This window comes from Cibotium barometz, chromosome 55 (assembly GCF_041138505.1).
Source record: "Cibotium barometz isolate CiBa-2024 chromosome 55, ASM4113850v1, whole genome shotgun sequence".
Taxonomy (NCBI): domain Eukaryota; kingdom Viridiplantae; phylum Streptophyta; class Polypodiopsida; order Cyatheales; family Cibotiaceae; genus Cibotium; species Cibotium barometz.
The window spans coordinates 6,370,913-6,443,001 of record NC_141100.1 but is presented as its reverse complement, the minus strand read 5'-3'; the positions used below and the strand labels follow the sequence as shown (position 1 = coordinate 6,443,001).

Sequence of the window (72,089 nt, the reverse complement as noted above, 5' to 3'; positions counted from 1 at the left end):
TTAGTAATATGGGAGTAGTAGGGAGAGAAATGGAGATGAGGTATGGGTGTAGAGTAGATATGAGAGCAAATGGAGAGGGAAGGAGAGGGAAAAGGTGGAGAGGGTGAGAGAGGACATGAAGTTTGTAGGTTTGATGGAGTGAGAAATGAATGAGTAAGTGTGTAGGTGATGAATGTGTAAGGGAGGTGAGAAGAGACTAGGTGTACCTTGCCAAAAAGTGGGCAGACTTACTTTTGTCTTTTGATGACCAGTCCAAATTCGGAGTAGAGGCGGGCTTAAAAAATTCAACAGAATCATGTATTATTTGAATTTTTAAAATTTTTGTGTGGGTCCCCATTGGTGGAATTTCTTGATAGCTCCAAGAGTGAGCCCCCCAATACATCATACCCTGACCTTAGAGACTCAAGTGTATGTGGACACTTGCATGGAGGATATTTTTTCTATTTTATAAAGGGTTTACATAATAAGAAAAAACAAGCTAGTATTTAACTAGTCAACATATCATGACAATATGGTTATTATGATAGGAAAATAAAATAAACAAAGAGATCTAATTGTGAATAAAATACTAAAATAAAATATACCAAAATAATTGATATATGAAAAAGTATTTAATAAAAATATATAAAATATTTAATAGTAAAAAATATATACAAAAAATACTAAACTATGGAAGTAAAAAGGGAGGGAGACCCTCATTATTTTAGGGTAGATGAGAGAATAAAAGATGAAATAGTCTAAGGGAAAAAGTGATTTGGGTAGTAGGCTTTCTACATGGTGTGGGTGGAAATGTTAGAGCATAGGAGCATGGTGAAGTTGAAGCATATGTACAATGATGGTCCAAAAGTATTATGAAGAAATAATAATAATAATAATGATAAATAAATAAAATATACTTAGGTTTTGTAATACACACACCTAATGAAATATTTACATATTTGAGAAAATAGAGACCCCCATATTTAGGCCCTTATATCAAATGAAATATTTACACAAAATGGGCCGTAATAATTTTATTTATTTTTGATGAGTAGCTAGCAAAAAAAAATTTTTAAATAATATAAAAAATATATAGAAGATATGGGTAAAGTCCCTAACGCACACACGCCTATTTACAGTGAAAAGGTATTTATGACAAAGAGTTTATGTGATTTTCCTTGGCCGAGGTAGCTCCTTGTGGTAATGTAGATAGCCGAGAAAATGGCTATCATTTAGCCCTCCCCCTAGATGATGGTATATTCATGTACCATCATAATGTAGGCCTTCTAAAGTAAGTGGTGTAATGTGATTCTCTTGTCCATCTTTCTTCTGTTCCTTGTGTTTTGCACCACATCCATCACTCAAACCACATAACTTACATGCCCTTTTATCTCCTTTTTGTGGTTGCTTCTGTAAGTCTATCGGTAGAATGCGACTCAAGTATGGCTTGAGTCTATAGCCATTAACCTTCTTAGAATGTTCTTTGCCATCCAAATCCATGAGCTGATAATAGCTAGAGTTAAAAACCTTCTTGACAATGTATGGTCCCTGCCATCTAGTTTCAAACTTGGCATCAAACCGATTATCAAGTCGATTGTCATACCTTAGCACAAGATCTCCTTCTTTGATGCCCTTGTCTTTCAAAGTTGCATTGAACTTCTCTGCTTGCATGGCTTTTCTTCTATAACACTCATATGCAGCTTCTCTTTTCCACTCTAGCTCAACTAAAGTGAGAAGTTGATCTACCCATGCATCTTGATCTCCTAGTCCACCTTTTCCATGTAGCCGCATTGTTGGAATGTTGAGCTCAATAGGCTGCAATGCTTCTTGACCATAAACCAAGTGAAAGGGCGTAAACCCCGTTGCTTCTCGGTAGGTAGTCCGGTATGCCCATAGTGCTCCATCAAGGAACTCATCCCAAAGCTTCGTCTTGTTCTCCACCATCTTCCTTATGATTCCTGCAATGACACCATTAGCCTTCTCTACTAACCCATTTGATTGGGGATAGTAGGGTGTGCTATGATGATGTGAAATATGAAGCTCTTCACAAACTTCGGTGAGCAAACCTTTTCTAAAACCTGGACCATTGTCAGAAACAATCTCCAAGGGGGTGCCAAATCTGCAACATATATGAGTGTAAACAAATTTGCTTACAGTCTTTCCATTCACCCTTGCCACACTTTGAGCCTCCACCCACCTAGTCATGTAGTCTATGGCCACTAAGATGTACAATTTTCCATTTTTAGTTCTAGGTAGTGGACCCATAGCATCAATGCCCCATTTTTCAAATGGACCACTTGCAATGACTAATTGGCGTGGACCATGTAGCAACCTCTTATTACCATTGACTTGGCAGTTATGACAGCTCCTACACCAATGTTGAACATCCACATGTAAGCTTGGCCAAACATACCCAGCAAGCAAAATCTTTTTCACAGTTAGTTCTTGAGCAAAATGGCCACCACATGCTTCTTCATGCAAACCCTCTAAAATGGCTGGAATCTCCTTGGTTGTTGGTACTCTTCTGCACACTTGATCTTTTCCTTTTTGGTAGAGGGCACCTTCTAAGAACAAGAAAGGACTTGCCCTCTTCATGAGTCTCCTTTTTTGTGCCTTTGTGAAGTCTTGTGGGAATTCACCTTCCAAGATGTAGCTCACTATGGGAGCCAGTGCCTCCATTCCTTGGTACCGTGGTTGCTTAATAGCCTCTGCAGCCAAGACTACTACTTGTATTTCCTTCTTAACACATGCAACAGCTTGTTGTGCAAGTAGATCAACATCCTCATTTTGTTTCCTAGGAATATGATACAATTGCACCTCCTCAAATTGATTAAACAGCCTACGGATAGCATGAACCTTTTGCCTTAATCTTTCATTCTTGCATGCCCAAATGCCTAAAATTTGCCTTACAATAAGAAGTGCATCCCCTTTTACCAGGAGACGTTGTATCCCTTGATTGATGCACACCTTCAAACCATGAAGTAGTATGTCGTACTCTGCTTCATTGTTGCTAGTAGAATTTGGCAAGTTGACCTTCTCCTTCATAACCACCTCTCCATTTGGGTTGAGCAGCACCAGCCCTCCCCCTGCTTTACCTGTGGCTTTTCTAAAAGCTCCATCAAAGAACAACGTGAATGCATTAGGTATAGTTTTGGGTGGTGGCAATGGTAGGGTCTTTACTTCAGGCACCTTAATCTCCTTTTCATGCACTCTATAAGTGAGAATCCATGCCAATTGTGCACGCACACTATCTTCCACCTTGAAAGAGTATTGGAATTCTTGCAATTCCATAACCCACTTTGTGATTCTAGCACTAATAGTCATTTGAGAAGACACCCAAGGAAACAAATTTTCTGTAGTGAGAATTACAAAAGGTTTTGGTAACAAGTAGGATCTAAATTTTCTCACCATAAAGATGAGAGCAAGCATCATGAGTTCCGCTTCCGTGTAGCCTTTCTCCAAGACATTCATGACCCTACTAACAAAGTAGATGGGCCGCATCCTAGTACTGTGGGGATCTTGCTGTAACAAAACTGCACCCACTGTTTCCTTTCCAACACTAGAGCTAACAAAGAAAGTGTACTCCCAACAAGGAGGCATGAGTGTTGGTAGCTCTGACAAAATGACTTTAATGTTACAAAAGTACTCCTCAAGCTCATTAGACCATGCAAACTCTACTTGTTGAGTCAATTTTTGCAAGGGGTGAAGTAACTCTGAGGCTAAGTGAATGAAGCGTGACATGTACTTTACCTTTTGAATGAATGAGATGGCCTCCTTGAGACTCTTTGGAGATGGTAGGTCGATAAGAGCCTTTGCCTTCGTAGGATCCACCTCAATGCCTTTGGAAGAAACCTTATGACCAAGAAGATTACTTCATCCTCACCAATATGACATTTGTCGGGATTGAGTTGGCCCCCCATGTCGTAGAGTTTCTTCAAGCCTTCTTCCACCCTCTGCACATGCAATGACTTAGAGCTATAGATGCAAAAATCATCTATGAACACTCTAATGGATTTCCCAAAGAATGCTTGAAACACCATGTTCATGAAACGTTGAAATGTCACTGGACCCAAACGGCATGACTCTGAAAGCATAACAACCCCAAGGAGTGATGAAGGTTGTTTTTAATTGATCCTCCAATGCAATCCCAATTTGAAAGTAACCCGAGTAGCCATCACATATTGTATACTTCTCATGACCTGCTACCTCATTTAGGATCTCATCTTGAAATGGGAGAGGAAAGTGGTCCCTTTTTGTCGCCTCGTTGAGTGGACGATAGTCCAGACTCCACACACACCCTCCATTTGCTGTTCTTCTTGGGAGTGACCATGACGGGAGAGACCCACTCTGAATTTTCTACAGGATATATGAACCCCACTGCTAGAAGCTTCCTCACCTCTTTGAGTAGCGCTTGCTCTTTGATGACTCCTAGTCTTCGTAGCTTTTGTGCCTTAGGTTTGGCTTCTGGCTTTAGCTCGATCTTGTGTTGAATGGCCTCTACGCCACGCACATCTGTGTAATCTTTAGCAAAAAACCTAGGAAATTTCCCTAGTACACATTTAAACTCCTCCCCTTCCTCCGATGTAAGCGTTTTTGAGAGCATAGCATCAAACATTTCTTCATCATGCACAATTTGGTCTTCTTGAGAGCCTACCTCCTCCAAACCTTGACAGGGTGTCTCTTTGTCTTTTGCTCTGAATCTTATCCCCATGACTTCAATGGAAGACTCCTCGTCCATAGTGCTACTGCTGCTTTCTTCCTCTGAGGCGTCATCGGTCCAATCCTCCTCTGTTTCGCCTTGAGAAGATTCTTCATTTATCTCCTCTTGTCGTTGCTCCTTCATGTCAAAGATAATCTTCTTACGATTTTCATTCCTACAAATTAACTTTCCATTTTCCCAATCCTGCAAAGCTCGCATTCTCATTAGCCATGGTCTACCTAGGATAAATGGATAACCACTTCCCTTAGTAGACATAATATAAAAATCAACAACCTTCTTAATGCCAAAAACTTCCACAGAAACATTCTTACAAATCCCAAGACACTTTGCTTTGCTATTGTTTGCCATTTTCACCTTAATTTCAGGTGTTTCATGAATATGCATGCCTAGTTTTTGCATAAGGTCCTCTGTCATGATGCAAATTTATGCACCCCCATCTACTAGACTCTTCTTAACTAGCCTTCCCTTGATGTAGCAATCTAATATAGGTGTAATGTCCTCATCCATCTCAGCTTGTGAAATTTTTACAACAGGCACATTCTCTTTTATTTTTCTCCTAGTGCTCACGGCCTTTGTTAATTCCCTCCTAACTTGTGGACATAAGGCTAGAAATTGAGGCCACGAGATATCAGGACCCTTACCTCTCATGTCTTCCAAAAGGTTGTATGGAGCCATACCATGTCCAAGGGGGAAATCTTGGAGGTTTATACGACGTCGTCTCCTCTTGACTTCCTTGTTTTCCTTCACTTTCTTTCCTCGTCCATGGTCACTTTGTGATGCCACACCCTCCTTTTCCTTCTCTTTTCCACGCCCTCGTTTGACACCATTTGCTTCAATGTCTACCTCCTTGGCCTTTGTTACCTCTACCACATGTACATTTGGGTCCGGCAAGGGTGGCATTCCTTCCACTCCTCGTGGAGGTGGTCTTGTTGCATTGGGCCTCTGCAAAATCATCGGTTGTTGTTGACTAGTGCCTTCACCTGCATTCATCACTGGATAATTCATGTTAGGCTTCCCTGGCTCCCCACGAGGCCAAGGACAATTATACATCCCATGCCCTGACTCTCCGTAATTCCAACATTGCAAGAGTCGCCTAGGTCGTTGCTCTCGTTCTTCAACCCTTTTAGCTTGGCCCTTCTGTTCCACAGCTTGTGCAAAGTGGATAGACAAGTTATTTAAAGACTCATTTAACTTTTCTATCACCTCGACTGTGACCTCAGGTAATTCTCTATGAGTGCAAGACTGTACCTCTTCCCTAGGCTTTGAGTCATCAAAGATAAAGCCCCCCCCAAGCATACACCTCATCTTTCGGAGTTTCTTGGTAGCCCTAGCCTCAGCAGCATCAAATGTTGTGGGCTCTCCTGACTCTACTTGCAGTTTTAATGATGGGTACATCCCTGCAATAAATCTCTCCTTCTTCAAGAATTCAGCACCATCTCCAGGGTTAGGAAGACTACGCAACCAAAGAGTCCAAAGACGTAAGAATTCTTGCTTATAACTCAAGTAGTCCTCTAGATCCTTTTGCTTATGAGCAACTATTTCTTGCCATAGCTTTTGTGTGTTCAAAGGAGTGAAGTAATTGTCTCTAAAAAGTTGCATGACCCCCTTGTAATCTACTCGTGCGGGTGCAGGTAGAGATTGAAACCAAGTGGAAGCATCTCTTCGTAGGACCAACTCAAACATGTCTAAGCATTCTTGGTCTCCTACCACTCTCTTTATGTGGAGTGCCATTCTAAAGTTTAATAAGAATAACTCGGCATCCTCACCGGGCTCTCCAAAGAATAAGGGATAGCCACTCATTTGCCTAGTGGTATCCATGCTTGAGAAGAAGGAAGCACAAATATGATTGCACAAAGGTCTTCCTTCACTCTCTTTCTCTCTCACTCCTTTTTTTCTTTTTTCTTTTTTTCTTTTTTTTCTTTTTCAAAGTAGAATGAAAATGTAGACGTCATAGCTTATGTCATATAACAAATCAAAGGCCAAATAAATGGATTAACTGAGGCATTAATGGCTGCTACTTGCCTAGGTCCAAACATACGACGAATGACATGCTGGAATTGTAACTTACTACCAACAACTATGTGTATTTCTTCCCTAGCATAAGAGATTGGCCTACGGTATAAGTCTTCTTGATTCATAAAACTAAGCTAAAACAAGATGAAAATATGCACATCAAAGGAAATGGTGTAATCTACAATGGGAAGTATGACAGGATTAGGTGATGCTAAAATCTCACTTAGTCTTTCTGGACCAAAAAGAAGAACCATGCGTTGTTGGTAGAAAATCTTTCTATCAATGCAAACATTCACTCTAATGGAGTGCACCCAATGAAACTGGTTGAATTGAATCCCAAGAGGATTAGGAGGAGGTGGATTGTTCATGAAAGATCACACAAAAGTACCACTTTCCTTCTTAAAATATGGTACCCAACAAGCAAACAAGGAAATTTATGTGTTAGAGAGATCGATGTACCTTAAATACCCATTTAAAAACTGCTCGTTCCTCAGTCGGGGTACCAAAATTGAGGCAGTCCAGGGCGGGCAACAAGAAGAGCGGCCTCTAAGCACTCCTCAAGGCTCCCGTGTTGCTCAATGGGCTTGGGGCACAACGCAACACAAACATAAAAACCCCAAAACCACACACCCAACAAGAAAAAGGGGCACCACCTAGTTATGTGTGTGAACTAGGACACCAAAGATCTTTCCTTGTAGCCAATCAATACATGCCAACCATATACATGAATCAAAAGACACACACACACTCAACAAACGCTCATAACATATGGTATTATGTGTGGAGGAGACTAGCATAACACAAATAGATGCACACCAAACTTGGAGAAGAACTTAGAGAGACAATCTGAGCTTGATTTTGTTGTCGCTATGCACTTGGTCTTAAGGTTACGGGAGCCCTCTCACCATACAACCCTCTTACCATGAATTGAAAGGCAACAAATCAAAAACAAGCCCTCAAGCCTCCAAGCATAAAATCACACCACAAAATACAAGGATCAAATTACCTTAAATCAAAAATCGGACCGCTTCGCTAAATAAACTTTGGAGATGTAGGAGTCCAAGATTTTGTACACAATTGTACCCAAACTACTAATCTTATTGATGCACAAAGGCAAGATACAATTATGATAAGGAGTATGGCATCACTCAAGCCCTCACAATGACATAACTAGCTTCAAGCTTCAAGCTTCACTATCTCCTTACACACTAGAGTTAGGAGTGGTGTATAATGTGTGTAATCTCCCTCTTTTACAAGGAATGGAGGGGGCTCTATTTACAGGTTTGAGAAGTCCCAATTAGGATTAAGCCTAATCAATCTTATTATGGAAAATCATAGATTATGGATTTTTATTTTGAAATGAGAGTGGGCCTCTTCTTATCCCTTGAGTCACATGGATGTTACCATATTATAGTAGTGATGTGTGTGAACACACTTAGGACCGCCGGGGCACTTTTTCCCTCACTAGGAGGTTTTTTTCCCCGTGCATTGTATATACGCCCATTATCTTCTAGGGCTTGTTATCTTTCATTTTTGGCACTCATAATACACTACTGTGTTGTGCTCAAGCTTCCTCATCTTCTTGAAGTTGTGTGTGCATTCCTGCAACCCTAATTCCAACAATTGGTATCAGAGCAGGCTTCCTCCTCTCGGGCAGCATCACCGGCACCTGCCGTTTCATCTCCTCCGATTGCAATGAGGTTTCACGAGCGTTTCAGAATTTTGATCTGAAGTCATTTCGCCCTCCGTTTTTGCATTCCAAGTACTGCGCAGGCAAAATCGTCGTACTGTGCAGATTTTCTGTCAAGATTAAAATCTGCAGGACAGGTGCCCATTCGTCTGTTTTGGGCTGTGCTATATAGCACAGGTCGATTTTATACAGGTTTACCTCTTGCAGACAGCATTTACATCTAGTAGTACAGTCATTGGCCATGGCTGACAACAATGATGTATTCCGCATGTTGGCTGCTGAGGATAAGTTGGATGGCACCAACTATCCATTGTGGGCATATATGATGCGACATGTATTGGTAGCAAAGGGGTTATGGAATATTGTGCAGGGTATTGATGCACGTCCTATTGTGACTGGGAATGCTGCAAACACATCAGAAACAGGTACTGTTGATGATGGTGCAGGCACAAGTGCTGTAGCAGCTGTTCGAGAACCACCACTTTCAGCAGAGCAGATTCGTTGGGATGGTAGAGATGCGCAGGCTCATGCCTTGATTGCGCTGTCTGTCAAACGTACCATTATCCCACATATTCGCTCCTGCAGGACTTCTAAGGATGCTTGGGATGTACTTGCCACATTGTATCAGGCAAGAAATGAGGCTCGTGTTGCTTATCTCCGAAAACAGTTGGAGAATGAGCATATGAACGAAGGTGATTCTATGGATAGCTTTTTGACAAAGATCAAGGATTTCAAAGAGCAGCTCATTTCTGCAGATGAAATCCTGTCAGACAGTTCACTTGTGCAGACTGTTTTGAATGGTCTACCAGATTCTTATCAGGGTTTTGCTTCCACTCTTCGCTTGATGATGAAAGGCAATCCCAATGCCTTATCATTTGAGGAGTTAGTTTCTGTTTTGCTGCAAGAAGACCAGTCAAGGCAAAACAGGAATATTATGCGTGTCGCAGATCAAGCTTTCGTTGCTAGTCAGAGAAGCGGGAAAGGTAAAGCTGGCTTTTCTTCTAGTAAGCAGAAATCTGCAAATGCTGCGCAACCAAAGAAGGAAGACAAAGATGAGAAGAAGGGTGACAAACAGAAGACATTTTGCAAGTACTGTAAGGGAAATGATCATGTCATCAAAGCGTGTCCTAAGCTGGCTGCGAAAGAGGCTAAGAAGAAAGAGGCTGGTATGGCTGTTGCAGATGCCTCTCCTTCTAACAATGAATCTGCTAATGTTGTGCTAGATACAGAATGGGCATTCAATGCGCAGTGCAGTTATGACCCATCTTTGCATGACACATGTATGTCTGCAGTAGATTCAGATGTATGGTACTTTGACAGTGGTGCCACTAAGCATATCACCTCGCAGCGCAGTTTATTCACTTTCCTTGAGTCTGCTCCCACAGGGAATACTGTCACTTGTGCCAATAACTCCTCTTATCCCGTTAAAGGAGTTGGACAGATTGTGCTGAATGTTGCAAATGGCCTTTACACTTTTTGATGCATTGTATGTGCCAGGGATCAAAAAGAATCTGCTGTCAGTCTCCGCATTTGCCAAAACAGGTTTGGTTGTAAAATTTGTGGATGACAGATGTACTGTTCATGATCTCTCTTGTGGTGACATCATTGTAGCATCTGGTTCACTATGTCGAGGGCTGTATAAGCTCAATATGGATAGCAAATGTGTAGAGGATTCAGCATGTGCTATTATGGATACGCAGGCTATTTCAAATGCAAAACTGTGGCATGCACGTTTTGGTCATCTGAATTTTGCAAGTTTGCTGCGCCTGCAGAAATCTGAAATGGTGTCTTCTTTGCCTAAGCTTGAGGCACCTGTCAAGCATGTTTGTGAGGGCTGCATATTGGGTAAAATGCAGCGTGCTTCCTTTCCCAAAGATGGATCAGTGAGAGCTGAACGCAGATTGCAGCTTGTTCACAGTGATGTTTGTGGTCCCATGCAAACTCCATCATTTGGAAACTACCTTTACTTCGTGACTTTCATTGATGATTTTACCAGGCATGCATGGGTATATCCTTTGAAGGCAAAGTCCGAAGTGTTTTTGTGCTTCAAACAGTTTTTGGTTATGGCTGAAAATGTGTCAGAAAGTAAGATGGGCACCCTCCGTTCAGATCGAGGGGGGGAGTATATGTCTTCAGAATTTAATGCATTTCTGGCTGAGCGTGGGATAAAACACCAATGTACAGTGCCGTATACACCACAGCAAAATGGTGTGGCTAAGAGAAAAAACAGGTCTCTCATGGAAATGGCAAGATGTATGGTTAAGAGTCAAAGTCTACCACATGGTTTTTGGCTTGAGGCTGTCATGTGTGCCACTTATGTACTAAACAGGTGTCCCACCAAAGCATTACAGGTTGTCACTCCATATGAGGCTTGGCATGGCCGCAAGCCATCTGTTGGCCATTTACGTGTTTTTGGTTGCCTGGCATATGCATTAGTGCCTGTGCAACATCGCAGAAAATTGGATGACAAAGCTGTCAAATGTATTTTTGTTGGATATAGTGCTGAGAGCAAAGGCTATCGTTTGTATCATCCACAGACAAAGCGCATTTTGGTTAGCCGTGATGTTGTATTTGTGGAAGATGCAGTTCAGCCCTTGGTTTCATGTACTAAGGAGACAGATATCAGCTCACGTGATGTCTATGATACATTGTTGCCTCTTTTCAGTGGTGCACAGTCAAGTGCAATACCTCATGAGGCAGTTTTTCAGCCTATGCAGGTTTTAAATGATGGCACAGATCAGCCTATATCTGATGCAGATGTGCATGATGCACTTGAGGATGAGAGACAAGAGATTGAGGGCTCTAGGAATATGCCTAGATGGCTGGTGCAGACTTTGCGTGACAGCAAGTTGGATGCCCCTTTGTCTAGTCGCACTCGTTCTGGCTCTCATGGTGCCTCTTATGCGTCAGATTGTTATGCATTGGCTGTTTCTAGTATGTGCGATGAAAGTGAGCCTGTTTCATTTGATGAGGCACAAAGTTCAGAAAATTGGATGGCTGCTATGCAAGCAGAATACGATGCTATTATGAAGAATGGTACATGGTCTTTATGTGACTTGCCCCCTGGCAAGAAGGCCATTGGCACTAAGTGGGTATACAAATTGAAGCGTAAGCCTGATGGCACAGTGGATCGCCATAAGGCTAGGCTTGTTGCAAAAGGTTATGCTCAAGAGAAGGGCATTGATTTTGATGAGACTTTTGCTCCCACATGTCGTATGACCACTGTTCGTAGCATCTGTGCATTAGCAGCTCATAATGGTTGGAATGTACATCAGCTGGACATAAAGACTGCGTTCTTAAATGGAGATTTGCATGAGGAGGTGTATGTATCGCAGCCTCGTGGTTTTGTTCAAAGAGGGCAGGAAAACAAAGTGTGCAGGTTAAAAAAGGCTTTATATGGTTTAAAGCAAGCTCCACGAGCTTGGTATGAAAAAATACATGCATATTTGACTGCACATGGGTTTCAGAATAGTCCAACAGAAAGCACTTTGTATGTTAAACGTGTGAATGGTGTACATCTAATCATTGCTCTCTATGTCGATGACATGCTGCTCACAGGACCAAATAAGAGTCATATTGCTGATTTTAAGGCTGATTTGAATGCCTCTTTTGAGATGTCAGATTTGGGGCATTTGCATCATTATTTGGGGATACAATTTAAGCAGTGTGATGGAGGTATTGCTTTGTGTCAGACAAAGTATATTGAAACATTGTTGCGGAGATTTGGCCTTGAAGACTGCAAGCCTATTGCTACTCCAATGGAGACAGGTTTGAAGTTGAGTCTTCATGATGCTGGAGATCACTTTGATGTCACACTCTATCAGACAGCTGTTGGTTGCCTCATTTATGTATGCATTACGAGGCCAGACATTCAGTTTGCAGTCTCACAGGTGAGCAGATTTATGCATAGCCCAGGCATTAAGCATTGGCAGGCAGTGAAGCATATCTTTCGCTATTTGAGTGGTACTCGGCATCTTGGGTTGTTTTATCCCAAGGGGGGATCATTGCCGCCAGATTTACATGCTTTTTCAGATTCTGACTGGGCTGGTTGTTATGACACACGCGTGTCCACGAGTGGTTTTTGCTTCATGCTTGGAAGCTCATGCATATCATGGTGGAGCAAGAAGCAGCCTACTGTGGTCACTTCTAGTTGTGAAGCTGAGTACAGGGCAGCTTTCACAGCTACGGTTGAGTGTGTGTGGCTCAGACGCCTTATGGCTGATTTGGGTGTTGGGCAGCCATCTGCCACCACCATCTTCACTGACAGTCAGAGCGCATTGGCAGTTGCGCGGAACCCAGTGTTCCATGCTCGTACGAAGCACATTGAGGTGCACTACCATTATGTCAGGGAGAGACTCTCTGCAGAAGAGATCAGTTTGGCTTATGTGCCAACACAGGATAACCTTGCAGACCTTTTCACAAAGGCTCTGCCTCGTGAGAAGTTCGAAGCTTTTCGCAAAGCTTTGGGCTTACTCCCTTTTGTGGATTCGTCCACATAGCTAGACACTTCCCTATACATGAGTGCTAGCTCTTGTTCACCGCATCACTCCAGGGGGGATTTGTTACCATATTATAGTAGTGATGTGTGTGAACACACTTAGGACCGCCGGGGCACTTTTTCCCTCACTAGGAGGTTTTTTCCCCCGTGCATTGTATATACGCCCATTATCTTCTAGGGCTTGTTATCTTTCATTTTTGGCACTCATAATACACTACTGTGTTGTGCTCAAGCTTCCTCATCTTCTTGAAGTTGTGTGTGCATTCCTGCAACCCTAATTCCAACAATGGATGTGGGCTCAAGGTGAGAGAATTATTGAAGATGAGAGGAGAGTGTGATGTAGAGGTTTGAGCAAATAACTTGTAGTAATGCCTACTCCAAAAGTAGTAGAGTGGATGCTTATTTACAAATGTTAGTGGTTAGTAGTTAGTAATCACTATAAAAGGTTAGTAATACAATGTACAAAATGGGTGTGAGGAGTAAAGATTTGGAAAGATCCTTTATATGGTTGAAAGCTCGAAGAAGCTTGGATTCTCCCATGTGTAAATCTTTAAATAACCGCGCCGGTCTCCTTCTTGCATTTGACGCCACAAAAGTTGATTGAGGTGAAGAACATGGGGGTTTTTGTAGATGGAAACCCCATATTTGCAGAGGTTAATATGACACATTCATGCTGAATTTTTATGTATTTTTTGAGATTGGGAAAATAATTTAGTAATATGGGAGTAGTAGGGAGAGAAATGGAGATGAGGTATGGGTGTAGAGTAGATATGAGAGCAAATGGAGAGAGAAGGAGAGGGAAAAGGTGGAGAGGGTGAGAGAGGACATGAAGTTTGCAGGTTTGATGGAGTGAGAAAGGAATGAGTAAGTGTGTAGGTGATGAATGTGTAAGGGAGGTGAGAAGAGACTAGGTGTACCTTGCCAAAAAGTGGGCAGACTAGGGTCCAATAAAAAATTCATATCTCACCGCCATTAGCTCCAAAAATTCTCAAAAAATTTAAGCATATTTTTGAGCTCCTGAGCTAACTTTTGTCTTTTGATGACCAGTCCAAATTCGGAGTGGAGGCGCAGCAGAATCATGTATTTTCTGAATTTTTAAAATCTTTGTGCGGGTCCCCATTGGTGGAATTTCTTGATAGCTCCAAGAGTAAGCCCCCCAATACATCATACCCTGACCTTAGAGACTCAAGTGTATGTGGACACTTGCATGGAGGAGATTTTTTCTATTTTATAAAGGATTTACATAATAAGAAAAAACAAGCTAGTATTTAACTAGTCAACATATCATGACAATATGGTTATTATGATAGGAAAATAAAATAAACAAAGAGATCTAATTGTGAATAAAATACTAAAATAAAATATACAAAAATAATTGATATATAAAAAAGTATTTAATAAAAATATATAAAATATTTAATAGTAAAAAATATATACAAAAAATACTAAACTATGGAAGTCAAAAGGGAGGGAGACCCTCATTAAGTTAACCGCGCGCCGGTCTCCTTCTTGCATTTGACGCCACAAAAGTTGATTGAGGTGAAGAACATGGGGGTTTTTGTAGATGAAAACCCCATATTTGCAGAGGTTAATATGATACATTCATGCTGAATTTTTATGTATTTTTTGAGATTGGGAAAATAATTTATGGAAAGAAATGGAGATGAGGTATGGGTGTAGATTGGGAGAGAAATGGAGATGAGGTATGGGTGTAGAGTAGATATGAGAGCAAATGGAGAGGGAAGAAGAGGAAAAAAGTGGAGAGGGTGAGAGAGGACATGAAGTTTGCAGGTTTGATGGAGTGAGAAAGGAATGAGTAAGTGTGTAGGTGATGAATGTGTAAGGGAGGTGAGAAGAGACTAGGTGTACCTTGCCAAAAAGTGGGCAGACTAGGGTCCAATAAAAAATTCATATCTCACCGCCATTAGCTCCAAAAATTCTCAAAAAATTTGAGCATATTTTTGAGCTCCTGAGCTAACTTTTGTCTTTTGATGACCAGTCCAAATTCGGAGTGGAGGCGCAGCAGAATCATGTATTTTTTGAATTTTTAAAATCTTTGTGCGGGTCCCCATTGGTGGAATTTCTTGATAGCTCCAAGAGTAAGCCCCCCAATACATCATACCCTGACCTTAGAGACTCAAGTGTATGTGGACACTTGCATGGAGGAGATTTTTTCTATTTTATAAAGGATTTACATAATAAGAAAAAACAAGCTAGTATTTAACTAGCTTGTTTATAAAGGATTTACATAATAAGAAAAAACAAGCTAGTATTTAACTAGTCAACATATCATGACAATATGGTTATTATGATAGGAAAATAAAATAAACAAAGAGATCTAATTGTGAATAAAATACTAAAATAAAATATACAAAAATAATTGATATATGAAAAGTATTTAATAAAAATATATAAAATATTTAATAGTAAAAAATATATACAAAAAATACTAAACTATGGAAGTCAAAAGGGAGGGAGACCCTCATTATTTTAGGGTAGATGAGAGAATAAAAGATGAAATAGTCTAAGGGAAAAAGTGATTTGGGTAGTAGGCTTTCTACATGGTGTGGGTGGAAATGTGAGAGCATAGGAGCATGGTGAAGTTGAAGCATATGTACAATGATGGTCCAAAAGTATTATGAAGAAATAATAATAATAATAATGATAAATAAATAAAATATACTTAGGTTTTGTAATACACACACCTAATAAAATATTTACATATTTGAGAAAATAGAGACCCCCATATTTAGGCCCTTATATAAAATGAAATATTTACACAAAATGGGCCATAATAATTTTATTTATTTTTGATGAGTAGCTAGCAAAAACTTTTTTTTAAATAATATAAAAAATATATAGAAGATATGGGTAAAGTCCCTAACGCACACACGCCTATTTACAGTGAAAAGGTATTTATGACAAAGAGTTTATGTGATTTTCCTTGGCCGAGGTAGCTCCTTGTGGTAATGTGGATAGCCGAAAAAATGGCTATCAATATATAGAGCTCTATTCAATAAGAGGTATTGCATGAACGCTTATGCATCATCCCTCTAACTCTATATAGATGAGTTTTATGCATAACTATATGTTCAAGACTAGAGACTACCTTGTCTATGCAAAAACATGTGTCCTTAGGGGTACGTTTTTGTAGAATTATAAAATTTAGCTTCCCAATATGTGGGTATGCTAGCCCATTCCTCACATCCTCATTCTATTGTCACACAGGAATTCTTCCATGGCTATGGGTATGCACGAAGAACTGTATCCGCCTAGACGGAGGAAGAGGGTTACCTCCATGATGGTTCTCACTCATAAGTGGTGGGTAGAAGAGAAGCGTGTTTTACGATTTTAGAGGTGTGAATGGTAAAAAATTTAGTCAATGGGGTGAGAACTAATCCAATAGATTTGGGGCCTTGTTGGAGATAGATGTTGGTTGGCCCTTGAGGGTAGGAATCTTATCACAAAGCTACATGGGTCAGGGTGTAAAAGTTCTTCATGCAAGACCTCAATTCCAAGGTTGTGAGTGGTTTGGGCCCATTCAAAAGAAAGTGGGACCATGGATTTGTTTTAAGGATTCATGCGCCACAACCACCATCATCTAACTGGCTAGACCGATAGTGGTATAAAATTCTTAGCCATGGCAATGTATGGTTCCCAAATCTCATGGTGGTACTAGAGATTGGGCTTCATTTGATTGTTACATCTTTCGTGGTGGTGGTGAGGTTTTTTTATGTTGCTTAAAGTAGAAGAAGAGGGTAATGTATAAGGAAAGGAGCTATGTTCTTGAAGATTTGGGAGGTTTTCAAGGGGAACATGATGATGGGTTGTACCACGAACCAAGTTTTTACCCACCATGGAAACCCTTTCCAAAAATGTACTTGGATGGATAACTCGCACGGGCAATATCGCCTTTGAGGGGCACTTCTAATAATAGAGAAAAACATGTGCGTTTAAGTCAAGAGTCGTCTCGGCACCTTGCTAAGTGGTAATGATCCTACAACTAGGAAATACTTAATGGGAATATGGACGGAAGTCCATGGATTGAGAGTGCCTACTAGAAAAACATTAAGAGAGTGCCTACTGGAAAAACATTAAGAGAGGATTTGGAAACTTATTCTAAGGCTATTACTGCTAGCAACAATAAGTTTTTCCAGTAAGCACTCTCTTAATGTTTTTCCAGTAGGCACTTTTAATGTCTTCGAGAGTGCCTACTAGAAAACATTAAGAGAGGATATGGAAACTTATTCTAAGGCTATTACTGTTAGCAATTCCCTAATTCAGCATGATGTAAAAGATACGCATGGTACTCTAAAGCAAATACAAAGAGATCCAACATGTGCAGTAGATATTGTAAAGAACATGTCGATGCATTAAAAGAGGTCTTTGTTTTACGTGATGAAGTGACAAGTCTCAAAGTGAGCAAGATGAAAGTGATTATGAATAGAATAACTAATACATTAGAGCACTTTATGCCTCCTCATTGTTGACTTGCTATATGGACCACTTTTTTGGGGGGGTTTAGGCTGCTTTTTGTATCAACAGGCAAACTCTTTTGGTGATATATGTTGGAGCATTTTGTGCCTCCTCACTATTAACTTGCTATATGGACCAGTTTTGGGGGGGTTTAGGCTACTTTTTGTATTGACATTCAAACTCTATTGGTGATATATATGTAATTACCTCGATTTTTATGAGGTGACAAAGATGGTCAAAGTGATTCCATCTCTTTCTCTATTTGCCAATCTTTGTCGTTGCCTTGCTCCTTAGTTATGTATATGAATTTCCATGCAAGTCTTTGTTGTTGCCTTGCTCCTTAGCCATGTCCATGTAAATGAATGTGCATCTAAGTTTAAATCTGTTGTAAGCTACAATGTTATGTGCATACATAAGTGATTCTAGTTTTTAATACATACACTAACACAAAAATATATACACATACACTTGGATAGTATATTTTTGTAGCTATGAATGTGTAGGAATAGTAGATGATGTCATTGACTTAGTTTTGTTCTCTAGTGCAAGATAGCAATATGAAGGCAAAATGGATTATTGGAAGTGCGTAATACTTCATGTTTAGCACGACTTGAATGATGTTGTTTCTTGGATGTCACACGAAAAGCCCACAACGTTGCTAGAGAAAGAGTGGTGCTTAAAAATCAAGCATGTAGGTTTACAGAAGGAAGGGTGAAAACTGTTAGGAGGGGAGTACGTGAATGTAGGGAGCAACATGAAAGTAATAATCAAACCCAGAATGTGCCAGTACAAAATTCTACAAAGAGAGCCAAAGTAGTTAATCCAAATTAATATATATTTACTCATTTAGATGTCACATGTAGAGCACGCCCACAACATTGCTACACAAAGCATAGTGGTTAGAAATCAAGCGTCTAGTTTTACTGAACAAAGGGTAGTAGCTAGCACATGAGTAAGTGAATGTAGGGATCAACCTATCTATAATAATCAGGCCTAGAATGTGACACTATAGAGTTCTAAATAGAGAGTAGTAGTAGTTAATCAAGATCAAAGTAGTAATCAAGTATCTAGGTTTACAGAAGAAAGGATATCATGTGTTTGAAGAGGATCAGGCCTAGAATGTGACACTATAGAGTTCTATAGAGAGAGTAGTAATAGTTGATCTAAATCAAAATAGTTTTGCTCATTTGGAAGGAAATAGAGATTCTCATTGCTTAGTTTGTAGAGTAGGGAGCGTTGTTCATGAATCAAAGGTGATGTGCTAGGGTCAAGAGTCCTATGTCTTTCTATTACTCATCAATATCCTAAAAGAGATGACACAAGGCATTCAACAACATATCCATTATTTTTTGGTGCATGTAGTGTTCACTCATGGGAGGTCTAGATAATATTTGTAGTTTTTTCCATGCTCAATTATGGAAAGAAGAGATAAGAATAATCCATTGACAAATTATGGGGAAGCATTGTTGTGGAGTTGGGAAGGTATCTTTGTTGGCCTTACAGAATCCCCTTGAGGCTATAAAATCTCTTTTTCTCAGTAATGATGCCAAAATCAAGTGATTCCGAAAGGATATAAGAGCTTACAAATAATGCCTTAGCTTTTCTTTTGCTTGGTACTCATGTTGATGAAAGATTTGGCATAAATATAGGTGTGTATAATTTTCAAATCCATGGTAGTTTGTATCATCATGTCAGAACATTGTTTCCCAACCAGACATGAGAAGACAATCCATGGTATGCACAACTATATGTGTATAGCACAAAACATGAGTTACATAATTGTTTAGATGGTATGCTTGGGTTGATCCCGATGTGTTAGGAAGGTTATAAATAAATGATGCATGAATGTAATCCATATGCCAATGTGTTTTGATATGTGGGGGAATTTCTGCAAAGTAATCCACATGCAAAGTTAAGGGTGGTAATCTATGAGACACATTGTACTTCAAGGTAAAATTTGGTGCCAAGGGCTAGTGAGGTCATTGCTATGATGCCAAGGCAAGGGGATAATTTTGATTTTGGGTTTTGAGATATTCAAATATGTTCCGATAATGGAGTGGTGAAAAGAATAAGTAACTTGCATCATCATATATGTCACTCATGTATGTTCTCCTATTTCCACGAGGAGAGGATGGGTGGCATGCACATATTCCACATGCTGATGTGCGCATACATGCACAACTAGGACTCATAACTGTGTCACTTAGAGGCAATATTACGCATATCGATTACAAATTAGAGGCAATATTATGCATATCGATTACAAATTAGAGATGATACCATTGCATGCCTTTTATGCAGAGGAAGGCAGCAATACATTGTTGATGCTTATAGTACTATTACGAGGAGTCAAGATTAGTATGGATTCAAAATAGCCAAGAAAATTTATGTGTTGAAGTCTACCAGGGACTATCTGACATGGTTAATATAGCTGATGGGGCACAAAGTGCATCAAGGAGTGTAGTAGGGCAAAGTGTCGTGTTGTCGTTTTCTTTTATAGGAGGGCCTCACTTTATGTATTAGCTTTACCAAGATGCCATGGAAATTGTAAGAAAGGCCTCACTTTGTGTATTAGCTTTACCAAGATGCCATGGAAATTGTAAGGAAGAAGGGTAAGCCAGTCCTATTTATTACCTTTACATGCAACCCAAAATGGCATGAAATATTTAATGCCTTATTACTGGGAAAATTTGCACAGGATAGACCAGATCTAATTACCCATGTGTTTTACGAGAAGCATAAGGATATGATGAGGTTACTTACAAAGTGGCTAGAAAAAATGGATGGCTATGCATTTGTGATTGAATTTCAAAAGAGACGTATGGCATGCTCACACATGTTACTAATTCTAGAAGATATGCTAAGCTGCCCAATAGAGAAATGTTTCCGGAGTTGCATGAAGTTATCAAACAGTGTAATGTTCATGGTCCATGTGGTACATTGATTCCCCAATGCTGTTTGTATGGTTGATGGGATGGGAGATGTATTTCGGGTTATCTGCATAACCTCACTCAGTCTACAGTAGTGGATAGTGATGGTTATCCCATTTATATGCATCGAGATGATGGCAACAGTGCACAAGTAAAGAGAATTATAGTGGACAATAGGTGGATTGTGCCATACTCTCCTTTCCATTCCATGAGATACAAGGCTTACATTAATATTGAAGTGCGCTCCATAATTTTTACTATGAAATATCTATACAAGTATGTGTATAAGGGTCTTGACATTGCAATTGGATTCGAAACAAATGCACAAAGAAGTGAACTACAAAAAAGGCATGTAATACCATTAATTGTATGTATAATGTTTCTCCATCTGACTTTGCTGGTGAGGAGCATTATTTTTTGGCTCTACATAAACATTGATACATGTGTACTTCATATAGGATTAGAATGAGGAGTTGTTTTATGCTGACTCCTTTTGTGTTTCTCGCCAACTCTTGTGCTCGGGTCGAAGATACACAATTGTGTAAGTACTAAGGGTGTTGCTTACGTGTCTTCAATAAACAACACTAGAGTCCTTTACCTAAGATCCCTTTCTATGAAGAGCTCCTAGTGGTTGATCTCTTAGACATGGAAAAATTTAAGAGTCCATTTTATATTAATGTGTTCTTTTTGGCTACTAAAAGCCTGTTAACTGGGAGCCTATGGGGCATGGTTGTAATGAGAACTATTTATATAGGTTTTTGAGGTCAATCTATACTTCTATTGAAGAAGATGCAACATCTATTGACCGAGGTTGGTTGAATATAGTGATTGTATGATTGTAGAGCTCTTTGTCTTTGAAGATCCAAAGTTCTTATGGGTTGTACATATTAACTATTTTTGGAGAAAGTAGTTGATGACATGAACATACAAGGCCAATTTGCAGTAGGGAATGTAGGATGTGCAGATCTGACTAGGTACATTCAAGTCCAAAGTATAGGCAATCTATTTGTTGGGCTATCATGTGATGTAGATTAAGTTTGAGAAATTTTATGTACTTACAAAGCTTTCTATTTTAGCCTCTACATATACATTGAGAATTATGTACTTTAAATAGGATTAGGATGAGAGGATCTTTTACATTTGTCACTGGCTTTCTATTTGTAACATACCCATCTTCACTAATAAAGAAATGTCCATGTAATAGAGTTTTTATGGTATAAAAATCAATGATTTTATTAAATGAGTCATTTTTACTTAGAATCTTTAAATTTTGAGCCCAAATTTGGAATCTTCATGCGATTTCACCCTAATATAGGATTTTACAGCATCCAAAACGGACATCAGATCAAGCTTATACGTAAATTTCAGTCATTTTTTGTTAAAAAGCGACAACCTTTAAACCTTAATAAATGCACGACCGGGCATCTGATTGACGAACAGGAGAACCTCCCGGACAAAAAAAAAAAATTCACCCCCCTTGGGGCGGTCCAGCACGCAAATCGCGGTCGGCGCCCCAAATTTGGGGACCTCGTCCCAAAATTTGGACCGTACACACTTACCAAGGTGCCCGTATGATGGCCGCACAAGAACCAAAGGACGGTCTCAAGTGCCCGTGTTCCCTACCATCTGCTCTCGATTGTTCCACCAACACATGGTAGCAACAATCTGCAAGAGAGCACGTAGGATAATAGAACACTACACAGGGTATGTGATCTTGTAATCCGGTTCCTCCCTCCTGCTACTTGCTCCCATATTTAAGCATAAAAGCTTACCAATAGCAAGTAGAGTCGATGACAGCGGAAGTCTTCGCGATGAAAGTCCTTGGAGTGTTGAGATCTTTGATTTGTCGTCTTTCTTCACGATAAAAGTCTTCAAGAGAATGAAGGGAACATTGGGAAAGGTTCCCCTATGGTTCAACTTGAGAAAGGAAGGCTGAAATTAGGGTTTTCAGCAAAAAGACCAGAAATTACAACAAAAGTAAGAGCTGTTTTGCTGAATTGCGTAGCCTATGCTCTGCTGTGCCGCCGTCCGTACCATCGTCCGTCCCTGCGCAGTGTATGTTTTCGTGTTAAGGACATCTCACAATTCCCCCCCATTTGCGTGGACTTTAGTAAGAGGTTTTTGCCTTAAGAGAGGGTTCATGCGCTGTAGTCTTTTGCTCATATGGTGAGCAAACGATCTCAGAATTGAGATCCGACTGGAGCGTTTTGACCACAACAGCGAGTCCTACAAGATGACGTCCAAGATGGCCCCTTTCCGGAAACGTCAAAATATTGCCTCAAGAGGAGCGCGCAACAACGAGATTAGAGACGATGCTCCCGATGCGGCTCCAACCCTCCCTTTACAAGCTCCTCAAGGAAATGGCCAGGTTAGCTTGGTTATCTTTTAAAGAAGAGTTTTTTTTTGTATTAGTGTTAATAGATGTGTATCTTTTCCTTTTAAAATAATGACATAAAATTGTATGAAGTTATAAATTATGTGATGCTGTATTCAATAAATTGCATTGAAATTGTTATCTTTAAAGAGTGCAAGTTTTTCCTGGCTTCGACGCTAACTCCGTTCCGTGCTTGTGTAGCCGGGCGACGTCGTTAGCAAAGCCCGGGAATGGCCCAAGGTATCCCTCATACCATTGGGAGAATAAGGTTCGCCGATTGAGGCGAGAGATTATAATACCGCCTAGTTCTGAGGGCCCAGGCTAGTGCGGTTAATAAGCCCACCCTAGTGTGCAGACATCCCTCTGAAGGGGGCAGGAGGATCGAGCGATGGAGCCTGAGAGGGCGATAGGCCGGCTTGAGTCCTCGCCAGCGGATGAGGTGTATGGTCCCGTAGGGTTTTGCCCAGCATGTAGAGGCTGGAAGTCCGAATTCTAGATCATTGGCAGTATAAAGAAAAAGAATAAGAGAGCCGGTTTGGCTTGTATGGAATTGATTCATGTATAAACTTTTTTTTTATAAATCTTGTTTTTGGCATTATTGTATTGTGGAAAAAGACTGTTTTAACAAACCTTGTGAAAAGGGCCTTATTTAAGGAACATGTTTATTTATGCCAAACAATGTGGTAGGATTAATTAGAAAACAAATTGACGCGTGAGTAGGGTGGAAAGTGGGAGGATGGAATGCCTCGATGGCACCATCCTACGGACGGGTGGACCCGATTAGTCGGCGGATTAAGTGAAAGCCCTACGCTAGATAAATAGGTTCTTGGGCAACTCTATTCTAGAAGACTAGGCCAGCGGCGGCGGTTGTGCCTTGCATGGATGAGGAAAAAAGCATTGCCTCTAGAAATCAAGTCTAGTAGTTGTAGGCCACTCTATGGGCTATCCATAGGTGTCACTCATTCCTTGGTATGTGCCTTGTAGGCCTAGATATTATCAGTTAGGACCTATGGTACAGTTAGTACTAGTTCCAATTGGGACACCTAGTACATGTATGACACCCAGTGGGGTTCATCATATTAGGTGTATCTTTTGTACTCTTCATCACTTGAGCAATACATCTACGCAACTCGCTTCCTTCCTTGCTCTTGCCTCCATTGCTTCCTTTGTCCACTCCACCCAACAGTGGTATCAGAGTAGGTTTTGCCCTGCAGTTCTCGCCAGTTTCAGCCTTCCCGAGCCTCCCCCTTGCTCATTGGAGCTGATTTCTTAGTGGTTGACTGGTTTCTACTACTCGAATCCACACGTGTGAGCTCCTATAGCTGTTCAGAGGCATTCCATCGCTTCGCCGTCCGACACTGTGCCTAAGCCCGTCATCACCTTATGCCCGAGCCCGCCATCACCGTTGCTAGCCCAGTTGCATGGTCTTTCTGCCTGTGACCCAGTCGCCTGGTCTTCCCGTTGATTGCATGTTGTCGGTCATCCACACGACTCAACACCCAACACCCAAGCTCCGCTGGCAACAGCATAAGCTCCTGCCTTCAACAGCCCGCATGACTCCCACAGCTCGCACCTGCAGGCAGCAGCTCCCACCTACAGCAGCAGCAGGAGCCTTATGCACAGTCTCCAACATTGTGGTGTAGATGCTCAGTAAGCAGCTTGAAGACGGCCGCACTCTAGCTGACTACAACATTCAGAAGGAGTCTACTGGAGAAGCACTGTGGGCTAGAGTCTTTGCATAGTCTTCAACAGGCATCTTTGCAAAAATCAGGGTTTCACCAACGGGGATTTGTCTTTTCACGTACATTCAAATATTGATGGCCGATTTTAGTTGGTTATACAGTTGGTTTATGCCTGGAAAGCCTTGAGGCTTGCGGAGTCAATAATTGGTATTTGCAGTTGAGAGCTTGAGGCTCCTAATCTTGCCTTTGTCACATTTGGATTTGTGCATTTGTCTGCATAATGGCCAGTGGTGGCAAGGATGATCTTTTTGGGGCTTTCGGGTGCTGACGAGGACAAGCTTGATGGGGTGAATTATCCTATGTGGTCATTTATGATGAAGCATGTCTTGGTGGCCAAGAATTTGTGGAATATTGTGAATGGCAATGAGCCTAGGCCTGTTAGGCAAGCTACATCTTCCACTGAGTCACATCCAGTGGTTCTTCCCGTGCTGCCTTTGTACCTCCTAGTCAGGAGATGATTCAGTAGGATGGCCGTGATGCTAAGGCACAGGTATTAATTGCTCTTTCTGTTAAGAAGAGTATTGTACCTCATATCAGATCATGCGTTACTGCTAGGGAGTCTTGGGATAAGCTTGCCTCTTTGTATTAGGTACGCAACGAGGCCCGTGTTGCCTATCTTCGCAAGCAGTTAAAGGATCAACATATGAATGAGGGTGATAGCATGGATGCCTATTTGACAGCTATCAAAGATTTGAAAGAGCAATTGGCCAACATTGATGAGGATATTCCTGATTCTCAGCTTGTATGCGGCACATTGGATGGATTGCCTAACTCTTACCAAGGTTTTGCTACTACCTTGAGGTTGGTTGCCATGGGCAATGCCAACTACTATTCCTTTGATCAGTTGGTTGCACTTCTATTGCAGGAGGAGCAGAGTCGCTCTAACAGAAATGCCAGTATGCGTTCTGATCAAGCATTTGCAGCCAATGATAGGAATAAGGGAAAATTTCAGAAATCTGCCCCTAAAAATACAGCAAATCAGTCTTCTTCTTCATCATCCCAGGGTGATCAAAAGAAGAAGAAGAGGTGTAATTACTGTAGGGTTGCAGGCCATGATATAGCTGAATGCAGGAAAAGGATTGCTTCTGAGAAGAAGAAGAAAGAAAAAGGACTTGCGGTCTCCACTGCCTCTGGCAATGATGCCACTCCTAATGAGCATGCTCATTTTGCCACGGAACAGTCTTGGAGTTTCATAGTCCAATGCCATTATGATCCTTTTGTACATGATGCAGGTGATGCTTGCATGTCAGTTTCAGCTTCCACGTGGTCTTTGATAGTGGTGCTTCTAAGCACATCACTTCCTGCAGGACATTGTTCACTTCCCTTGCTGATGCCCCAAAGGGGGGTTCTATGACATGTGCCAACAATGCATCCTATATGGTTAATGGTGTTGGGCAGGTTGCAGTCACTTCAGTTGCAGGCAATGTTGTCACTCTGGAGAATGTTTTGTATGTGCCAGGCATACGCAAAAATCTTATTTCCATTTCAGCTTTTGCTACTTGTGGACATAAGATTGTTTTTGATGGGCATAGGTGTGCAGTCTATGACTTGAGTCATGCCGATGCTATTGTTTTGACTGGTACTCTTCAGGGGGGCTTGTATAGCCTGGATGCGTATGATAGATGTAGTGACAGTTCAGCCCATGATGCCCATGCTGTGGATGCAGATGTACTCCTTGACACATATTTATGGCATGAGAGATTTGGTCACCTCAATCTTAATGCCTTGGTAGGGTTGCCACAAATGGTTGAAGATATGCCACAGATGCGCATGCCTACTAAGAAACATATCTGTGAAGCTTGCCTACTTGGCAAGATGCACCGCTTTGCTCTCCCCAAAGATGGCAGAGTTGGGGCATCTCGCAAGTTATTTCTTGTTCACAGTGATGTGTGTGGTCCCATGAAGACCATATCTATTGGTGGCTTCTACTACTTTGTCACCTTCATTGATGACTTTACCAGGTACACTTGGATATTTGCATTGAAGTCCAAGTCAGAGGTGTTCACATGCTTCAAGTACATTGGGGATTATTATGTCACAATCCAAGTAAATTGGGCAGCTCTTACAGAGATTTCAGTTTGAGGACTGCAAACCCGTCTCCACCCCATTAGAGACTGGTTTTCGTTTCTCTGCTGAAGATACTAGTGGACCTTGTGATGCTACCTCTTATCAGCAGCACAGCAGGCAGTTGGTTGTTTACTTTACTTGTGTCATACTCGGCCGGGGACTTGTAGTACGTTGTTTACTTTACTTGTGTCATACTCGGCTAGACTTGTAGTACGTGGTCTCCCAGTTGAGCAGGTTTATGCACAGTCCCACTCATCACCATTGGCATGCAGTGAAACGTGTCTTCAGATATATCAAAGGCACACAACACTTGGGCCTTTTTTACAAAGCTGATTCTTCACTTATCATGCATGGGTTCACTGATAGTGATTGGGCTGGTTGCTATGATACATGCCGATCCCATAGTGGCAATTGTTTCATGCTTGGCTCTTCATGCATCTCTTGGTTCAGCAAGAACCAAGCGACAGTTGCCACATCTAGTTGTGAGGCTGAGTACAGGGGGCAGCTTTCACAGCTACAGTAGAGTGTGTTTGGCTACGGAAACTACTTGCAGATCTTCTAGTTGGTCAGACTACTCTTAAAGTCATTCATACTGACAGTCATAGTGCTTTGGCTATTGCACGAAATCCTGTGTTTCATGCTCGCAAGAAACACATTGAGGTTCATTACCACTATGTCAGAGAGCGATGGTCAGATGGTGACATTCAGTTGTCTTACATTCCCACTGAAGACAACTTGGCAGATCTCTTCACGAAGGCTCTCCCGCGACCAAAGTTTGAGGCTTTTCGACAAGCTTTACACTTGGTACCATTTGTTACGTGATCTGCTACTCTGTACAGTCAAATAGGTTGCTATATCCATATTGGACGAATTTGTGCAACCATAACCTTTAGTCTTCAGGTATCTTGAGACGTTTCCAGGATACTTTAGCCCATACCGTCGAGGGGGTTTGTAGGCCACTCTATGGGCTATCCATAGGTATCACTCATTCCTTGGTATGTGCCTTGTAGGCCTAGATATTATCAGTTAGGACCTATGGTACATTTAGTACTAGTTCCAATTGGGACACCTAGTACATGTATGACACCCAGTTAGGGGTTCATCATATTAGGTGTATCTTTTGTACTCTTCATCACTTGAGCAATACATCTATAGCAACTCGCTTCCTTCCTTGCTCTTGCCTCCATTGCTTCCGTTGTCCACTCCACCCAACAGTAGTTACCCAATTTGTGATCAATTACCTTATAGGTGATTTGATTTTTAGAAGATCACGCTCCCCCTGCGGGATAGGACTAGGTCTTACCTATGAATCGTATCCTTGAATCTCTACATGGTCAAGGTGTCGATGAATAGGAAATTTTCTCCAAGTTAAGACTTAGTGGACTATCTTAAGTGTTTCCCCTATTTTAGAAGGGGGGAACCTTACACTATTTTAGCCTCTACATGTACATTGATAATTATGGACTTTAAATAGGATTAGGATGAGAGGATCTTTTACGTTTGTCACCGGCTTTGTTGCTTAAGTTGAAGGTACACAAATGTGTTGGTGCTAAGTATGTGTGTTTTTAATAATAATACTAAAGTTATCTACCTAAGTGTAGATCCCTTTTGATGGTGGAGAGCTCTTGTGTGTGCTTTGTTATTGGTTGACCTCCTCTAGATGGTAAGTCTTTGTCGGTATATATTCTAATCTTTTGTTGCTAATTATTATTTGTGAAGAAGAGGGTGTTGTTTGGTTCATGCATAAGTGAGCATAGGGAATCCTCTTTTTGTAATAGGTTCATTACTGATGTAGATATGTTTATATTGAAACATATAAACATATCCTCTTTTTGTAATAGGTTCATTACTGATGGAGATATGTTTATATTGAAACTCTCTATACGTGATTTGTTTGGTTCATGCATAAGTGAGCATAGGGAATCCTCTTTTTGTAATAGGTTCATTACTGATGTAGATATGTTTATATTGAAACATATAAACATATCCTCTTTTTGTAATAGGTTCATTACTGATGTAGATATGTTTATATTGAAACTCTCTATACGTGATTTGTTCTTCGATGGAGAATACATTTCTCTTGGGTTTTATAAAGTAGATCTTTATAGGGTTGCAGGCCCTTGTAGTCCAAATTGTAACACTGTGTCTTACTTAGGCTTCGAGAGCCTACTGATGGGCAAGCTATTGAGCATGGTCATAATGATGCCTATATGTATAGCTTTTTAAGGCCTACCCATACGCCTATCCATAAAAGTACATCGTCTATTGACCACAGTATGTTAAATACTATGATTGTATAATTGTAAAGCTCTTTAATCTCAAAAATCCAAAGTTTTTAATGGTTTTTAAGTATTACCTAGGTACATGTCAATTTGAGAATAGAGTTGGTAGTTTTAAGTATAGGCGTCATCTTATAGGATACGCAGGACAACCCGTAGATGTCACCTTTTTGATGAAGGAGCCTCTACGTCTATAACACACCAAGATTCTATGGCACCATCTTATTCTACTTAGATATATTATATCTTCTAGTTTAGGGTCGTTGTATATGAGTTTTTTTAGTGGTTCTTATATAGGTTATGATGACCTTTGTATGTGAAATGTTTTGGTTTGTTTACCACATTTTAGTATAGTCTATTATATTCATGAGATTTTTTGGTGACCACTACATAGCTTATGGTGGGGAGTTTTGTATGTAAAACATTTTGGGCACCACATTTTCGTATAGTTTTCAAATGTATTTTTTTTTTGTGTATAATGGTTATTTATGATTCTAATTACCATTTTGGTCATTTACAAAATTTTTCAAGTTTTGAGAGAGAGAGAGAGAGAGAGAGAGAGAGAGAGAGAGAGAGAGAGAGAGAGAGAGAGAGAGAGATGATGATGATGATGATGAAATCTACGAGAGAGATTGGATGACCTATTGAATTGGAGTGGATTTAGGCCTATGTCAAACCTATATCATCTTGGGATGAATCCAAAAACTAGTAGTTTTGCTAACTAGAGTGAAGACGCTACATAAGTTGTTTGCGACTTGGTGATGTAAGTCAAGTTGCGATCATTGATGTTACGATACCGATCATTCGTGTTCCAAATGGTAAGCTTTGGCGGGACATTGGCATTGGATGGTAAGGTTGTTATGAGATTGATGAGAAGACACTAGGGAGATGTTTAGCCCTCATGAAAAGGGAAAATATTCACATTCCAATTTGTGGAGGAGCTCTCCTTGAGCATTTGAGTGAAATTGTGCCCAACCCCTACCATTGAGGCTACTCATCTTCTTATTTATGATAAGGGTTAGCAAAATAAAAATTGAAATATGTAATGCAGCAAAGAAACACTCATGCTGATTACGTAGGAAGGCTTTACAGTGGAGATGGTTGGCGTGCTTCCTCCATCGCCGTTTCTCTCGGCACCATCGTCACCTTCACCTGCGTGTTCCTTTTTCATAGATAATGCGAAGAGTAGCTCCTGCGCCATAGCTGCCAAGCACAGGCTCAAGGGCAAGGGGGCGCTGGTGTGCGAGCTAGGGCTAGGATCCGAAGTATCGGAGTCCGATGCAGAGGCTTCTATCTCCTCCTCCTCTTCAGGTCTGGCATCGGAGCGCGGCGTCGTCTTTTCGACTGGCCCTTCTTTCTACAGGGCGCAGAGCTCCCTGGGGCGCGACCTCGCCGTACTGGCCGCCGCTCTTTACAAGCGCTCGCAAGGACAGCTACGCGTGCTGGACGCCATGTCCGGCTGCGGCGTCAGAGCCCTCCGCTACCTCGCCCAGTCGCAAGCCGACTTCGTTCTCGCAAACGACTGCAACCCCGGCCTCCACACCACCATGGTGGAGAACCTCAGCCGCTATGCGCCTCACCATGGTGTCCATTGCCCTCCGTCTGAGCATGTTTTCGGATCTGCCGCATCTCGAAGCAGCACAGAAAACCCTAACAGTTGCAGCGAAGCTAACATCAGCAACACAGGAAACCCTATATCTACCATTAGCAGCACAGGAGACTCTAACCCTACCATTACCAGCACAAGTATCCCTAACCCTACCATTACCAGCACAGGAAACCCTAACCATACCATTAGCAGCAGAGGAAACTCTAAAACAAGCAGCGAAGCAGGATACTCAAACGGCAGCAGGTTAGTTGGAAACCCTAATGGCAACGGAACACATGCAACAGAGTTTGTTGAACTTGGATCGTCTGCTGCTCAAGGCCCTACTAGCACTGATGTTACTGGTGAGGCTAGAACCTTAGTTTAGTAGCAGGGGCTCTATATTTGTCAAAATTGGGTCCTATGATGCTGAAAGCAGTGAAGATGTTGCAGGTCTTTCGTGTGGACCAGCAGAAACTACGAGTGAAGTCGAAGTGGGCACTTCTCAGATCGGAATAAAATGGCAAGTAAGCCACGAAGAAGCAACTAGATTGCTCATGAGATACCATTTGAACATGGATTTCTTTGACCTTATCGATGTAGATTCCTTTGGGAGCGATTCATTATTCATAGGAGCTGCGCTCTCCGCTATCCGATTTGGTGGGCTTCTCTACCTGACATGCACAGATGGTTTCTCTTCTGGTGGTCACAGACCTCATAAGTAAGAGCAAGCACGTCCCTTCTACTGTATGTTAGAGCAAGTGATGCCCTGCCTACACCATTTCTCAACACTTTCTTCGGCACTTTGGGTGCTAGCTGATCAGCAGAATCTGATGTATGTTTTTTTTTGCAGTTCTTTGGCATCATATGGAGCCTTCATAAAGCCCATGCCGTATGCAAATGAGCTGGGTCTAAGGATGCTCATCGGGGCAGTGGTTAAGGAAGCTGCACTTCGCAAGATGATCGTTTCACCTGTTTTTTCTGTTTATGCTGCCCATGGACCCGTGTTCCGGGTTTTACTTCGCGCGAGTGCAGGCAAGCCCGGCAAAATCAAGTATTCCTCACAATTTTATGTTGTGTTTGTTTGTGATCAGCAGTAAGTGGGATTATGTCAATGGTCTACATATTAGACAAGTCTGAACATATCTAGTGAACTTAAACTTATAGGCACTATCGCTTCATATACTACTGTGGTAAATGTGGAGATTCCAATGCCGTGGATTGGGAAAGTCTTGGAACAACTTCTTGTCCATGTTCGGAGAAGGTGCGTCAGCCAATCAGATGTATTATTGTGCTCAAAACATGGTGCATCCAACTAACGCTAACCTTCCATATTGTAGGTGTCTGATTCAATAAAGATGTCAGGTCCACTTTGGACAGGACCTCTCCATAATTCCAAGGACATTCAAGAAATGATGGCCCTAGCCAAGGAGTGGGGTTGGATACTGAATGTAACCGAGGATGAGAGTGTGAGCAGGTCTAGTAGAGGTGGAAGAACGAAGCTTAAACAGGAGAAGTTGTTGGAGCTGTTGAATTTGATGTTGGAAGAGAGTCACCCTGAGCTTCCTTTTGGATATATTTATCTGGATGAGGTCTCTCTCTCTCTCTCTCTCTCTCTCTCTCTCTCGCTTTCTCTTGCTCTCAAGTTTTTTTAATCATCTTTCTGACCAGGTTCTTGCATAATATTTTATCTGGGCACACCAGGTAGTTTCTACTTTACACCTTTTTTCTACATAGACTAATTAAAGCGATGTGGAGATCTTTTGCAGATTGCCAAGCGGGGGAAGATTCCAACCCCACGTCGGGAGGCACTTGTTCAGGTTTTACGGAATGTAAGCTTAGAGTAGTTAAGTTTTGGTTTTTGGAAAAAGATTAATTGTATATTGTGCAAATGTGTAAGTAATTTATTTTTAAGCAATCATTGCCTTTCTGACAGGTTCTCGCCATCCAGTCTGTTTTCGGTCCAGAGTCAAAGGGGGTGGTGGAAACTCGTCTTTTGAATCGTTTAATTCCTGGTGATAGGTTGCAATGGGGGAGAGATTATGGCAGCTTCTTGATTTGGCCAAACCCAGTGGATTACCTTTGTTAGCAGCTTTATAGTATGGCCATGAGCTCTCGAATCTCAATTGCTTGAAAGCAGCTTATGCATCGCTGTTATCCATCATCCTCTCCAAGTTTGTGTGTCTACTTGACCTCATAGCTGGCTTTTCATGCAAGCTTTGGCAATTCAACTGATGATGCATGTTGGAGCTTAATTATGTATTTAGCCAGCCTTTGCAATCCAAGGACCTCAATGGGTAGACTCCTTGACCTTTGAGGATGTGACACACCACTGTACCATCAGGATTAGCAGCTTCCATCAGGGACAGGTTGCCCAGCAGCATTCAGGGCTCAAGACAGCTGCAGGTGGGTGTCGGACAGCTGCCAATGACCAGCAGAGAGATCTGGCAGTCGGGCACCCCATATGCCTATAAATAGCCCTCCCCCTCTTTTTATCCAAATAAAGATCCTTCTATTAGTTATAAAGAAAAACCAGCAGTACGGCTGAATGCAACACTACCAAAAAGCAGTCCAAATATACATATAAGGAAGGAAGGGGGTTCCTCCTTGGCTGGCTGCCCTATGGGAGGGAGGCTACAATTGGAGGTGGAGGGAAAAGCCACTCTAATGCCTGTAGTGCCAAGTAGCTCCACTGTTCTCCCTGGATAGGAAGGGTACAGGCACGGAAGAAAGCCTCACACTGCTGCTGCATGTGCTCTGAATCACCGGTCAAGAGCTCAAAACGGTCCCGAGGGTATGTATGAGATCCACCCAAATGGAACGGATGAGCTCTGATTTTTTTTCTTTTTGGTGTTTGTTTTTTTTTTTGGGGGGGGGGGGGGGGGGGTTGCAATCAAGCTGTTGATGGCCTCGCTGCATCGGGTTCACCCAATGTGCCAAGCTGCGATGCTGCTGCTGGTCTCCCATCGTGAGCTAGTGTGTGACTCTGGAGTCCAAGGCAGTATCGGAGCTGCCGTTACAGTCATCATAGAGATGCGCATGTGAGTGAGACTCAGAGCAAGGTTGCGTCCTCATCCTCGTAAAGTAAGGCCTCGCCTGCCGTGTTGCAACCGAAGCTACAGCAGTGCAGGGGTGCTCGGATCGGAGGTGGATATGGTGAGAATGCGCTTTTTGGATATCAATGCTCCACTCTCAATATTGTATTGTTTAGGCACCGACTAGCTCATGTGTGTACGGCCCTCATTATGAGGAGTAGCCATGGTTGAGCAGTTGGGGGGTGCCTAGCATCCTTGTATTCACACGGGAAAGTGGCCTAGGAGGCCAGATGGTTTAGAGATGGCTTGGATTAGATTTGGTACATTGTCAAATAGATTACATGCTACACTTGACTGTTGTCTCATAATGGTCCACACATGGAGTAGGTAGAATTTACTCTTGGACACTATGGCTTGACATTGCAGGGCCGAATGGGGCCCAAGATGGCTGAGTCTACACCATAGGTGGTGGCACTGACTATGACCGTGGATCTAAGCGGTCATGTCATGGCCGCCCCGTGTATGCAGGCCATAGTTTCCAGAAACGGCGTTTCTGGACGACCGAAACGTGGAAACGTTTTCCACGTTTCGGAAACGTTTCCAGAAACGGAAACGGCGTTTCCAAGTTTTATTTTTTCCAGGGTTTAGAAACCCGCGTGCTCTCTTTCGCCGGCATTTTGCGCCTTCTTTCCGCCGCCTGTTTGGAGCTGCTCTACCCATCTACCTTGCCCTCTACTCCTCTACCTCCACATCAGCCCTCTACCACGCCCTCTACCTCTCTACTTGGGGCCTCCACCTTTGCCATCTAACATTTTGATCTATCATTTGAGTCTGACATTGAACTTGAGCAAAGATGTATTTTTCAAGCTTTTGTAATGTTTTTTTTAATCATATATGTATGTATTAAACCCTAAAACCGAAACTCCGTTTCTCCGTTTCTTCCCGAAGGCCGAAACTCCGAAACTCCGTTTCCCGCCGTGCTCCGCACCCCCGTTTCCGAAACTCGTGGAAACTATGATGCAGGCCTATATAGATGCACGGCCAACGCCTTCTCCACACAGTTCATCCGTCATCATTGTGAGTTTACTCCCTAGGTTCTACTACCATACAGTTTCCATCTTAGCAATTCCAAGTCAGCCATGGAAGCTCCCTTCATAGGAGCACATGGGCGTGGGGCTTTGCCATCTATTGTATCACTTCAGTAATGCAACATACTTCTCTATCTCTATTGTTGTGCAATTTGAGTTTTAAAGTTTTGTACTGTGAAAGATTCTACTTCTTATGAGTGTTCTCTTGTATACACCGCACGTTGTATCCTCTTACATGATATTGGAGCTCGGGCTCAGCACAAAAATGTTGTCACGTGCACGACCGTGCCATGGCTAATCCTCAGCATGAACAGTAGAATCCCTGATTAGACAGCAGTTAGGACAGTATTTTGAGCATCATTAGTAGTAGAAGCATTACCATCAGCAGTAGCATCATTGATATCATTAGCATCATCGATATCATTAGCATCAGCAGTAATCATCATCATCATCATGGAGGGGTCTGGATGACCAAATAGCAGCCAGTAAGGGCTGTATTACAGCAGTCGGCAGATTTCAAGGGAGTCCAGACTCCAGGCAGTAGGTGGGGCAGCATCAGGCAATGGACCAGCAGTGTGGGCAAGCATTAAATAAAGCGCAGCATTTATAGGATTTTATTCATGAATATTTGTCCAAGAGCTGGCCGACAGCAGCATATGTTGGCCAACCAGCACCTCAGCCTGGTATATTTGCATAAAGTCAACATTCAGCAAAGTACATTCATTCATTCAGCATTAGAAGAAGTAGAAGTCATCAACTATCATGTAGAAGGGGCCAGAGGTCACCCCTTTGGGACTGACGAAGGGCCTAATCTTTTTGTACCATATTAATACAGAAAACTTGACACCATCTAGCTCTCTTCTTCTCTCTCCTCTGTCTTAATCATGTTTAATCAGCATCTTGTTCTTAATCAGGCTTAGGGTTGTGGATCAGTACAACAAAGGCTTCCGTGCATGCAACATTGGTATCAGAGCATTCAGGCTTAGCCACTATGCATAAGTCCCAAGAAAGGTGCACGTATCCAGTAGAAGAATGCAGTAGGGTAGCAGATGGAGTGAGCGAAGCTAGAGGAAAGCATTCCCCAAGAGTATGTACTTAGAACTAGTACATCTTTAAGCTCTCTAGTTCCAAAGGCCTAGCATGAGGCATGATCAGTTCCGGGAGCAGGTGACCCACCGCTATGTTAATGGTAAGGGATAGCAGGCATGGGGACGATAGTGGAACATATGCTTAGTTCTTCAACAAGACTTGGAAGTGGAGATTAGAAGTGGAAGGTGGTCAGACAAAAATATTAATGTCAAAGTCAGAGTTAGAAGTAGCAGGTCAAAGTTAGAAGTCCAGGGAGGAAGGATGATAGAGTGTCCACCCTGTCATCAAGTTTAGCAGGAGGGCATGTTACGTGCACGCCCGTGCTATGGCTAATCCTCAACATGAACAATAGGATCGTTGATTAGAACAATAGTTAGGACAATATTTAGAGCATCATTAGCAGTAGAAGCATTACTATTAGTAGTAGCATCATTAGTGTATCATCAGCATCATAATCAACACTACCATCATTATCATCATCATGCAGGGGTTCGGATGACTAGTCTCAGTAGCCAGTAAGGGCTGTATTATAGTAGTTGGCAGTCTTCAAGGGAGTCAAGGCTGCAGGCGGGGCAGCATTAGGCAATGGACTAGTAGTATGGGCAAGCATTAAATAAAGCGCAGTGGCATATGGTGGCTGACTAGCACCTCAGTCTAGTATATAAGCATAAAGTCAACATTCAGCAAAGTACATTCATTCATTCAGCATTAGAAGAAGTAGAAGGTATCAACTATCATGTAGAAGGGGCCAGAGGTCACCCCTTTGGGATTGACCAAGGGCCTAATTGTGTACATACATTAACAGCCTTTTTGTACCATATTAATACAGAAAACATGATAGCTACTATCTCTTTTTTCTTCTCTCTCTTGTGTCTTAATCATGTTTATTTAGCATCTTGTTCTTAATCAAGCTTAGGGCTGTGGATCAATACAGCAAGGCTTCCGCACATGCAACATGCTGTCTAGCAATAATCCTTAAAGAAATGGCATCTTCCGCAAGATCCCACCCACCACCAATTGGTGGTGATGGAAAGCTTAATAACACCAATTATTCTCTCTAGAAGTTCAACCTTAAGGCTATTCTCTCCTTCTATGACCATTATTGGTATGTTCCCTTAGCTCTGCAGAAGCATGGGCTTTGTTGCAGAGCCAATACGAGGCCACAAAACTCTCAAGGATATAGAATCTCAAAAATCAGCTTCAACAAGAGAAGTTGAATGAAGGTGAAACGGTGGAGGTGTTTCTCACTAGAATCAAAGATCTCCGTGTCCAGATGATTGTATTTGGCATGAATGTACTCTCTTTAAATCTCGCTCAATGCTATCTAAGGTTGTTGCCGCCTAAGTATGATAGTTTTGTTACCTCTTTGAATATTGGTATTAGGTCTACTCCTCTCACATTTGAGGAGTTTAGCTCATTCCTTCGGAATGAGAAGATGACGATGTAGAGTTGCAATGGTTGCACGACGACAGGCCTTCTCTGATAACACAAGAAGAAGGGTAAGGATTCTAACTCTTCAAATCAGAAGAAAAAGGTTAAATTCTTTTATTGTAGCAAGAAAGGGTACATACCCAAAGAATAGAGGGAAAAGCAAGCGGATGCCAAGAATGGCACTCTAAAGACCAAGAAGAATCTAGTCATGGTGTCGAAATAGAGCTATTTGTTACCATTGAAGAAGTGTGTAGTGACGAGATAGCTAATATTGTAGTACATGATGATTCTTGGATCATTGACAGTGGGGCTTGTAGGCACATGACCAGTCGTCGTAATAAGGATTGGTATTCCTCCCTAAAGCCTATGGGAGATGACATCATGGCAGTAGTGGGCAACGATACAAAGTGCCCAATAAAAGGTTGAGGTACTATTTCACTTATGTCTAAACTCTAAAGAAGGTTGTACAAAAAATCTTTCAAATGTTCTTTGATTCCAAATATGAAGAGAAACTCCTTTCTGTATTGGCCATCATGGACCGTGACTTGTGGGTTCACTTTGACAAGAATGTTCTTGATGGAGGTAATAAGGTGATTGCAAATGACATTCGGAGAAACTTGTATGAGCTTTCGGCGTTTGCAGTGTCGGTCGATTTGGGTTGTAACAAACTTTGGCATATGGGCATCTCAATATATAGACTCTTTCAGAGATGCAGAAAGGTAAGCTAGTTGAGCATTTGCCACAAACTTTCGACAGCCCAGATATATGTGAAGCTTGCATGATAGGTAAGCAGCACTCTTTCCATAAGAGGCGAGTTTTAGGACCAAGGCTCCTCTTCCGCTCGCACATGCTGATCTCTGTGGAAAGATGAGTACAATTGCACTTAATGGTTCTTCCTATTTTTTCACATTGATAGATGATCACAATAAGAAGATTTGGGTTTATTTTTCTTAAAGAAAAGTCTCAGGCTTTTGGAAAGTTGAAAGAATGGCTTGCATTAGTTGAAATTTGTGACATAGTGGAAGCCTTCATGCCTTAATCACAACCCTTAAGCACTCTATAGGAACCTTAATGCAAAATGCATGAGAGAAGAGAGAGAGATAGACTGGTTTTGTAGTATATTTCAAGGCCTATATAACTGCAAGGAGTTCATGATTGTAGAGTGAGTAATTCTTCTCTGTAGGCAGTAACTTACGAGACATGTAAGCTACTGGATGACCATTTTGTTGTAATACACCGTCAATTGCAATGTTACTTGCATCGGGGATCACCTGAAATGGCTTGTCCCACGAGGCAAGTGCTAAATAAGGCACTTGTGATAAAGCCACCTTGAGGTTCTTGAATGTCTCCAACGCTCGTGGAGTCATTCGAATCCGTTGCCTTCTTGTCTTGACACCCTTTAGCAGATCGGTGAGATCCGCCGAGAGGTCAGAAAACTTCTCTATGTGGGTGGAGTATGCTTGGCATAGACCCACAAAGGATTTGACCTCATAAGCTATCTAAGGTACTTCCCAATTGATAATATCGGCCATCTTAGCCGGATCAAGTTGAATGCCTTCTGCACTAATTATGTATCGGTAATGAACCTGGAATAAATAAAATTCCGACTTCTTCTCATTGACGTAGAGCTTGTTGCTTTCTTGCAACTTAAGGACTTTCTCCACATCAATATCATGCTACTCAACCGTAGCTGAAAATACCAGTATGTCGTCCAGAAATATGAACACATACTTTTCAATTAATTCCCGAAAAACATGCATTGTTCGAGTTCTTGGAGCCAGAGGGAAAGATCTCGTGCTCTGTCCTGGGAAAGATCCCGTGCTCTGTCTTGGGAAAGATCCCGTCTGGTTCTGGCCTTTTCTCCCCGAGGCGGTAGTCTTGGGAGTAGCCGGCTGGGAAGTCTTGGGCTTGCCACCATTATGCTTCATTTCAGCACTCTGCGCAAGCGAGAGTGCGTCTTCGAAGGTGGCTGGTCTAAACATACGCACCTCCCACTGGATTTGCGTGTCAAGACCATACAAAAATTGCCCTTTCTTGATAAGCCTAATTGCAAACATAAAGTCCAAATTTTGTTGGCAAGTTGAAGGACTGGTTGCGCGTTCTGACACGCTCCCCAGAACTCGTCTTTGAGTCGCTCAAGGTAATGGGGCGGTAGAAACTGCTGCTTAAGGTCGCGGACAAACTCGTCCCACACATAAGCTGCCATACCTAATTTGGTGTGGGCATGAGCCCACTGGGTCCACCAAGGAATGGCCTCACCTTCCAAGTACCAACTGACTAAGATCACTCTATGAGTATCGTTCTTTCTAACTGTGGCAAAGTAAGCTTCAAACTGATGCAACCATGAATAAAGAGTTGTGGGGTTGAGTTTACCATTATACTTACTGAAGTTCATTTTCTTGGGAAAATGATTCCAGGACGCTGCTTGTGTCAATCTGGCGTCCAAAACTGCAAGGTAACGCTCATGCTCCACGTGTCACATGGCTTCGTCTTCGTGTTGTCGGATCTCCAATGCATGCATCTGCAACTCAAGCATAGAACTCGGCTGTGGTCGTGACCCTGCGAGAGGGTCTGTGTGTAGAGGATCTGGAATTTGGGATACAGAAGGAGAGGGAGGAGGATATTGAAAACGCGGTGTTGGAGAATGGGTGCGCTCTTCCAAAGCTAGGATCTGCGCCTTCTGCTCTTCGAACTTGGTCGTTTGGTCTGCGATTGCTCGCATCATCTGTTGGAACATCTTTGTAACACTCATGCCTGATGCCCTAGCTGGGCTGCCTGGTGCACTCTGGTTCCAAGGTTCTCGGTCTCTCTCGTCGTCGAAGCTCGCCGTAGCAGGAAAACCCTCTTCCTTTTCCAGAGCGCAATCTGACCTTCCACTATGTGTGTGGGAGACTTCCGGAGGCTGAAAACCAACCGTCGGTAACTTCAATGCTCAGAAAACAGCACACTTGTCGTGACGAAATTAACGCACAAAACTGAATATAGATATGCAGAAAAATAGAGAGAGAGAGAGAGGGAGAAGAGGACATAGTATTGGGTCCCGAATACCCTTTGTAGGGCCCCCACCACGAATGGTGTATTTGCTTTTATTAGAATGATGCAAAAAACTGAAATAAAAGACTGACTGAACCTTCTTGGCTGAGATGGATCTCTGCCCTTGACCTTCAATCCTTCACCCCTTCTGCGTTAGCTTGTTCTTGGCTATCCTAACCCTTGGTTCAGCTTCAGCACTTGGTGAATTATGAGATAAATGAACTGATTTGTGGCTTTGGTATTTATACCCTTCAGGACATCCAGTCGGCTGGTTCTATAGCAGACTGTCCTTAAAATGCTCCACGACTAGAAAATACAGCATTAAATGCTAAAAAATGCTGCGCATGACTAAAATAAATGCTGGCCACCATGCACCTCAGATCTGGCGCCCCACACCTGGTCTACACTCCCCTAGGGGCTGTGTAACCAGTCGGCCACTTGTCCAGGAGCCCTAGGGCTGTCTACAGCCCCTCCATGGCCATCCCATGGCTGGTGGGCACAGCCAAGGCCTTCCTGGCCCCTATGGAGATGGTTCTACACCTTCCCCATGCCCACATTGTCCTTGGGGTAGCCTTATGGGCTGGCCCCTTTCCTATATGCAAACCCTAATTGTCTACACAGTGATCTGGCATCCAGTAACATACCAGATACATAGAACCACTGACATCATTCCAGAGGGAGACTCACAGCGCGGACTGGCACTGTTTCATGTGCAAGACAATGCACACATGACCTCGGACGACTAGAATGGAACCCTGGCTGACTTGTCCCGGACTGGGCTCACATGGGACCAGTTTTCCATCCCAGTTCCTGCATCTGTACAGACATGTCTACGTGGCATCCAAGTGCGGGATGCACGTGACATCCCCTTCTGCTTAACTTGACGGAAGCTGCATAGCCTCCAAATAATCCGTCAATAACGCCGGATAGTCGTCGAAAAACTCTTTGTCAAGCCATACCGCTTCGTGGGTCCCTCGGTCTTGAAACTTCGTGAGGAACTGTCTTTGCCTTCGGTCTGAGTCATGTTTAAAATGGTGCAAAAGGATCTGTTCTGGATGATGGGGAGAAAACTGAATTAGGGTTTAGAGTTCATTCATGGGAGACATACACAGAGAAGCAAGGGAGAGAGAGAGAGTTGTGGGGATAAGTCAACTCATGAGGCATGAGTGTGTGACTCCCCTATCACACATGTATATTGCACTAGTACACATAGTGCACTTAGTACATTAAAAGTACTAAGTGTACTATGTACTATAACTTATGGGCTTGTACACACTATAAGGGTGGGCATAACGCCTTTACCCCAACAACCTCCCACTTAAAGGCAAAGTGCCCTTAAGGAAAGGAAAAGAAAAAATCAGCATGTACATGATAATATACAAGACCATATCAAGGCTGAAAATGGCCTCATCCAATGCCCATCAAGTGTCTGCAATGAGCAAACCGCTCCGGAGGCAAACTCTTCGTCAACAGATCAGCCGGGTTGTCATCCGTATGAATCTTAACAAGCTGAATTTGCTTGTTCTCTATCACCTCTCTGATGAAGTGATACTTCACATCCACATGCTTCGTCTTTGCATGAAAGACAGGGTTCTTTGCCAACTGGATGGCACTCTGACTGTCACAATGCAACAATGGAATATCCCCTGTATAGCCCAGATCAACCACTAACCGAGATAGCCATAATGCCTCCTTGCAAGCCTCTGTGGCTGCAATATACTCGGCCTCTGTAGTAGATAAGGCAATGCACTTCTGCATCCTGGATATCCATGACACAGTACCTCCTGTGAATGTAAATACATAACCGGTAGTAGACTTCCGGTTATCTGGATGACCGGCATAATCCGAATCCGTGTAACCATGCACTAATGCATCCTGTTTGCCAAAGCAAATGCACAAATCCTGTGTGCCCTTCAGGTATCTCACGACACCTTTCACTGCTTCCCAATGCTTCTTGCCAGGGTTGGCCATGTATCTAGAAACCACTCCCACTGCAAATGCAATGTCCGGCCTAGTAGCAACCATGGCATACATGAGACTGCCACAAGCTGAAGCATACGGAATTTTGGCCATATCAGCCCCGTCTCTATCTGACTGTGGGCTGTCCATAGCACTGAGTTTCACATATGGAGGCAAAGGAGTACTAGCTTTCTTCCCCCCGTCCATATTGAACCTCTGCAAGACTTTGCCAATGTATTCCTTCTGAGACAAATACAACACATGCTGATTTCTGTCCCGAAGTATCCGCATACCCAAGATGTGATTTGCATCACCCAAATCCTTCATATCAAAGGTTTGATGCAGCCTCTGCTTCAAGGCAATTATCTCTTTACGAGATTTCCCGGCAATCAACATATCATCAACATACAAAATGAGAATCAAGAGACTGCCATCCAAAGCTTTCTTGGTGTACAAGCAGTGATCTATGTCACTTCTCCTGAATTTCTGAGATTTCATGAATGTATCAAATTTATGATACCATTCTCTTGGTGCCTGTTTGAGCCCATAAAGACTCCTTTTCAGCTTGCATACAAGCTTTTTCTTTCCACTCACTGCATAACCCTCTGGCTGCTGCATATATATCTCCTCATGGAGATCACCGTGAAGAAAAGCAGTCTTCACATCCATCTGAATCAAGTCCAGATCATCATGCGCAACCAAAGCCAACACAGCTCTAAGTGTGGTCATTTTGACCACTGGAGAGAAGATCTCATCAAAGTCCACACCATATTCCTGCTTAAAGCCCTTAGCCACTAACCTGGCTTTGTATCTTGGCTTTGCATCTGGTGCAACTTTGAGCCTGTAAACCCACTTGCATGGCAAAACCTTCTTGCCTGCAGGCAAATGCACCAACTTCCATGTTTCATTTTTATGCAGAGAATCCATCTCTGATTTCATGGCACGCTCCCAAAGAGCCTTGTCTGCCCTCTGTAAAGCCTCTTTATAACATGAGGGCTCCCACAGTCAGTAAGCATCAAATAGTCAACCCCTGGAACAAACCTGTCAGGGGCTCTGGAGGGTCTAGTGGACCTCCGTACCCAATGACCATCATTTGCAGGTTGCTGTCCAGCCTGCATATCACCCACTGGTGGCTCCTGTTCCATGCCATAAGGCTGAAAAATCATGCCCGGTATATCCTCTAACTGTGGTATATCCATAGGGATATCTTCTGCCATCTCTGGCTGTCCATTTGGACCATTTTCAGCACCATTTAAGGGCTGGTTTTCCTGCTGTAATGGCTGATTTACAGCCCTTGGTTGTTGTCCATGATGTCCATCATCATCAAAGATGACTCTGCCAGGCTCCTGTTGCCTTGCAGGCTCCTTATACATGCATGTTTCATCAAAAATGACATCATTGCTGCGTATGATCTTTCTATTCATGGGATCCCAAAGTCTATACCCCATTTCACCTCTGTCACCATATCCTAGGAATATGCATTTGTGAGACTTGGGATCAAGTTTGGTGCGCATTTCCCTGCGTATGTGCACGTACGCAACGCAACCAAACACTCTCAAGTGCTTGTATGACGGAGGCTTCCCTGTCCATACTTCTTCTGGCACTTTCCCACCAAGCCTCGTGTTCGGTGACCTATTTATAAGGTGAACGGCTGTCATAACAGCTTCAGCCCAAAAACCATGAGGTAATGCAGCATGTGACAACATAGAACGGACCTTCTCCTGTATGGTCCTGTTCATCCTCTCTGCTATCCCATTTTGTGGAGGATCATAAGGAGTAGAGAGCTCCCTCTTGATGCCTTTAGCATCACAAAAGTCCTGAAACTGTTTGGACATATACTCTCCACCATTGTCGGAACGCAAAGCCTTCAGTGTCTTGCCAGTTTGATTCTCAACATGAGCAACAAACTTCTGGAACACTGAGAATGTATCACTCTTCAAACGAAGAGGATAGACCCACACCTTGCGTGTGGCATCATCTATAAAAGACACAAAGTATTTTGCCCCTCCCAAAGAAAGCTGAGGCATCTCACATACATCTGTATGCACAAGCTCTAACTGAGCATCTTTCTGTCCAAGAGCTTTCTTGTGGGGGCACTGTAGTTGCCTACCATATATACAATGCTCACAAAATTGAAAACTTGAAAACTTTAGAGAAGGCAAGTAACCCAAACGAGACAATTGCTCCATTCCCTTGACACTCATGTGTCCCAACCGGCTATGCCACATAGAAATTTCCGGCAACTCGGTTGCATTTACATTAGCATGGTGACAAACACCTGCATGCATGAAATAAAGAGTGTCCACCTTAGAGCCTCTGGCAACAACCAGTGAGCCCTTACTAATTTTCCACTTTCCACTACCAAATGTGGTAACATAATCAGCATCATCAAGCTGTCCAGTAGAAAGCAGATTCTTCTTGATCTCAGGCACATGCCTGACATCATGGAGCATAAGCTGTGAACCATCTGAAAATACAAGCCTCACATCACCTCTGCCAAGAATCTTGCATGCATGGTTATCACCCAAATAAACCACTCCTTCATTGCCAGCAGTATACCTGACAAACAAGTCTTTGCAACCTGTGACATGAAAGGAGGCACCTGAATCAATGATCCATGAGTGCATACCATGACCACCTGTAAGAAGTGAATGGGCATCAAGTGAAGACGTAAAGAGGACCTCATCCTCACTGCCACCTGCATGTGACACATTGATTTCTTCAATCTTGACTCCACTTTTGCCCTTTGGCTTTACATCTTTGGCTTCATCTTTCTCTTTGTCTTTGCCTTTTCCCTTTTCTTTTGTCGGGGCCTGATGCTCTGCCGCCTGAGGGCCTGCCTCTCTCCCTGTCCCTTGGCGAGGATCTGAATGAGAAACAAGAGGAGGAACCATTGGAGGCGGTCTCTTGGACTGTCGATGAGGGCAAGCTGGCTAAGTGACCCATTTGCCTGCAAATGAAGAATTGACTTGGAAGGCGTGAATACTCCACGCACTGCTGTATGGGATCGCCCTGGAGGCTAGGAATAGATATACAATGCGGCACAGAATCCGATGAGGCTACATAGATGTGGAGGGATGGAATCCCAGTTGACCGTGCGAGGGCCGAGGCAGCAATGGGGGGGGGGACTTGATCACTCTCCCAATGGCACCACCAATCACTGGGAGAAGAGGAAGGTACTCCTTCGTGAGGCCTGGGAAACAAATTGTCACTGGGAAGCCCGACACGCTAGCCAGGGGGTCCGACGCAAGATCAAAGCCGTGCTGCCACCGGGCAAAGAAGGCTTGCGCTGTACACAGTGCAAGGACGCTCAACGGCATGACTCGGTCTGATGCCGTTGGCGAGTCGAACTCCACCTGGTAGTAACCGTGCCCCAAAGAGTGAATATCAATGATCTTTACAGGCTCGCCTGTAAAAGATCCCTGAGCTGTCCTTGTGCAAGGCGGCTACCAACAATTTTGCAAACCAGGGTGGAGGCCTCACGTGAGGCAGAATCTGAAGATCCACTTCGGAAAAGGAAATGCAAGCAACGGCAGCCTCGGTCGGGGATGACGGCATGGAGCCCTCTTGAGGGTGAAGACCAGAATAGGCCAAAACTTGCCGAAAAGAGCGAAAGAACGCTAGCGAGATTGAGAGCTCTACTTGCAAGTGTGGTATATGCCAGTACATGATGAGTCGGACAACAATAAGAAGCCAGCCGGCTATCAGAAAACAAGTCGGCAAGCTCACGGGAGGAGAGAAGGGGAAAATGCAGGCGAGGGGGGGAGCTTAGATGCGCTCACGACTTTGGTCATGGGTTCCTCTTTTCTACTGTATATTACAATGCTGCAGACTTATTCACCAAAGGATTATCTCAGTCAGCTATCGATGTTCATGGCACCTCCTTGGGTCTTGGGCCACCCCTAGGACCTGAGAGGGGGTTTTAGCATATATCATCTCTTATTGGCAGCTTTTTTGGTGTCTACAGGGGCCATTTCCTTGCTCTAGCGTTCCCCATATTTTCACCCATTTTTCCCCTATTTATGGGCCTTTGATGTGGGTTGCCCACCCTTTTCTATGGATATTTTACCTATTTTCAGGTCGTGTAGGTGTAAGCCCAGCAGGGCGTGCAGTGACAGATTCAACCACGTGTCCAAGAGGTAATGATAGAGAGGGGAGAGAAAGAAGGCTATAGGGATCTTGCATAATACACCACATTGAGCGGGGAACATGCCCCGCCCTCTTTCAGGAATTTATTCAGGAACAATCCATGGGCTGTTCCAAGCCATGACCAATACAATCAATGAATACAATATCAAACAAATATGCCGATGTAGAAATTTGGCTCGAAGTCGGTGTCGGGGCACAAGATCTTTGATGCCGTGCACACCACAAGGATGACCCACAAGAGTCTCTCACCAAGCTAGTACCAATATCCACAGTCTGAATCAAATCCCAAATCTCGAAGATGTCCAAGGAACTCAATACCCCAATCTGTAGGAAAATCCTCAAGAAGCTTCTCGAAAAATCAATCTCCAAGGTGGGGGGTATGAGGGCCCAACTGCCAATCCTCCTACTGAGGATTTAGAGGAGGATGCTGGCAGCTAGAGGTGGCGGGTGGGTGGCGGCTGCTCAGAAGTGGCGGGCGGTGCGGCACTTGTGAGAGTAACTGTATGCCAACAAAACATTTAAAGGAAAAACAAACAGGAGAGAGAGAGAGAGAGAGAGAGAGAGAGAGAGAGAGAGAGAGAGAGAGAAGTGCTTGCTTATGTTTTGGTGAGACATTTTTCCACTATCTTTGTTTCTTAGATTGATGCCCTTCAACAGGAGGGCTACGTTGTGAGCAGATCTCAGATTGCCCCAAATGCTCTGAAGACCAATTGCTCAATGACTTGCTGTATAGCATTAGCTCGTAGACTAACAAATATTGGACATTAAACCTCCTTTCTATGGTGACTTTCGGCAAGATCAAAGGCGGGAGCTAAGACAGCTTTCAGTTGATCCAGGAGTCAATAAGGTTGTACCACAAGAGGCCTCTCATTAGAAATATGTCAACTGTGAGTTTCACTACTTTCATAGTTACAGCTGGGTTACTTTGCTCTGAATTAGTCAGTGCATACGGGGGGGGGGGGGGGGGGGGGGGGGGGGGGGGGGGGGGGGGGTGATTTGATGCATTTTTTGGTTTCATGCTTGCAGGATTGATATCGTCCTTTTTCTGCTGCTTCAGCAAAGAAGTTCAAGGAGCCTTTACCAAATGGAGACTAATGAGGCCTGTGCTGGGCATAATCTCTCCACCAATTTGCATATTCTATGATTCCTAATCACGCTTTTAGGTCTTCTGCATTTTTAGCATTCAAGCAGCTTAAATTGATTCAACTACTTTTCGTGGTTAAGTGGATTTAGTGTGGTGACTTGAGGCTTTAGGTATCGTCATGGAAACAGCGTACTGGAAGCAACAATTCTGTCTCTTGAAAGATGGCTTCAACTCATATGTGAACTCTTGGAGGTTGCATTCGTGTTTGCCAGACAAGCTGGACTGCTTGACTTGGCAGTGGGCCCTTTAATCATGTATCCATATGTTTACTGAGATTGCAGATTGCTGCCATGTCTGATCTTGAGATTTTTGTAGCTATCATACACCATGCCGGGAGTCTGTGATGGCCATCCATGCTAGGAACAAGAAACACAGATGAGTGAAGTGGTATGCAGGGTTGTTGCTTACAAACGGGAGTTGTTCTGTTGTGCAGCAAATGATCTAATACAGAAGTGCAACCTAAGAACTAATCGCTTCTGTGCAACTCTTGTTTCTGAAGGTTGTCTAGAAAAGTTGTGCTCTTGAAGGTTGAATCTGTTGAGATCAAACCTGATGGACGGACTATGATTGAAACATTGTTACTTAACAAAGCTTGCTCTGTTGTGGGGGATCCCATGGTTAGGAGTATGTTATGGTTGTGGATTGCATATTCCCAAGACATTTCATACTGGCATATTGGTCTATTAGACCCTATCACTACATTGTCATTATATTAAGCTACGGGTTCTCTTGGTAGTTGTGAATCATTAGTGTTTAATTATTAACTCTAGGTTTTATGTGTCTCAACGTTCTTTGATCATTCAGGTGGTTTACAAGGTTAGAAGTTGTTTACCATTTTATTCTGAAAATGAAGTGCACACATTTGAAATGGCAGATAGCTTGATTGCATGTGTAGAGGAGTGGTAATAACTTTCGCAAAGTTGACTCCTTTCATGTTGGTGAGGGACGGGGTCCCTTCATCGTTGTTTGCCAGCCATAAAAACTGTCCAAGCTTACCGTTTTCACAAACAATAACCTTATAATTTGCTGTAGCATCCCGCCAATGCCTCTCCTGCTTGCTGTGGAATGGGATGATGGAGAAAAGGTATAGTTCTAGGCTTACTACTTTTGAGGTATATCAAGCTATGGCTCAGCAGCTTTTTGAGTTTGTATGATCCATGTGTTAAGTTTTCACTTGATAATCTTCTGATAGAAGGACATCAATGTAGGTCTATTTTGTTTTTTCTTTTTTGCCATTCAACACCTTCATGTCATCTCTGTAAATATTGTTGTTCCTGTGTTCAGTGATGTCCTCATGGGCATATCCCTCCAGCCACTGTTTGATTGTTGTACAATCATCATGCTGTTGCTGTACACTCGTCATGCAGTCACCATATGCTCATCCATGATGACATTATGTTGTAGGCCATCGAACTTCCTACTAACATGTTTCTGATCTGCAATTTTACTTAAATGTGCTGATTGATGTACCATTCACAGGAGATGAACCCCCAAGTGCAATTGGCATAGATGGCAGTAATGCACGGCAAAGCAAGGGCAAGGACATGTAAGAAAGCTATAGGATGTTCTGCTGTGATTGAATGGAAGCCTGCAGGATATGAGTAGGACTGAATGGATCCCTGCTGAGCCGGACGGGACCCCTTTGCAGGCTGGGTTTGTGAATGCCTTTGCTTGCCCTTCTGACTTTTATTTCCCACGAAGTAAGAAACAAAAGGTGTCACTCAAGCTCACAACAGTTTGATATCTTAACATCATTCACATAAAATCTAGCTACATCAGCAAACATCAAAATTAAACTGGTCGATTTCTGTTAAGAAATCTATCATCACCAAACATGAAGTTCTTACAAAATTAAACCAAGTTACACAAAGCTTGGCCAAGTTTGTGCAAAATTTATGCCTCAGAACTGGATAGAGCTACCTACAGTTGCTGTGGAGGAAGCCATCTTGGACCCTGTTGATGAGAGTTGATGCTTAGAAAATAGTGTAGATTTGTGACAAATGAACCTCGTTAGAGTGCTAATCGTACAAATAGAGAATCGTAAGTAAGGCAAGGAATTTTCTCTGATTGTGATGAAATTTTAAGTGTAAATCACAGAGAAAGAGGGGGGCTTAACGTCGACTTAATGATCTAGAGACACCAATTGGCAAAAGGCGGCATAATGTGTGTACAACGAACTTGGTAGGTTAGTGAATAGGTTAATTTAATCAAGCAAATGCATTACTTGTCCAAGTAGCACTATTTGTGACCTAGATATCAAGAAGGTTATAATGTGTGTCAATGAACTTAGATCAACAAATATAGATTAACGCCATAAAGGTTTTTTTATACAAAAATAAATAATCTTTTGTACCAAACATACCCACAAAACCAATAAAAGGTCGTCTCTAACTTGAATGCCATTTTTCCAACCAATCATAATTAATGGACATTTAACTTTTTAAAGAGGCACACTTTTGATTGATACCTAAATTTCTCTAGCCACCACAAAAGAGGCACACTTTTGATTGATACTAGCCACCATAGTTCTTTCATGCACAAGTTTATCTTATGCTTTAATTGGTAAATTTTTGGATTGATTATATTAAAAGTAACGTTCAATTTTGGGAGGAAAAATACATGGATTGAGAAACTTATGCAATGTTTTAGGAACCTGATCATCATAGAGCTATCCTACTTACATTTCTTTGAACAAGGTAATTTTTAATTATGCACACACTTATTTTATGTTTTTATTAACAAATGTCATGCACATGTCAATCTTATCTTCTTTTACGCATGAAATATTTACTTATGTAAAACTTTGTTATGTCTTATTGTAACTAAATGCTTAAAATCAAAGGCTTCACTCAAGCATGATACTTGTATTTATGGTATAAATAGAAGAAATGCTCATATACATATCTGCTAATAAATATTTACAAGTATGCTTCTTGTGCTAAATTTTGTGCTAGAGTCATTTATACATGTAAAGCAAGATCAAGAACATGTAAAGCTCTTAAGGAATGCTAAGTTGAAAATAAATACTTTGCTAAAAAATTGAGATGTGTTTCGTGCTTCTATTGGTGAGCAACTATATAAAGAGAGCTCAAGCAGGTCTTTGGGGAGTTTTCTTTATGATAAATTTCACACAGCATATCATAGTGTTATAAGTTATGGATCTTTGAAAGCATTAACACAACCTTCATTTGAAAGTCCAAAATGGCCAATACCCACTGTAGAAACAACAAGTGAGTGCTTTAGATTAAAGATGAGGTGAAAATTATTCTCTTTATGCCATTGCATGTTTTTGTTGACTTCTTTTATGATAAAGAGGTCAGAAAAACATTGTCAATGTTTATCTATAAATTAGAGAAATGTTTCAATTTCTTAGATCAAAACTAGGATGTGAAAGAATTAAATGGGGTTACTTGCAAAATCCAGCATACGTCTATTGAGTGTAAATTTATGAGTGGCTCTTAGAATTTTATTTTAGACTTTCATTATACGAGATGGCATTATGTTAATGGAAATCTTATGGAAATTGATCAAGACTTGGAGGATGACATTGAAAATCCATTGATCTTATTAGAGGTATGGTTTGAACATGAGCTCTAGATAATTCTTAGTATTAGGTCAAATGTCTCTCTGTGTCAAGTGAGAATAGACTTGGCAAACGAGGATGACCTACAAGTTCTTGATGATTATGTGTTCGAATGCAATGACCACAAGGTATGCCAATCACTCTAACCTTGAAAAAGTTTTTAATTGTATCAATATGCCATAATCATTATTATTTACATACAATGGTTATTTCTGAAAATAGGTACCAAGGAGAAAAAAAAGAAGCGTTTCATGTAAAGACATTACTAGGAAGCAGGTTTTCTTGGTGTAACCGACTTCATAAGAATCATTATAGCATGGAGATACATATGTGACAAACATCTTAGAGACATTAAAAAAGAGCCTCTTGTATTCTTAATGGCAAACAGTTATAAAGGATCAATGCCTTGTTTACATCAATCATGAAACCATTTTGTATTTCTGAGAGCAATACAAGCAAAATCAATACGTTTTTACATTGTCAAATATTTTACATTTTGACATTGGTTCACAACTTTGTTCAAAAAATTAGGAGTATGCTATCTGGCTTGAGAAGTGGGAGTGGAAGCTTGCTGTACTTGGGGAGGAAAAGCTTTCTCTTCTTGGGGTAGTGAAGCATAAGCTTGCATTTGTCGGGGAGGGGAAGATTGGGGTTGTTGCGTTTTTTTCGTTTTGCTGCGTTTCTCCAATTTGTGCAGTTTGCTCTTTAGATCCTTCAACATCCAAAAGATCGATTACTAGTGGTTGCCAATTCAGTGATGGCTGTGGTGGAGGCGGGAAGAACACAACTGGGACATGAGGAGGCTAATCCTGAATATTGTTTATAAAGTTCTAATTTGTCTCAACCCTGAACAAGCGCAAATCCAAATCCGTGTAGCCTGACAATGAGACGGATTCTACACAAAAGCAATAAATCAGATATGTACCATCATTTTTGAGAAGAAGGAATGAAGAAGGAAGGAAACTAAGATATCATTTCCAAAAAAAGGTACGTGCTTACCGTTCCTCCCTGAGGGTAATTCAAAAATAGAGCGTAGCACCAACATCGCGTTGTAGCACACTCTCCACCCATAGCTATGGCCATCAGATTACTTAGGGAATTTGCATTTCACGAATGATGTCTCGTCAAACAGGTCGGGGTCTTGGGTGATGACCTTGATACTGCTTATAAACTTTCTAATGGATATGCACACAACTTCATAGTTATAAATACTGAAACCCTCTCTCTCTCTCTCTCTTCGATATATCAAAAATGATTGTGTAGACTTACTGTCTAACGGTGCCTAACGGTGCCATGATAGCATTCAAATGAATTGGCCAAGTAACAATGCTTTGATTCCACATCGTAAGCGATTAAACTGCAGTGCAAACTATAAAGTATACAAAGACATAAAATATGAGAAGTAAGGGAAGGGAAAAAGATAAATATACAAAGTAAATCAATATCACTATAGTAAGATTGCATATCACTATGATATGCCATTAGGAGGAGTTGAGCTACGTCAAAACTAATGGAGCTAAACCACGGGCATACATCCACGAGGGAAGTCTACTGTGAAGTTTGAACAACCGAAAGCAGGGAATCTACAATATAAACTCTCTTAAGCTTGTGTGACGGGAGATTTGATAAAACCAAGTTGCCTCTAAACTTGCAAGGATATCACACTACAAGCCCTCTGGTGATTACGATTCCACACTTGCCTCCGACCCGACTGTCTTCTCAAGACTTGCACAACTAACTCTGCTAATTCAGGTTCTCTCCCCTCTTGTCAGTTGGCTTTTCTATACCCTCAGAACATTCAGACTACAAACATATCAATCACAATGGACACTTAACTGACAGCAGCTGACTCATAGTTGCCCCTGAAACACTCTTAGCCCATAACCCTTCCGACTCTTTACTGCTTGACAACCCCAGGCTGTCAGACCAGGCTCATAATAAGCACTCCACACCAACTCATACCAGTCAGGGCAAGCCCTCTGATAGTTCTGATGTCCAGCTAACTCACAAACAATTATGGGCTTAGTCAACTGATTCTGACAGTCAGAAATGACTCAAACAATTCTCTAGCCATTAGACAATCACCCACAAGAGGCAACCTCCATAAGCTTTAAAAAAACCATATTTTCATCATAAAAAACCATCAAGACAACAAACAAGATCCAATCTCTCTGTCTGCTTTAGATATATAAGAAAACTCTTCACTGTCTCAACAGCCCTGAGACCTGGGCACACACATATCAGAAGGAAACATAAAACACAAGGATCCCCACAGGTAATCCACAGCAACACTTCAAAGCTCTGAATACACTATCATGCATGACAGACTTGGCTCTCACAAACAAACAACGCTCAACTGATAGAAAAACAGCTACAATGGATCAGAATTGAACAGGATCAAGTATTTAATGGAGGTGCTCTCCCTTCACTCAGATTCGATCAAATCTCCCACACTGCGCTGTCTTCTTCTTCAAATCTGAGTGAAGGGAGGTGCTCTCCCTTCACTTCGATCAAATCTCCCACACTGCGCTGTCTTCTTCTGCAAACTTGAAAATAAGGTGCAGGTACTCCAACTTGCAACAAACAAGTTGACCTGCAGGCCAGACCTGCAGGCCACTTGGCTGCAGTATCTCAGGCTCTCCTCTCTCTGGTGGTAACTCTAGCAACACCTCCAAATGGAGAGTCCTCAAAAAAAGACTATATTCTCACTCTTCAAAGCCGTCTATACCTCAAATTGCCATGCTGCTTTGGCCACTTGGGATCCTCTACACATCACCATACATACATTCCTTCCATCTATACATTATGCTTAGAGTGGGTTTGGATATCTCCACACATATAGCCCACCCCCTAGGTGAAACACATTCATGTGTTTCATTGTCTCCTTCAGATTCAAACTCTCTCTTCCACAAACCACTTTATACAACTCTATTTAGAGCATAAACATGACCCAACATTTTCAACTTTACCCTGGATCAAAGGGATATATCATCATCTTCCTCAGCCATCTCCCTAAATTGATCCAACAACTTGTTTCAGTTTTTGATCCAGTAACTTGGATCAGTTCAGTTTTTGATCAAGCAACCTGGATTAAAAAACTACACACTGGTTTCAATCATCCTCAAGGTTTTTCTTCTATCAAATGGATGGGCTATCTACACATTCTTTCTATCCAGCCTCCTTCCAAACCCTTCATCTGTGTTAGTTCCGAGCACTTCATCTAACTCTGAACACTTTACAACCCTTTGTACTTCCACTAAACCTACACACACATTTCCATTCTCCACATCATCAAACCCAATTTTTGCAACATCATGAACATAATCAAACAAAGGACCCAAATCAACAACTGGGTTAGCATCCTACATCTAGTCAACGTCCACTGCTTCTTCACTCCACACTTTGCTCACCGCATCGAAAACTTCATCATCATCCACACACGTCTCAGTATCCACATTGGCATCCACCTATTCACCACCATCATCCATATCCATAGACTCTTCAATCAAGGAAAGACATCTTCCAAGACACCATCCAACAAACATTATCATCCACACATGTAGGCGTCTACTCAACCATGCTAACACCATCATCCCCTGTATCATCCAAGACACCATCCAACAAACATTATCATCCACACATGTAGGCGTCTACTCAACCATGCTAACACCATCATCCCCTGTATCATCCATAAAAAGGAAATATTGCAAAACTCTCTACTTAACACTCTACCTCATCACCAAATGAACGCGCAGTCTCCACATCTGCATCCTCCGATGAAACAATCCCCATCTCAGGAACCTGTGGCAACTCCAATCCTTTAGGGACCACCTGCCCCTCCATAGCAGTCTCACCACCTTCTGAGTAAACCACCAGTGCTTTGCCAGCATCTCCTACTTCCAACTCTAGGCACATGGCCACATAGCCTGCACTTCTTGTTGCAACTTCACAATCATACTAATCCAAAACCCTCACATCCTCTAAGATAACACTCATACAGGAATCCACAACACACATATTTCTTTCACGACACGCATCCAACAAATCAAGTACATCAGCCTACCCGAACTAGTGGATGGCATCTTCAAGCCAGCTCTCCATCTAAGCTTCTTCTCTTGATATGCAACAACCTTAACGGTTTGATCCCCTCAAAATGGAAATAAAAAGACACCAAAACAAGAAAAAGTCGAAATACTTTTGGATGAGCTTGGTTCAAATTTTGAGAAATATGCTATTTCGGTGTTCAAGTAAAATTTTTGAGATATGAGCCCTTAGACTTCGAAAACTGGCCAAATCATAAATGTACTTCGCTTTTCATGTAGTTTGTACTATATGAATAAGAAAATGTCATTGAAAACTTTAAAAATTGACAGTATTCTATCATGCCTTTTTTACATTTAAGAATAGGAATATATCTTTTATATCTTTATCTACATTTAAGAATAAGAATATATATATATATATATATATATATATATATATATATATATATATATATATATATATATATATATATATATTATCTACATTTAAGAATAGGAGAGAAAAAAACCAAAATGAATTTCATCTTATTTTTTAGAATTTTTAGATTATCTCTCTCTAAGCTGAGTTGGCACTTCTTAGAGGGCCCAAAGTTGAGTCCAAAATTCTCCTAATGCACCATCTCCTCATCCATGGCTTCTTCCCTTTTTTGATTTCCAAGTGCCTGCTCTCAAAACAATTGTGCTCCAAGTCTTGTATCTCTTTGACCATGTAAGCATAATGATGGGCTATATCATATCTCAACCTGTAAATAGGGCATGTAACCCTCATAGACTTCTCAACCTGTAAACATGGTATCTAAACTTGGTAGACTCCTCAAACATCATCATACATGAGGCTATTAGCTACATCCATATTCCATTCCCCCAATTATCGGGCTTCTTCTCCTCACCTTCACCACCTTATTAGGGAGATCCATGAGCCCTTGATCAGTCAAATCATTCCATGAGAGGCCCAACCTCAAACCATTCCATGAGGGGCTGACCTCAATAATAAGGTGTGACTGCCAACCACATAGAAATATCCCATTGAAGTTGATGGAAGGGACCCATGCTTTTCCTTTCCCATCCATGAAATAAGTGAAATATCCTCCTTATCTATGGGACCTCATCTCCCATGGCAACTATCTCTCAATGCTCTCAACCAACCCTTTGATACGATCAAGGTTAGTTGAGTAAATCAATACATGTAAAAGATGTTTTCTAAGTCAAAGAGGTTGATACTAGAGAATGCAATATATCATATGGGAGTGTAGCATGACTGACAAGCTAAGCAATGAAATCCCTACTCTTAGATAATCCTAAGATGTGGTAGTAGTACATAGCCACATCTCCTTGCCTAGGTAACTCCACATCGACCCGATATTCATGCCCATCAAAGAGAAGATTTTCCTCACACAAGTTCTTGGAACTAGAAGGAAATGGCCCCTTCTACAACTTTCCATACTTTGAAGGGCCCCTGCCACTTACCAAACCACACTGCTAGTAGTGGCTTTGCATGAATAATTTCATTAACCTTTACTACACTAAGTTTCCCCCTTATCATCTAGCCATCATAGCCACTTTCCTCTTTTTCATATTCATTATCCTCATCCCAAAAAGTATGAGAAAGTACTAGTGGACTCACAAAGAAACGCTCCTCTTCAACCTTAATGGACCCTAGTTTTACCAACAGATTTTCTACACCATGATCAAATTCTTCCCGGCTGCTATATAGTGACCTCCTTTGAAAGGGTATATCAAATATGAGGTTCAAAAGAGATTCACAATCTATGCCAATGGCTTTCGTGCAAACCCATCATCACGACTTCGGTAACATTTTTGGCTCCACAAGTTGTAAGTGCCACTAGCATGCCTGGCACAACCTCACCAAACTTTCAAACCACCTTACACCATGGGCTAGGATGCGATACAAAATCCTTGCCCTTTCAAGAGGGGGCTTCATGGCCTTGAATCCACCAAAAGAGCGTTAAAAGTGTGAAGGAAAGCAAAAATAAGAGTCAAAAAAGTTGGAGAGTTGGAGCACTCACAGAGTCAAAGAAAGCTAGAGAGTTGGAGCACTAACATAGAGAAGAATACACATGGGTGCACCTCTAGCCCCACACATCCCATGCATGACACCTGCAATCATCACTAAGGTCTTTGTAATTCGTTAGCACATCTTATATGAATAGGCACTCAAAATATCTCGAACTTGCACACCAAGCCTCATCGCACTAACATCCATCCAAGTACATCTTTGGAAAGGGTTTCCATGGTGGGTGAAAACTTGGTTCGTGGTACAACCCATCATCATGTTCCCCTTAAAAACCTCCCAAATCTTCAAGAACATAGCTCCTTTCCCCCTCTTCTTCTACTTTAAGCAACATAAAAAAACCTCACCACGAAAGATGTAACAATCAAATGAAGCCCAATCTCTAGTACCACCATGAGATTTGGGAACCATACATTGCCATGGCTAAGACCACTATCGGTCTAGCCAATTAGATGATGGTGGTCTGGGTGCATGAATCCTTAAAACAAATCCATGGTCCCACTTTCTTTTGAATGGGCCCAAACCACTCACAACCTTGGAATTGAGGTCTTGCATGAAGAATTTTTACACCCTGACCCATGTAGCTTTGTGATAAGATTCCTAGCCTCAAGGGCCAACCAACATCTATCTCCAACAGGGCCCCAAATCTATTGGATTAGTTCTCACCCCACTAACTAGATTTTTTACCATTCACACCTCTAAAATCGTAAACCACGCTTCTCTTCTACCCACCACTTATGAGTGTGAGAACCATCATGAAGGTAACCCTCTTCCTCCATCTAGGCGGATACAGTTCTTCGTGCATAACCATAGCCATGTAAGCATTCCTGTGTGACAATAGAATGAGGATGCAAATGAGGATGTGAGGAACGGGCTAGCATACCCACATTGGGAAGTTAAATTTTGCAATTCCACAAAAATGTAGCCTGTTTTTGCATAGACAAGGTAGTCTCTAGTCTTGAACATATAGTTATGCATAAAACTCATCTATATAGAGTTAGAGAGATGATGCATAAGCATTCATGCAATACCTCTTATTGAATACAGCTCTATATATGCTCTATGAATTAATCATCACTTGTATCTAAAACCTATCCCTCTATACATGAATCATCTCCTCTCTGAATAAGAGCTATATGAATTAATAATCTCCTCTAAACATATAGAGCTTTATGATTTAATCATATCCTCTAAACATATAGAACTTTATGAATTAATCATCTTCTCTACATATATAGAGATTAATGAGTTAATCATCCCCTCTACCTAAAACCCATACCTCTACATTAATCATATCATCTCCTCTATGAATGAGCTATATGAATTAATCATCCCCTCTACCTAAAACCCATACCTCTTTTCATTAATCATGGCTTCCATCTACCTAAAATCCATATTTCTATGAATCAATCATCTCCTCTATGAACAAGGGCTATATGCATTAATCGTAAGAGCACTACTACATAATTGCAGACAGAAAAGTCATCATTTTCTTCTTACAAAAAAACCCATCGCTTTCTTCAAATCACCGTGCACAATAAAAAAACCCATCAATTTCTTCAAGTCCCCATGCAAAATAAAAAGTCTACCAATTTAAAACAAATAAGTGGACATAAAAGTGTCAACAAGCTTTTGAAAAACTCAAACATGCTAATGCAACAATGATTTTATAAGCACCACAATAGAATGTGATTTTTCATCTTCATGTGGATACATCGAGATTTGCAATTAGGTGTGTACTAGCATGGGCTGGAAAACACAAGATAATTTTTTCGATTCATCAGCTTCACTATACAAGACATCGCTAGTAGGCAATCGAAAGATGTTGAGATCAACTATACCACCACAAAAAGAGGTGTTAGGTATGTTGTAAAGAGCTTTTGGCATTATCTTTTGGCATTATCTTTTGGTGGATAACCAAGCCTTATTATATTTAATGGATAAACAAGCTTGTGCAACCTAAAGGATTATACAATGGTGGTTGATTTTTTAGATTTAATTTCATTATAGTTGTTAAGAAGGGATTACAGTGCACATTCAAGGTGCATGTTTAAGTAGACCATCTATCACAAATAATAAATAGAAATCCAATAGATGATAACCTCCCCGATGATTTGTTGTTTTGACTTAATTTAGTATCGGAGTGGGGCAAGAAGGTTCTTTACCATTTGATTACTAACGTACTTCCTACATGCCTTTCAATCAATAAGGACATGGCTAGATGAATGATTGAGAAGCTTCCCCTTATTAATTGATAGCACGATATATGTATAAAAGAGGGAAATATGGCATTATGATAAGGTGTTTGTGAGAAGATAAATTCCTCTGCATTCTAGAGCAAGCAAATATACTAGAGTAGGAGGAGGGCATTATGATGTCGAAACAGCTTAAAAAGTTATGCAAGTTGGCTTCTTATGGTGGCCAACTTTATTTGATGAGTTCACTGAATTTGCTCAGCCGGTGTGATGAATGCCAAAAGATTCCCTAGCCCTAAGAGAAGAGTAGAATGGCACTTTACTCAATGCCCAACAACCTTTTGAGAAATGGGATATCAACTTTTTATGTCCGATTAGCCCTACTGCTAAAGTAACACAAGTAGCACTACATCACCATACCCACATATTATATTACCAAATTAGCTCTAAAGCTAAGACCACATAGAAGGCTAATGTGCAAGAGCCACAAATAAATTCTTATATATGATTATATCACCTCAAGCCAATGGTCAATCATAAAGCACCAAAAAGACTTTATGTGTTATGCTTACTAAGATTATCGAAGCGAGTAGTAGAAGTGACTATAAGCATATACTCACAGCCACACATTGTGGGCTTATTGGATATAGCTTACAAGGTTTCCACCAACAATACTCTTTTAGTTTAGCTTTGGGTTTGCTCATGCCAATAAATTATGTAGTTCCTAGTCTCTTTCCATCCAAGAGTGACTCACAAGAAATGTTTTACCACAGAGATCAGTGGCCCTTTAAAATCTAGATGAGATGAGATTTTGAGCCATGCACATATTATTTGTTGAGAAACTAAGGCGTAAACAAGCACATACGAGACTTCAAGCTATGCATAGATTAATAGTTGAGAAACTAAGGCATAAACAATAATCTAAAGAATAAAGATATTAACAAAGAAGATATGGATATTTTGTACAATGTGCTAATGATGTGTAGAGAATGGAAAACATAAATTGAAGTATAAAGGACTTGGACCCTTTAGGGTTACTGAGCTTACACCCAGGGATTGGTGAGAATCAAGACTTTGGATGGTGTAGAGATGAAAGGGTGCTTTAATGTAAGCAAGTTAAAGTGATATAATGGCCCTTTAACAAAAGTCATGATGTTTCAAATCCACAAAAAGAAGAAAAAGGGATAAGAAAAGGAGAGCTCAATGGGAAGCTAAGGCTAGGGAAGAAAAACTTTGAGGTCAAACCTCTCTTGGTTGATATGGCTTCCATACACACTTTAAGAGTAATGAATTGGTGGTTGATATGGCTTCCATACACACTTTAAGAGTAATGAATTGGTGGTGGACTCACTAAAAATCATGATACATCAAACATGGTGACATAATCTATGAAGTAACATGATGGCATGGTCTATGAAGTGGCAAACAGACAAGAGATGTCTCTGTCTCTAATGTACTCCCTGTTTGGGTTGGCAGCTGGCCACCAGTAGTTGGCAGGTGATCATGTTGCGACTATTCTCGTCTCAGGACATTTTAATGTGAAAGGAGGTCTTCCTCATGTAGCCTTTACAACAAGCTTCCCCTTGGGGCGGCCCGGTTTGACCACTCATGAAAACTCATGTGCAACATCATTGATGATAAAGCTTTAGAAATTAAAAGTGTTTTTAATATCTCATTGTGTATTAAAAAATTAAAATTATTTATGATACATAGCAAATATCATTTTATACTCAAGGCATTAGAACAAGTTAAAGAATCTTAGTTGCCTTCTTTAAGTAATAATAAGCAATTTTGAGACCATTTTGTATAAATTTCCATTGTGTCACCCTAGGCATTATGAGAAGGAATCTTCTCTTATTGTGATGAATTTTTTGATGTAAATCATGGTTCATGTGTATGTATATGCGCACTTTATTCACATTTATGAGAGGCCAAAATGGAATATGGATAAAGAAGGTATAATGTGTGTGTACAATGACCTTGGTATAGGAGATGAACCCCATATGTTTTATGTAATGAAGCAAATTCATGACTAGTCCAAGAGATCAATAAGGTATAACAATGCATACAATGAGCTTGGTCAGTTTTTAACAAAGAAATGGGAGATAATGTCCATCAGTTTTTAATGGAAGAAAGCAAATGCATGACTAGTCCAAGAAGTACTATTTAGGCCTAGGGATCAAGAAGGTACAATATATGTACAATGAACTTGGAAAGTTAATAAAGATATAGTAGATCCTCCCTAGGTTAATGTACAATAGCTTGTACAATGAACTTGGCAAGTTCATTTTATAATATATGTACAATGAATTTGGCAAGTTGACAAAGAGATAGTAGATAAACTCCTCCCTAGGTTAATGTAATAAAGAAAATGCATGATTAGTTAAAGAAGCACTAGTGTCTTTGGCCATGTGTGTGTTGGGGTTGTAAGCATACTTTGGGTCAAAGCAATAGTGTTACAAAAGAGATTGAGAACTTAACTTTTGAGGGATGAGATGGTGATTTATGGAGGACTCCCTAGGGTGGAGCTCCATATTCTAGTTGGTAGCTTTATGTCTCTTCCTTGTTATTATAATTTTTATCTTGGCATTTCCTTGCTTTTTGAGAAAAGGTACTAATAATGAGTGTTTGGTGGAGAGAGAGAGAGAGAGAGAGATTCTATACAAAAGACCCAAAGGGTCTATCAGACTAAAAGGTGATACAATATCACCATGGTGGGAGAAGGAGAGAGGGAGAGAGAGAGAGAGGACACAGGTAGGACTAGGGGGAGTCAGGCGGTTCCGGATATGTGTGGACAGCCAGGGCTATTTTAGCTAGTTAGGGTTCCTATATCAGGCGGTTGGGTAGAGACTCTCTTCTAGCAGGTTCATGGAGGTCATAGGCTGATCTTGCACTGGTATCATGGTATCAGAGCAAGGCTCTTTCATTATCATCTGTCGCTTGTCTCTACGAATTCATTCAATAGGCTGCGCACGACAGCCATAGCACACACACACGACTTTTCCAGACTCGACGCACCATAGCCTTGAAGAGAGCAAGCTTTTCATCTCTCTTATTACGGTTGTTCGCAACCACCACAACCACAGTCGAAGCACGTTACGATTGCCTCATACGGCTGCTTTCAGTCGTTTGTAGAGCCGGCGCATAAGCCCCACGTAAAAACAATAGCGCCGTTACGGCACACAAGCTTCAACGACGCGCAAGACAGCCGACAACCGGCGCATAAGACACAGCCGACCAGCCCTTTTTCCCTCGTTCCCAACGCCCGCCCTTTTGGATTACACTCAACAAGGCGGTTGTCGCCTCAGCAAAGCTGGCCATGAAAGCAACAGCATCAGCAACCAAGGAGTTCAATAGCATCACTGTTAAAGTGCACGCCAGCCGGCCATCGACAGAAAAAAAATTATATATATATATATATATAACAAAGGCTGTTGTATCCAGTCGTGGTGGATAGAAATAAAGGAGGAACAACATATCTCTCTCTCTCTGTCTCTCTCTCTCTCTCTCTCTCTCTCTCATATATTCGAAAGGAGAGAAGCATCTCTCTCTTTCTCTCTCGTATTGACGGAGTGAGAGAAAGAGACCCGCAAAACAGTAGTTGAAGAAGGAGACTTTTTGAACAGCCGACAATACACGTCAGAGAAGAGCCTTTCTCTCAAGCTTTCGAGGAGGATTTTTGTCGATATTTCTCTACAGCCTACACACAACGAGGGGATGAGAGTGGTGTCTATAGCAAGGCTGCCAGACAACATATCGCTGAGACGAGCAAGACGAGCCGGTTTTGGTCAGGTATTCATCTTCATCTTGCAACACCATATTGGGGAATATGGGAATTTACCAAGACTTTGGGACACATGGTCAAAACTTTGGATTTCCCATAACTTGAACACCATGAATCCAAAATGAGCGCTTTATGGCTTATTAGATCCCATTTTCCAATGATAGGTCACATGATAGGGTTTTGAGAAACTTACAAATATGTTATCCATGTCCTCTTTTTTTAGTGTTAAAAAATGGGAATTGGGAGATTCCCAAATTCACTAATATGGTGTTTTGCATTCGAATTTGATTTATTACCATGACCTCAGAAGATTACGAGCAGCCTGAGGCATGACGGTCATCCATCTTTGGACACCAATATGGCTGATCTGGATATGGGTGATCACGGATTTGTGGATTTACATGCACATACCTTGTTAGAATCACGCACACAGCATATTGAGCAAAGTTTACTTGTTCTTTCTCAAAGTTTACAAACCATGCAAGAGACTCTTAAGCAGTAGCTGGTCGCTAGTTCAGGGTTACTCCAAGGACATCTACTTTGGGGGGTCAACTCGAGACACCGAAACGCCTGAGAATCAGGAAGCGACAGCTATGCTCAAGAGCATGAAGCCTCATGTGTTCCGCGTGGAAGAGAAGGAGCGCAATAAAGATGCAGTGAACACTGTTTTAGAAAAGTGGATTGAAGTGTACCTTTTGAAGCGTTCTCTTGATGTTGTTCACACACTCAAGGCAAGTCTCATGCTTGAGACCAAGGCCTACAAGTGGTGGATGAGTCTTGGCAAGAGCGATCGACCTACGACATGGACTGCTTTTGAGACACTCTTTTGGAGAGAATTCTTACCTGAGAATGAGAAGAATTGCTATTGGGATGCTTGGGACAATTGTAAGATGGAAGGTCTTATGTTGACCCAATATATTTCTAAGTATTGCGAGATAATTCTGAAGCTCGAAGGTTTGGATTGTTTCTAGAAAGTACGAGGTTTTATGCGTGGTTTAGATAATGAATATAAAACCAAGGTTAAAACTCAATATCCTAAATCTTTGGAAAGAGCCATAAAAAGTACGCAGATCTTTGATGATAATATTGAGAAGAAATGCATGGCCAAGACACCTCGGGGTTGAGCATCCAACTTCCGTATTTCTAAGGGGAATAAACGGAAGGGGGCCAAACAAGGTAATGATGTAGTTAATAAGAAGGCCAAGGGGCCAAGGGGCCAAGGGGTCCCTTGTCTCCACAATATTATGAGCGAGATAAAAAGAAAAAATTATCTTTATTTGTATGGCTACTAATCATGCTAAATAGAATTGTCCAAAGAACCATGGCAAAGATGTTGATAAGGGCAGCGGTAAGGCAGTGCACACGGTGCAAGTTTTTCTACTTGAAGCTTCTCAGAAGTTTTTTGAAGTTCAAATTATCACTTGGTTCAAAATTTAAAATTGCCACAAAGTCCTAGTGATCATAAATACATGGTATCTCTTGCTAATGGGCATGATGAGCATGTATGGGACACAGTGGTTAAGCAAGTATCACTCACTATATTCAGGGACATGAAATGCATTTAGATTTTCAGGTTATGCATATTATGAGAGCTGATGTTATTTTGGGTCATGAACGGTTATTTCATTTAGGACCATCTCTTTCTCCTAGTTATCTAGATAATGCTTTTGATTTTGAGGTCAATGGTAAAAAAGTTCGTTTGCAAGGTGAACGTGATGTACTCCCATCTCCACTCATTTTTCTGCTAAAGTGGACCGCCTTGTATATGCTCATGAAATAGAAAATCTGTTTTTGTGTTACATGTCTGCTTCAGTTTTGTCTCATGAGTGATGATGCTAGTGGTGGTGATTTTAATTCCAGTTTGAATATTGAATCTCTCAATTATGTTATATGTGAACAACATGTTAGTGCTATGCATAATAATAAACAAACTAAAATTTTTCCTAAGCTCATCACCGAGGTTCTAATTCTTTCCAAGTCTTTTGCATAAATTTCATGATTTGTTTCCAAGTGACTTGCCGTTTTGTTTGCCCCCTAAGCGTAATGTCCAGCATGCCATTGAAGTGCTCAAGGATGCTAAACCAGTTTGCAAGCCTCCGTATAGGCTTAGCGCTAATGAAGCTAGTGAGATAAAGCGTTAGTTTGCTGATGACTGGGATTCATTAGGCTTAGCAATTTGCCATGGGCATCACCAATTTTATTGGTGAAGAAGAAAAAAGGGTCTATGCATTTATGTGTAGACTATCATGGTTTGAATGCAATCACGATAAAGAATAAGTATCCATTACCCGCCACGAGTTGATGAGTTTTTTAATTAACCGCAAGGTGCGTGATACTTTAGCAAGATTGACTTAAGGTTAGGATTCATCAAGCTCGCATCCGCATGGAGGATGTGCCTAAGACAACGTTTCGTACCAGATTTGGGCATTATGAGTTTTTAGTTATGTGGTTCGGTCTAACTAATTCTCCAGTTACGTTTATGACGCTTATGGATAGCGTCTTACGCCCGTATCTTGGTCGATTTGTTGTAGTGTTTCTTGATGATATTTTGATCTTTTGTCACACCGAGGAGCATTTGCAACACTTAAGATTAGTGTTTGAATTGCTAAGGCAAAACACACTTTATGCTAAAGAGAGCAAGTGTGAGTTCTTTACCTTAGAGATTCATTACTTGGGTCACATAATTTCGACAGAGGGAATTCAGATGGATCCTGTGAAAGTAGACACAATCCTTAAGTGGTCTCATCCAACCAATTTGGAGGAATTACAGATATTCCTATTGTTGGTAGGGTTCTATCATAAATTGTGTGCTTTTACCGCACGAGTCGGAGCTGAGGACTTGCCGAACACCGTATGCGAGCCACGAATGGCTGCAAGCATACAACTAGAACCTAGCAAGCTCAAACAAAAAGCAAAGGTGTATCACTCACCGCTCAAACCGCCGTCGTGAAAGGATTCTCGCGTCGCAGTGAAGAAGGAGCCGCCGTCGCGCTCTACCGCCTCGCCACCGTCGTGCCGTCACACAGTGCTCCATCACTCTCTCTCTCTCTCTCTCTCTCACACACACACATACGCAGGAGAAGGGGAACGAGAAGATAAGGCAAGAGCACACTTTGTATTCAACACATTGAGAATGAGAGTTTTAGGGTTACATTTGACTCTTATAGGTGACTTAGCCATTCACACATGGGCACCCATACATGGCCGGTCGATCCTAACCCTTATCTTGCTGATATTCAAGGTGCGCCTCTCATCGGCGATCACCCAATCCCTTTATCCTTTACATATGGTGCTGACAAGCCCGGTCCATGACTCAGAATACTTAAATTAATTACATGACATAAAACATAGTACGTCTCAATGTCCGTCATCATAGGTTAACATGCTCCCTTTCCTGATGTAGATTCCGTCCTCGGAAGCTATGGTATGGTAAGCTCAATAGGGTTTGTTGTGGTAGATCGTCTGCAAAATAGGAAAGTAGAGTGAAAGTATGTTGGAATTCAAAAGATATAAAGTGTAATAAATTCAAGCATGTTAGACCACAATGGATGTTGCTATGAGAACTTAGTTCAAGGGGTCACATGAATGAGCTAGTGTAGCAAATTAACAAGAGTTTAAAATTATTGAAAGTAAATCAAGAGTTAGCAAGGTATGAAAGGTTAATCAAGGTTTATAACTGGCCTAAGTCAAGGAAAATAACCAAGCTTAATAAATAAACAGATGATCACAATGTGTCTACTCTAAGAACAAGTTAATACCACGAGCTTAGGGACACAAGAAACATCAGAGTTACAGGAGCCTTTTGCCTTTATTTCTTTATGCACGTGATAATTTTTACACACAATGGCGACCTCCCTAAGGCAAAACTAACATCGATCTTGGTACCATGTTTAACATAAAGCATTATCCAGGAATCTATTAGGTCACCTTAGGCAAGGCTACCCCTTACCAACCCAGGGCATCGGTCTGGAGTAGAATACTCCTCGCCTACCAAGTGTCAATAAGGCGGTAGTGTACGCTCCCATTGACGAATGGAGGAAATGGTTTCCGACGATACTTTTACAAAGGGAGACATAGACTCATTGGTCTCTTGTTGGGTGTTGACAAGAGTAGGTGTAGAGCATGAAAAAACTTCTATATCAACGTGTACCTGGCATGAGGAGCTAGAAGCTTCATGTGGCTCCCCCCTTCCTGAGCTAGGTGGTATTGATCGATATCGTTTGGGAATCCAAACTAGCTCTGGAAGAAGTGGTGTGGAGCACTCTGTTACCTTTCCCTTACCACGGTCTTGAATTGTCGTTGGGGTGGCAACATTTGGTTTGCAAGGTTTTACAGGTGATGTAGAGGGATTCAGCTTATGTTTAGGGACCCAAATCTGGTCATTCCCCTTGTAGTACCCTTAGGCTACTAATAATTTTTTAGGAATCCATCGTGATGTTACATTGCCCTTTCTCGGGCGGGTAGCTACTTTCCTTCTACGAGGCTTCTTGTCTAAACGAGATTGAGCAGGGAGGTAGCTGTTAACGAAGCTTTTGGGACCCATTTGTATGTACTTTTTGGCATAGTAAGCGGAGCCTTGGAGACCACACAGCCTGTTTCCACTCTTGGCGTTGAAGTGTTAGAGGGGTGGCAAACAATCAAAGATGGTTTTGTCCCACTGGACTTTGTGATTTTTTGTTATTTAGCATTTTGTCCAGAGTTGATGACTTAGGTGCGGGATTTTGAGCGGTCAGACCGAGAGCAGATTCTTGCGTTGTAACTCGCCTGGTTGCCCAATCAATATTGCACTTGGTGGCTAACATCCATTTGCATCCTAAGTTTATAGTCCCCTCCATGGTACCAGCAGGCATAACCAAAAAGCTTTGAATTACGATCCCCTTGTCATAGGCAACCGGAGTGTGCAGAATTCCTGAGATAGGGGTTTTCTTCTTGTTGATTCCTTTAACTTGGATAGCACTCTTGGATAAAGGTGGTTTTCCAAGTTGACACCACACGCTATATGATAGCAAATTGTGTTGAGCTCTTGTATCCAATAATGCATTATACAGCACCTCCTCGTAAGGGCTCTGTAACTCAATTGGGTATCTTAGAGGCGGGTCAGATTCCAGTGAATCCTCCTCTGCCTCCTCGAAAAATGCTTGTGTAATCCCCAAGTTGGCTTCTCGTTGGCGCCTAGCATGCTGTTAATGTTCTTTGGCTTCAATTCTTACTTGTATCTTCTTAAGCTCAGCTTGTTCTTTAGATGCCTTCTTCTGATGGATTGCATGTAGCTCCTCTTGGCTCAGGGGGTCATAGTATCTTTTGAATTTACCACATGTCTAGGAAAAGGAGCCAACCCATAAAGTGTGACGCCTATGCGTGCACAACTCAACGTACACCACATTTACAAACCATTTCGAGCACCCATGGTCTCGAGTAACGGGACCCTTATAAATCTAGGTGAGATGATTTTACAAACCCTTTTATTCGCTATGCAAGGGCAGGGCACCCATCTCAAAAAAAAATGATCAACATCCACGGCTTTTGCCCACCAAAGCCGATATTTTCTCACTATTTCAAGGCTATGAAGAGAATTGGAAAAAATACGTTTATAAAAAAACACGTATGCCTTGACCAAAAAGACAAGCATGTGCCATGATACCCTTTACAAATAATCTCAAAATCAAAAGTTGTGTAAGGCAATTTTTATGCCTTAGGTTTGAACCTTATCCTTGTTTTTTAATAAAGAAATAAATAAATGTGAGCCCTTCACTTTCTCTGCAGCCATCATCCCTCTGCTATCGTGCTTCTCTTGAGCTCCCTTTCAACTGCATGTATCAATAGTCTCCAAGCTGTGCTTAGAGTTATGTATTTCTCCTTTATGCGCCTGCTTTCTGCTGTTGAGATGCGGTCCACGTAAGCTACTGGCGCACCTGTTTGTGCTCTCTCTCTCTCTCTGTGTTGCATAAGCTATCTTCTTAGCAGTCGTGCCTCCTACTCTTTGCTGCTTCTACAAAACTATGTTTCTTCTATGCAAAGAAGATGGAAATTCTACCATTTCCACTTTAAACCATATTCCTCTTGAACTACTTAACCTAAATATGCCCATTGTAGCACTACTTGATTGCTTGGTTGACATTGCCAAAATACTCTAATTGGAGTACAATGTCCATCAGGACGTTGTACTCCTTGGTGTAAACAATTCTTGTTGTGAAGCTGCAACTTCCCTAAATAAGAGGCGCGGCTACCAAGGAAGACTAGTGCTAGAGTGGAATAGAGATATTTTAATAATACATTGTTTGTTTTTTCTTTTGCGAATGAGTTATAACACTTATGGTAGAGAAATTAGGTGTGGAGTTAAAGGTGTGTTTGAATGATTAGGAGTGAGAAACACGATTAGATTAAGCTTTTCCTAACCCAAAACCTTCCTTTATGTTTTTTACTATTTTTGAAACATTGCTAGAGATGGATGGTTGAGTTGAACTCCCCCCTTGCAAGATTGAGGTTAGCAATCTCACTTATGAGGCTTTTCCATTAACATCATAAACCTTAGATTAGGGTTAATAGGCTAATTAGGCTAAACTATAATAATTTTTCCATTGTTTCCAAAGGATAAAAATTGGCCCATTCTTTCAATTCATTCACAATAATTATTCATTTAAACGTTTGTATAGTAGAATAATCATCTTGGAACCATTGCTAAGCTAGGTACCAAGTAAAAAAGGAGAAAAATGATAAGAAACCACAACTTGTTTTACAATGGAATTATTTCCTAGTTGGATTGTTTCGATCCTACTTAGTAGGATTGTTTGGAGTAGAATCATCTAATCCAAGCCCTGGAGTCAAATCATTCATCTACCGATTGTTTTGGCTAGGTAGGCAGCTTGATTGTTGACCTAACATCTATGATCATATAGAGTAATTAGATTATAAAGGTCTAAACATTTGTTTGGTACAGCTTGAGGGCTCGACCACCCTTTAGGTTTCCATCCCCACAATAATGTGCTTTTATGCTCTAGATGGGCTATACTCCTTGGTGTAGACAATGCTTGTTGTTTGTGAAGCTACAACCTCACTAAATAAAAAGCGCGACTACTAAGGAAGACTAGTACTAGAGTGGAATAGAGATACTTTAATAATCCATGAACTTAATTATATTAGATTATAGAGGCCCAAACATTCGTTTGGTAGAGCTTGAGGGCTCAATCACCCTTTAGGTTTCCATCCCCAAGATAATGTGCTTTCACGCTCTAGATGGGTTGTACTCCTTGGTGTAGACAATGCTTGTTGTGAAGCTACAACTTCCCTAAATATACAATGCGAGCTTGAGGGCTCAATCACCCTTTAGTTTTCCATCTCCAAGTGCTTGTTGTGAAGCTACAACTTCCCTAAATATACAATGCGTGGCTACCTAGGAAGACAACTAGTGCTAGAGTGGAATAGAGATACTTTAATAATCCATTATTTGTTTTTTCTTGTGGATGAGGTGTAAAACTTATGGTAGAGTAATCTAATGCTTTTCCAATAACATCATAAGCATTAGATTAGGTTTAATAGGCTAATTAGACTAAACTAGTAATTTTTCCATTATGTCCAAAGGGTAAAAATTGGCCCATTCTTTCAATTGATTCACAATAATTATTCATTTGAATGTTTATATAGTAGAATAATCATCTTGGAACCATTGCTAAGCTAGGTACCAAACAAAAAACCAGAAAAAGATAAGAAAACAACATTGGTTAGGAAAAGCTTAATCTCTTTTCTTATTTTTGTTATCTTTTGTTACTTCTCTTTTAGTGCTCCTGCTTAGTTGTCTCAAAAATTTCTGCTAGAATTTCTTTATATAAGAACGTGTGAAGAGAGTCAATCTGCTCTTGAATTGAAGGACGTTGTGGTAAGTCTGCCATAGTTGAAACTAACGAAATAACCAAAAAAAATTGATAAGAAAAATTGGCCGAGAATACAAATCTTATTGTTATAATGTCGTTAAAATCATCTAGCAACAATAATTTTAATACTCCAAAAAAACATGTGAGTTTATGCTTTTATATGCAGAGTATAAACTTAAAATAAGTTATTGGAGAAGGAGTAACACTAATAATTAAATTTAGAATTAAAAACTTGCTTTTGCACTAATATTAAAAACAACAATTGAAGTAACACTTGTCATCATAAGAATAAAAAACAAATTGATTATGGATATAAAGATAGGGGAATACCAACCCCCATATAAACAAATTGATTATGGATATAAAGATAGGGGAATACCAACCCCCATATAAACAAAATAAATAGATGCTTTTAAGAGCTTCTAACAAGGTCATTAAAAAAATTATCTTCTGAAGTATGTCTTGCGGCCTGAGCGTAGGGGAAAAAGGGCGGTTTGCTTCATGGCTAGATGCCGATGACCAGTCGTAGGGATTAATATATATATACTAGTATTGCACCCGCGCGTTGCTACGGTCGACCAAGGTTCCAGAAAAGAACTATTCTCTCTCTACAACCATCTCTCTCTCTCTCTCTCTCTCTCTCTCTCACACACACACACACACACACACACACACACACACACACACACACATGCCCTCTCCCTCTCTCTGTCATGTACACACACTCTTAAATGTTGAAACTCTCTCTCTCACACATGCACACACATATACACACCTGCTCTCTCTCTCTCTCTCTCTCTCTCTCTCTCACACACACACACACACACACACACACACACACATGCACACACTCCCTCTCTTCTTACACTCTCCCACACATAGAAGCTCTCCCTCTCTCTCTCTCTCTCTCTCTCTCTCTCTCTCTCTCTCTCACGCACACATACACATATGTAAATATATAGTATATACAATATTATGTTTTAGATACATAAACCTATACATAGACACATATACTTATACATATATACATGTATTAAAAAATATAAATACAAACATCGACATAATTTAATTCATCTTGATTAAATTTTAATGTGCAAAGATGGGTGATAAGTTGTGGTCACTTTTAAATATATAGATAGATATATCATACACACATCTAAACACACACACATATGTATGTATGTATATATAAATGTAAATAAAAACACACACACACACATGTATACACACATATACATATATGTTTTCTATTTAATTTATATTTTATTAAAAGATACTTTTTATTCTCTATCTCTCACTCTCT

The 72,089-nt window shown here is 41.4% G+C and overlaps 1 protein-coding gene across 8 annotated transcripts; it reads left to right on the top strand.

The window, feature by feature from the left end:
* The first annotated feature begins 29,804 nt into the window (after positions 1 to 29,804).
* On the top strand, positions 29,805 to 48,016 carry LOC147607301 (N2,N2-dimethylguanosine tRNA methyltransferase). Of its 8 annotated transcripts, none has more exons than XR_015264665.1 (9): positions 29,805 to 30,718; positions 30,807 to 31,074; positions 31,207 to 31,407; positions 31,521 to 31,617; positions 31,694 to 31,945; positions 32,123 to 32,185; positions 46,777 to 47,024; positions 47,164 to 47,668; positions 47,781 to 48,016. XR_015264665.1 is itself a non-coding variant. In XM_086790237.1 (8 exons), the coding sequence occupies exons 1-7, from the start codon at positions 29,866 to 29,868 to the stop codon at positions 46,903 to 46,905; spliced, it is 1,863 nt and encodes a 620-aa protein (XP_086646363.1). In that variant the 5' UTR covers positions 29,805 to 29,865; the 3' UTR covers positions 46,906 to 46,941; positions 47,597 to 47,751. The 8 variants fall into 8 exon arrangements, 1 of the variants encoding a protein (XP_086646363.1); XR_015264670.1 differs by having other exon boundaries at positions 29,806 to 30,718; positions 46,795 to 46,984; XR_015264669.1 differs by having other exon boundaries at positions 29,806 to 30,718; positions 46,795 to 47,024.
* Positions 48,017 to 72,089: the final 24,073 nt, after the last annotated feature.

What these genes read in the sequence shown, in the direction of transcription:
- LOC147607301 (XM_086790237.1), top strand. Translation starts at nt 29,866, where the DNA reads ATGGTTGGCGTGCTTCCTCCATCGCCGTTTCTCTCGGCACCATCGTCA. An exon ending in GGCAAGCCCGGCAAAATCAA is followed by an intron (nt 31,408 to 31,520) that starts GTATTCCTCACA and finishes TTAAACTTATAG; the next exon opens with GCACTATCGCTTCATATACT. An exon ending in GATATATTTATCTGGATGAG is followed by an intron (nt 31,946 to 32,122) that starts GTCTCTCTCTCT and finishes GATCTTTTGCAG; the next exon opens with ATTGCCAAGCGGGGGAAGAT.